Source organism: Somniosus microcephalus, chromosome 14, assembly GCF_052327205.1.
Source record: "Somniosus microcephalus isolate GS21.2 chromosome 14, FLI_Smic_1.0, whole genome shotgun sequence".
Lineage (NCBI taxonomy): Eukaryota > Metazoa > Chordata > Chondrichthyes > Squaliformes > Somniosidae > Somniosus > Somniosus microcephalus.
The window spans coordinates 96594806-96655753 of record NC_141000.1 but is presented as its reverse complement, the minus strand read 5'-3'; the positions used below and the strand labels follow the sequence as shown (position 1 = coordinate 96655753).

Sequence of the window (60948 nt, the reverse complement as noted above, 5' to 3'; positions counted from 1 at the left end):
CAGAATGTAACTCACCTAGTTTAAAAAGTGCCAGGGGCCCTTTTGGACAGTTTTTAAACCTACCTGGAGGCAATTTATATGTTTAGGCCTAGAAATTGGTCTCATTTAAATGGGGTCCAAGGCCCACTATCGAGTGCGCCTCGGGCCTACCTATTCTGGCACAGGGATTGTTCTGTGTGCCCAGTTTGTGCCAGCAGACCATTCAAACCAATTTCTAGGCCTTAAATTTTAATTGCTGAAGAGGAGCTCTGTTCATGTGTGCAATCACGTGTATGCTTAACCATAATTTTACAGAGCTCTATCCTTGGCAGGACAATAGCTTTCAGCCATGAAATATTTTGGGTCTGGGACCAGTAGCTGCAATGCAAAAGCAGCATCAGAAAAGAATCTGGGAGTAATAGTAGACTTATCATAGAATCATAGAATAGTACAGCACAGAAGGAGGCCATTCGGCCCACCGAGTCTGCGCCGGCTCTTTCGAAGAACAATCCAGTCAGTCCCACTCCCCTACTCTTTCCCCATATCCCTGCAATTTTTTCTCCTTCAAGTATTTATCCAATTCCCTTTTGAAGGCTACTATTGAATCTGTATCCACCACCCTATCAGGCAGTGCATTCCAAATCCTAACCACTCGTTGTGTAAAAAAGTTTTCCCTCATGTCGCCTCTGGTTCTTTTGCCAATCGCCTTAAATCTGTGCCCTCTCATTATCGACCCTTCTGCTATTAGAAACAGTTTCTCTTTATTTACTCTATCTAAACACTTCATGATTATAAACACCTCTATCAAATCTCCTCTTAGCCTTGCCTCTATTTAGAAAGCCCAGGATCCCAGATGCTTTATTAGCTGCTTTGTTAACCTGTCCTGCCACCTTCAAAGATTTGTACACAAACACCCCCCCAGTCTCTCTGTTCTTGCACCCCCTTTAAAATTGTACCATTTGACTTGTTGCTTTTAATGTCAGAATGATGTGGTAAAGCAATTAAAAAATATATATAATGTTGGGATGTATAGCCAGAACAATGAAGTATAAATGTACAGTGTTGATACCAAGGGGGGGAAATTTGGGGCAATAACTTTGCCGGAACGCTACTTTTAGCATCCCGAAAAAGTTAGCGCCCCCATGCCTGAAATTCAATGGTAGCGCCCCAAGCAGGAGGCGGAGCGCTACTGGAAGCGCTCCCCTCCCTCTTGGGGCGCTCCCATTGAATATCGTGGCACTACGTGCAACAGTGCCACACGTGCCGTCACGTAGTGCCACGGTACTGCAGGCTTCCCTCCCCTGATTAAAGGGGAGGGGCCTAGTGCAGCGCGCACCGGGGCCCTGCTAGACCACCGGGGAGCGGGGTGCCGGCAAAAGAGCCTGGCACTGAAAATGGCCGCCCAGCACCTACCCTTTAATTAGCGCTGCCCCCCGACCCTGTTGGACATAGCGTCTGGCGGTAGGTCAGGGGGCATGAGCCAAGTTGCCGGCCGGGGCACGAGCAGGGCACTGCGCACGGCAATGGCGTTAATGCTGGATGCGCAGCGCGCGACCGGCTACCGCTGCCACTAACCTCCCGCTGAATTTTGCCGGAGGCATTAGTGGCGCCGCGCCCGGGCGCTAGTTGTTTTGCGCCCCCGTTAGCGCCCTTGAGGCGCAAAGCAACCAAATTTCCCCCCCCCCAAGACGTTATAATGCACCAGTCAGACCACACTTACTGGAAATACTATGTTCAAGTTTAACGCTGGGTTTGAAATCTTTAGCCCCCAGCACAAATTTTTCTCAGGTAGCGCTGTGTCCATTTTCAGCGGCCATTAACCCGAGTTGCCGGTGACACTGGCTCCTTTGGTGGCGGTCACAAATTTCCCCCCCATAGTTCCCAAGTGTAAATAGTATGAGCTTTGTGGAAAGAAGGGATTACTTTCTGTGATAACGCAGAATTATAGAGACAAAGTTACGGGGAAAGTGAGGGGGGGGGGGCGGGGGGAGCTGATTGAAATATATAAAGTAAAAATTGATATAGATAAGTTGAACCCAGAATATTGGCAAAGTAAATTAGGTCAGTAGGACCAGAGAACATAAACTAAATGAATGAAAAGTAAATTTTAAACAAATATGTTGGAATGAAGTTCTTGATTTGTTTGGAATTAGTTGCCAAGGCAGCATAGTCCAGGAAGTTCAAAATGTAGTTGGAAGCTAGAAGTACTAGAGATCTAAGTGTTGAAGGGCTGAATGGTCTTTTCTCATCCCTGACTGTCCTTTGTCATCATACTGGTCCAGAATTTGGTGTCAGCGGCGAAGCAAAGGCTTTTGCCACTGGACCCAAAGTAAGCTTCGCTCAAAGATCTCGCGGTCTCTGTGTCGAGAAGTTTGGGTTTTCCGACGTGTAATTCAAATCAACATAGTATAGTGGGGAATCCCTAACGCGAGCTGCTGTGACGTCAACAAGCTGTCTAAGCCGCCAATCAAAACGCAGAATTCTTACAGACAGCGAACAAGGAAGTGGGCAAGCTTTTAAAATTCTAACTTTTAAAAAATGTTAGAGAGAGCAAAACAAATATTGGGGCTATCACATGGGGAAAAGGCAAACCTGAAATGAAGATGAACAAACATAAAAAAAGTTTAATAACATTTTTTAAACAAGTTTCTTCAAAAATTTTATTTTTATTAAAATGGATAAACTTAACACTGCCCAAAATTAAAATTAGTTTTCATGGGCCATAACCTTTGTTTAGCAGTCAATATGCTATTAAAACCCCAGTTACATCTAATCCCTTTGGGTCTAACTTTTAGTGGGGAATTTAACAGCGGAAGAGCCGACGTTTTTGTCAATTTCCATGATTTGAGAGATTTCACTGATTGCCGGCTCTGTGGGTGGGGGGAGGTGGTAGCGGCGGGTACAGCGCAGCCTGTGGAGGAGCAGTGAATAACAGACCGCAACTTCAGGATTTCCGCATTAGGCTGCGCATGCGCTAAATCCTGACGTTGCGGTCAGTTTCAAAGGTGAGGTGGCGGCGAACTCTGCCAGTTTGCCGTCATCAGGGCTGCAAGCTCTGGGCTGTTGAGTCACTCTTGGTTGAAACACAATTTATGAAATAATAAAGGCAATTGCATTTCAGAACAGTGATTTTAATTAAAATATTCTTTTTCAGAAAGTAGACTCCTCATTCACAGATCTAAGTATATTACAGTAACTGCAGAAGTTAGCAGTAATTTAACAGAAACTGCAAGCGTTCTTCAAAATTGAACAAAAAGCTTTTGACAATTCCTTGTTGAATAAAGTTGAAAAGGAAAATCTTCATCATTTCCTTTTTTTTCTTCACCAATATGACTGCATTATGACAACACAATGATATATTCATATAACTACCTAAGAACAGTACAATTTGCAATTGGTGACAGAAAGGTTTCTTCTCAACAACAAATATTAAAGACATGAAAGCCTGTGAAAATGAGTGTACCTCGTTATAGCACAATTAAATAGAAAACAAATCAATTTATGATCAATCAATAATAAACATTTATTTTTTTACTAGTAAGATATTTTGGAGATTTTGTTTTGGTCCTTGCTGAACAATATTGCATTGTAAACAGGCTCAGTGACAAACTGAATCAATTAGACATCATACAAGACGACATTTAAATTAAATTAAGAACTGAATCAATTCCAACGGTTGTACTTGTTTTACAAAGTAAGAAAACTAAATAATATATTTTTCTCGGTCATAGAAAATAAATATTAATTTTATCTGAGGTACATACTTGTTAGCTAACTATAATATATTATCTAAGATTGCAAAAGGGGGAAAGCTAAGTTTATCCACACTGTATTTGTTTATAACATGCTGTTTCTACAAAAGAATTGCTATGGTTAATTTGTTTTAATGTTTTCAAGCTTTCATGTTCAATCGTTTGCATACTACACATCAAGTACAGTTCTCAAAACATCTGTCAATTATCTTGTACATGATCTTCTGTAAATGTTTAACATTTTAAAATTGATTAGGTAAATATGCAGGATTGGAGAATATTTGGGAGAATGCACAGAAAGATGTACTTGAGAGTAAACTATATATGAAAAAAGGAATGTACTGTAAATGTCTAAAACTATTTAGCATTTTTGAACTCTCCATCTAGTCACACATTATTAAATGCCAGGAAAGTCTCCATCGATTATGTACTGGAGGACAGCCAGTCCTTGAACTCCTAAGTAATGAGAGTGTTCTGGCATGTTTTAGAACGACCAATAATGCTTGATCAATTTAAATTACATTTCATACAAAACTTTTATTCAGGAGGACACTGAAATATGACGGCCACTCTAAGGTTGAATACAGGACTACAATAACATTTCTTGCATTAAATATTTATGCACCACTTTCTCTAGTTTTTAGGTTATCCCTCATTGCCTCCTGTTCTCATGCACAGGTAGGGTGGAGGGTCTACATAGGTTTATGGTGTATGCCCACTTTACATTTTTGTTGACAAGTACATGCCCACTTGTGGGGAGCCTGAAACAGCACCGTACATTCTTCAAGTGGTTACCAGCGCTCCTGGGGTCAGTCCCAGCCCATCCCCTACCCAAGTGCCGCTGCAGCTCCTATTTTCTGTTTCTGCCTTAGTACAAGCAAAAAGATTAAATGCACCTATAGCACATAACTGTTCAATCAATTCCGCTTTTACTAGGACAGCCAACAGAATTAAATAGGAGCAGCATCACCACTCGGGTAGGGGATGGGATGAGACAGACATTGGTAGCACTTGGGTAGGGAGTGGGAAGAGAGAAGGGTAACCCAGAGTTTTGTTGTTGGAGGTGGTGACATAATGACAGCATTGGGTGGGGGCTCTAAATGGGAATGGGAGAGAGGGATGCAGCGGCAACATGGGAGGAGCAGTGGGTGGGACACAGTGCCAGCATAGACTGGGAAGGCGTATGGGCACTACCACAATGGGCAGGTGAACCGGGGGTGGGGGGCAACTTAACTCCAGCAGGGAAACAGAAGAGTGCTTGTATGTTCTGTCATGGTACCTACAGCCAGACTCTGAAGTACCTTCTTCTAGCCTCATGGACTACATTCAACTAGTAGTGTGTCTGTCCACACTCCACAGCAGCCCAATACACTGAGCTGTTCTCCACATCCCAGGTAGGCAGTAATAATTGCAGTAATTTAATTTCTTTCACAGGTTAGGGTTCTGAACTCTCCCTAGGCTGTGAACTCCTGACCTTTCTGTCTTACTCCTCCCCCTTCCAGGCCTCCAGTTCTATCCTGGCAGCTAGCTGTGGATAGGTGGGTTTCACTGACCTGGCTGCCGGTGATTGCTGGCTAGCTTTTGGTGGCTGACTGTGATTTTGGATGGCTGTTTGTTATGGATGGGTGGCTCTAGTAGCTGGTTGCTGGTTTTGAATGGATAGGTTCTGGTTTTAGCGGTTATGGACGGGTAGTTTCTGGTGCAGGCTGCTATCTGGTTTTCGGTGATGGTGGTAGCTAGTCACAGGCTCATAGGATGACTAGCATTCCTGGTTTTTATGGCTCAGCTACTGACTGGATAAGATCACCAAAGGAGCATCCCAAGTAGGCAGTAATAATTGCAGCAGTTAATTCAATTTCTTGATTTGATTGAGCATGATTTGTTTGCTTTGATTGTGTAACTTATTTTTATACATCATGAAGTAGTGTATATATCCTAAACTGTAGATATATGTGTAAAAGTGCACTCCAAAATGTTGGAAAAGACACCAAATAAGACATCAAAATTCAGAGTGTTTAGGGGGTATGGCCCAAGACATTCTCCCCCATCCAGCGAGAGATTTTTATCCATCATATTTGGTATATTCATTCTAAATCACTGTGGCACCACACAAAAAGAGTACTTTTTTAACAGCATTGTGTCCTACAAATTCTGGTGCTGGAATCATCTGCATCCAGTCAATGTTCCATCTCATTTCTGAGAAAGGGTAAATCTTGCTTAAGGACAACAGGTGGGCTTGAATGTTAGTCCAGAAAGTGATTCCGACTTGAGGCTCGGTGTTTGGAGTGTAATGATCTAATGTCAAGGGGAGCCCCATCTTTCAGAGGAGGAGAAGGGGAAAAAAACACACAATAAGCTGCTATCTAATGATAAATGCCATCAGCAATGGAGCACAAATCGCCATTAGCATCAGAACTGATGAAGAGGTTTGCAATCCATTTCCTTGTCCTCCCAAAAAAGATTTAAAATAAACATGTTTTAAAGGTGCAGAAAAGTGTGAATATTGTTACATTTTAGAAGGCACCATTGTACTGAAGGATGCCTATTATGCTACCATATTGCAGTAATAACTTCTATTTCCAATCTATAAAAGATTTTATTTCACACGTTAAACTGTATGACTTACTAAAAATGAATCCTCAATGAAACATTTAGTATAAAAAATATTATTTACAATAACATTTCCTATTTGTTTTGTCACATTATGTATTGTGAAATCTGCATCACTGCTACCTGAAGCTTTTCACTAAATATTCATAGTTCTGTCATTAGCCACTACTTTTCAGTCAGTCGTGGACCTCGTGGGTTTTATTTCCTAAAAAGATTTCTAAATATTCTTATTCCAAAAGAGGTGTCAAAGAGCTTTAACACCGATAGTACTATATGGAATTTCTTCCCTTTAAAAGTGTTTTTAAACACTACTGCGCTGTATAATAGACACAATGACATTTAACCTTCATAACACATAATAGCTGAAGTGAAATGATCCAACAAAACTGTTGGCGTGGAATAATATACGGTCCCTTAATTGAGCATCGATTAAATAATCCCAGCCAGGAATCTTCTCGGAGTTCTCCAATCAGTCGCCATAACTTTGGCAAAGGATTGGCCTAAATCCCATTTGCATGCTGTATCTGGGCACTCCTCTGAAGGTACAGTGGCTGAATGGGAAACCCCCCCCCCCCCCCCCCAAGGAGATTCTCGGCACCCATAATTTCTCAAGTGGAAATGAGAAATGATTGCTTTTATGTTATTTTGCAGGGTGATTGTTTTTTTGTTTGCTAATTGTAACAAAAGCATGAACACCTGTATAAAGCATGTATGAACACTTGTTATTTTGCTACAAATAGCACAGATAGAAAGTCTTTCCCCTTGATAATGAACATTGCTTCAGAAATTGGCGCTGTCACAAACTTTGCAATGATGCTATTGCAGACACTTGGGTGGAAGTTTGTCTTTGGCAGTAGTGTGGAATGGACTCATCACGACTCGGCAGCCTCGGTTTTCTTTACCAATGGATGTAAATCGAGCTGCTGGTTCACTATGAGCCTGTTTTGCATTACTGGCGAAGACCAATTTCATCCCCGTGATCTTTATTTAAAAATTTATTTATGAAGCTTGCACTTTTTAAGTTCTTTTGAAGAGTTATTATGAGAAAGATCATGTTGACTAGCACTGTCCTATAAAGAACAATGCCAACTTAAAGCATCTCAGCCACTTACCCTTCCTCGTGGGATATCAGTTAGTACTGGCACACTGTGGTTTACAGTGGAGTGAAGCTTGAACTTAACCAGGCGGGTATAGAGCATACTGCAAATATTCAGAAAGGATACATTTTCAAGTTTCATCACAATGTCATATGCCTTCTGTCCATTCTGGCAATACAGTCCATTTCCAGGCATATGACATTGTGTCTGTCTTTGGGCAACACATTTTCAAAACTGAAGAGTTTACTTCAACAGGGGCACGTTTAAAAAAATACTAAAATTGTTATACATCAGACATTGTATCCTCTCACAGATACACAAAACACATTTTATATCACCTCAATTCCTACTCAGGCCCTGCTCATTCTTAGCCACGAGTTTTAAAACATCGAAAATAAAAGACAGGCTGTCAGTAGGAAAGAATGTATTTCCCCATTCACTGATGATTGTGGCGTGCAGTGTTCTGTTTTGATTATTGTAAAGTTGCACAATGCTGCCATTTTCTGCTAGTTGATTTGACAGAAATTAAAGACAGCAGTACAGAAACATACGTAAGACAATGCAGTCCACTTCCATGCGTAAACACATGGTAGTTCAATACAGTACATTTGCTCCATCATAGACACGGGTTTATACTTGTGAAAGGGGTTAACATCAGAAACTTCTAAAGATTCTTAATTGTGAACTCTAGTAATATAGAAGGCACAGTGGTAGCAAACTACAAGATCTATCTGGCTACATTTCTTCCTCAGACTCTTGATCTTTTTCAGATGATTTCAACAGTCCCATCTCCAGAGGCTCGACTTGTTTAAACTTTGAATGAATCACCCTATAAACACACAAAGGATATATGTAAATTTGGTGAAATTGATGATGGTGTGAATGATACTGACTGCAATTATTACAAGTTCTTTTTAAATACGGTTTGAGTTTGAAGCTTAAAGAATATATTATTGATTGTTGATTCGTTGTGGTACAATGCTTTTATTTATCCAAATTTGCCAGTTATCCAAAGCTCTGTTTTTACTAATGCTGTGTTTTTAATCCTCATTAATTGATTCCTCCTCCTCTCAAGGAGAAACCAGTACAGACTAAAAACACTAGAATAGATTCAGGTTTCCTAAGATTCTAATACACCGCTAGTGAAGTCTCCTGGGAGAAATTCCTCCTACTCTCAATTTAAAAAAATTAAATGACTGAATTGCCATGGTGACGCAAGAAAAATTCCAGCTTATGTGAAGGTGCACATTTTGACTCTAGGGGGCAGAATTGCTGCAGTATTGTGAACTAGCAATTCAAGTTGGCATGTACCAGCATATCAAACACAATCAATTTTCATTTCAGCTAATTCATCTTTTTGTACATAGTTTTAGCCTTGTTTTTAGTGTCTTGGTGCATAATGGTGTTGCACTGAGTAAGAAATGCCAGTCATTACACCTTTGTGACATAAACAGTTGTATTTACAATGTGTTGAAAGAATGTGTTGAGTTGGTGCTTGGGGCAGAAAGTGATTTTGGCAGCAGCTCGGGTGTCTTGTGCACTGGCGCTGTTTTTGTCATTAATATTGGGATGTCCCGATTAAAACAGAAGAATTTAGAGGTATGTAAACAGTGCAAAGAAATTTATGGTAGTACCAGTAACACCCCTGCAACTGTAAATCAGTGCCATTCTAATACACAGTCAGCAGCACTATTATCTATAATAAATACTTGCTTTACCATGCTGAAATATCTCAAAGTACTTGACACAAGAAATGCTGATGTAAATTATTACGGGACTGTTATAAATCTCATCATCAAGAAATAACGCTAGACGGCCAGCTGGTGGTGCCGTCCAAGGAGTATAAATACTCGGGCGTGGGCCCAGCTTACCAGGGACATTTTGTAAGACAAGGAACTAGTGAAGTACAACTAGACCTCCATGTTCTGAAACAAGTTGATTAAAGCCTTGCTTTATGATCAAACCAAGCGTGTAGTGAGTTTTATTACATCAATTTAATCAACTTGATATCGACTCCACGCTCTGAGTGATTTCGGGAACAGCCAGCTATGACTTCCAAATCTTTCAGGCAGGAAGAATGTTATAAATCTCATCATCATCAAGAAACGACTCATGAAATAACGCTAGACGGCCAGCTGGTGGTGCCGTCCAAGGAGTATAAATACTCGGGCGTGGGCCCAGCTTGCCATGGACATTTTGTAAGACAAGGAACTAGTGAAGTACAACTAGACCTTCATGTTCTGAAACAAGTCGATTAAAGCCTTGCTTTATGCTCAAACCAAGTGCGTAGTGAGTTTTATTACATCAGGGACCATGGAATATATGCGCATCTTTAAAAACACTCATTTACTGTTATCTCTGCTGTTCTCAGGTATGTTTAAATGAAATAGTTAAATTCTTCAAACAATCGAGTACATCAAGCAGAAGCTCACTTATACATTTATAGCTGGGGGAGCCCGGCTTTGCCAGGGCTGTTTTGGGCCGGGCAGTTTAAATCGAGTCCCAGTCTTTGGGGCCTGTCTGTCTGTCCCTGTGTGAATCTGCTGCCGGGCAACGTTTTAAATTGAGTCCCAGGCTTTGGGGCCTGTCTGTCGGTCCCTGTGTGAATCTGCTGCCGGGCAACATTTCTACCTTTTAACAGCTTCAAAGATGAAAGTGAAAGTACTTATAAAACGTTTTTGGTAAATGTTATGTTATTTTTAAAAGAAATACTAACTTTTTCGAAGCTGGATTAGCAGATTTTGAGCTGGAAGTAGTGAAGCAATGGCTGCCCGATGCCTGAGTTGAAAAGCATTAGTCCCGCCCACAGACGCAGCGATTGGCCAACCATCAGGCGACTGAACTGTAGGATTGGTCAATCGTGACGGCACAGGATTGGTCGACCTTGACGTCAGTCAATCAATGCTAATTAGCAGATAATGAGTTTAATTTTGAAGGTTTTTTGCATAACGCGTGAACAATTTTAGTCCGACCGAAAAGTAAATACGCTTATGACGGTTCTGGAATCGTAAGCTTTCTTTCGATGTAACACACGTGTAGGTACGTTCCATAACTTTCGAGTTTATTCAATACAGACAGACGGAATGACAGACAGAAAGAACCGCTTTATATATATAATAGATAGATGCCAGCTTGATATATTAAGGAGGGGAGGCGGCCAGCGGACCGAGGGTGGGAAAAGCAGGCCCTGGAAGGTCGGACACCGCGGGAGGCTCGGAGGTCAGACCGGGTGGAAGGAGAGCCAGGGAGAAGCAGGCCCCGGGACGTCGGTACCACGGCGGCTGAAGATTGTCGGGCAGGAGTGCGGGAAAGGCGGAACGAGGCGAGAGCGGACCCTATTGTGATGGCGTCGATGAAGATGGCTGCCGTCCTTGCGGGCTCCATGCGTACCAGGCAGCTAAGTGTCCCTTGCTGCTTGGTGCGCTCGGCTCGTTAAGAAAAAAGCATTTCACTGACTGGATTTCACTTGTTGTATTTGGTTATGTGACAAATAAAATTGAAATTGAATTGAATTGATCATGAAATCTACTAGTATTTTAAAGCCTGTGTTGTGGTTGGTTGTTTGTATAGAACTGATCACAAAAAAACTTGTTTGTAAATAGGCTTTTATGTCTACAAAGCAATTTCACTGAAATAGCACACAGAAACTTCAATAAATTCTGGCAATAAATTGTTCGTAATAAATAATCCAGCCCAAGGATACTATAAAATTCAGTTCGAGAGTATTTATATTTTGGTTTATTCCAACTTACTCCATTAGCTTTCATTTTTGGAGGAGAGAGAAATATTAAAAAAATTAAAGAATATGAGTATATTTTTTATTTCTCACCCTCTCAGCCCAGAGCTTTGACACTGGGACAAATAATGGGGATTTAGGCGGACGCTCCCATGATTTTCCATCCATTAATTTTAAAATTAACAGCGCAACCAAATTTTTAAGTGTTCCCGATGTGCATAGCTCTGCATCAGGAGTACGAAAGAGGAAAATCTGCCCCATATCTTTAACTTTAATTTTATGAGTCATTTTCTTCCAATCCAGAGCCATTATTCTGTGTCTCCCCTTGCGACCAAGATGGCACATGTTAAGCGCACCTGTGTGCATCCTGGAGCAGTTCTATTCACTTGTATGGAAGGTGGCACTTTGCATTGGTTTAGGTGCTGTTCCAGAAGCAGCTTTGTACTTAGTACTGACTAAGTAAACAGATAACTAAAATATGGGAGTTTTACTGTTATAGTAATAAGAGTAATTTTTAAACTCACAATGTTTGAGGCATTGTAATAACTCTTACTAATTTGTGGAAAAAGCTCAGCACAGATAACTCACTTTTCTACAGGAGCCTATTAAAACTGATTTTAAAATATAATTTTATGGCTTTAGAACTTTAATTCTAATACAACAAGGCTATAATTCAAAATATCATTGAAATCAGCAAAACTGTAAAAGCAGTCATGCTCTCTTCTTGAAGAAATACCGTTACAGTCTTCAAAGGGTTTACAGAAATTGGGTAACAGTGCAGGTTGTTTATGTGTTCCTTTATGAAAGACTAGTCTTTGATTAAAAGAAGTTAATTGAGGGATTTAATTTTCTCTGGTGGTGTATTGATTAACACATTTCTGAAAAAGTTTCTTTGCACATTTGTTAACTCATTTAAGTTAATGAGTGCGTTAAAATAGTGGCACTAAGGCATTTAATGTAATGCATCAAGCAGTACCTTCCCGAGGAAATTATGGGGGAAAAATTTGGTTGTTTTGCGCCTCCCGTTAGCACCCTAAGAGGCCGCTAATGGAGAGATTCAAATCTGTGTGAAGGAGTTTTGGGTACTGAGCAGCACTTTGCAGGTTCATTTTGATTTGACCTTCCTTGCATCGATTTAGAAGAGACTATGGGGGTTGCACTCTGAGCAGATTTGATGTACAGGTCTCTCCAGGCCGAGATTCAAGGCTGCAATGAGCAGGGTGTGGACGGAGAGCAAGATCGACCCTCCCCTTTAAGAACTGGCCGGCGCCAGTGTGTCTGTGTTCCATTGCTGACTGACATCATATGAGCTTCGCCAGCGCTATGAGGTAGTGCCTCGCTCTTCGGCGTTAGCGCCTTAAGAGAGGTGTGTAGCACCTGATTTAGCGCTCCAATCACCTCCAGGGGTGATAGAAGCCAAGTTTGCAGTCGGAGGCGATAATTAGCCCCAGGCGCTAAACTTTGCGCCCAGCCGATAATTGCGCCCCAAACGGGGCGATACCGAATTTCTCCCCCTAAATCCCTTAGTGTTCAGATATGTGAGGGGTAAAAATATTTACTCACCAACTGACAACTGCATAGCTAACAGCCACAATGAGAAGCGAAAAGGCATAATGCCAGCAGTAGCACATGGTAACAAACATCATATTGTCATGGTTGTCTTGGTCCCATTCAGGGCTTCCATTAGGAGGATATAGAATAAACCCAATCTGCAAAAAGGAATTAAACAATCTGGACTAAAGCAATTGAAAATATTTGTGGATTAAAAAAAAAAAATTCCATCAATGTAGCTATAAATTCAATATCTTTCTAATGAAAGAATTACACTATTTTAAAGTGAAAACTATGCTTTAGCAATGATGCCTTCTACATAAAGTCCAAAAGACCATTGTAACAAAAAAGCCACACAGTAATATAACTTTATCACATAATACGGCTTTATTAATTAGAGTGACAGTTATCAATAACAACTGATCAATAATGTATGAACTATGAGTTAAGAGCACATTCTGCAGTCATACTCCTTGGTACCTGGAAATTGCTTCAGGAAACTTCTTGGGCTGAACAATTTTATATTACGTCTTTGGAATACAATTCAAGCACATAAGCAGTGTGCCAATAAATATTAGATTTGGACCAGGAACTACTGATCTAATTGTTGATTGTGAAACTAAACACACAAATATAATTATATATTCAAACAAATATAAAACTGAGCTAATGATCTTCATTAACCTTTTAATTAAGTAGCTTTTAGGGTGGTACACTAATAATTCCTGTACATGTTAGCCATCTGCTAACACTGTAAACATGGCAGTGAGCCCATCAAAACAGGCCAAAAGGAAAACATAATGCAACTGCAAGGGAATGTGCAGTTTACATACCAAACTGCCAGGTCTGGGTTGCAACTTTTATGCATGTTTGCTTGCAAAATCTGTTATTAGTTATCATAATTAAAAAATAATGGACTTGTACTTATCGTTAGCACTCACTTAAAAAGTGGGTGTGACCACAGTTGTAGTTTGATAGCCATGCTGTATCCCCCCACCTCCCCACTGGAACTTTCAACAGATGCAAATTATGCTGCTCCTCAAAAAGGGAAAAATAAAGACATCAATAACGAAAAGTTCAAGTAAAGTTAACCATATGAAAATAAATTGAAAACCCTGAAGATAACAAAAACAAATCAAGATGAGCTACATTCTAATTCATACGCTGTCCTTAACTTTCAGTGCGCTAAATCTCCTTCAACTTCAGGTTTCATTACAGTTTACCATGGTTTAATGATGATTGTTATTTGATGTATTTATCATATTGTCAACTGTAACCTATATAACCTATATAATCATCACCGACTATTCCCTGGGTTCTAAAAGGAGGAGAAACATATTTTTAAGACAGGGAATTGAAAATCCATACGTTAACAAAGAAAGCTTTAATCCACTGGCATTAAAAGAGCTAAATCAATCAATTAAAGCCCCGCAAAATATTAAGCAACACTTATGTCAGAGAAACATTCAGCACTTTAAAACTCACTATCAGACACTGTTTGCTATTCCTTTGAGGGCAATTGGATTTAGACCATAGAATTATGCTCATTTGGCAGAGTATGAATTTCCCAGACTCCAAAACTGTTACGATAGCAAAATACTGCAGATGTTGGAAATCCGAAATAACAACAGAAAATGCTGGAAAAACTCAGCAGGTCAGGCAACATCCGTGGAGAGAAATTTGAGTTGACGTTTCGGGTTTGACCCTTCTTCAAAACTGGAGAGAAAAGGAACTAGATCGAAGGCAGGGCTGCGATCGGACAAAAGAATAAAAGAACCAAAAGAAGTAAAAGAGATTAGAAGCTAGACGAGATGGTAATATGCTGGGATTAGGTGTAAAGTGTACTGGCAGGGCAAAAGATAGCTGCCAGATGTGAGAGAGCAACAAAAGTAAAGGGGGGGGGGAGGAAAGGAGTGGAAAAATATAAAAAAACTGTTACTCTTGTTCTGCTTTTATTACTTTTGATCTAAATAGCCTTGGAGGAATGTGTTATGTCTAGGAAGAATAGAAAGAACAATCGAGACAAAATCAAGGAATGTGTGAAAATTGGGCTGTGATTTTAAAGGTAATTACCATGTTTTATATCTAATTACTGTATCACTGACAGTATTGAACACTCAAAAGTCTCAAATCTACAAGGTTCAAAACACAGTCCACACACCTCCAGTTATGTATCATTGCACAAAGATACTAAATTACCATTATTTTGTGAATAACTATATTCATCAAGGTCAGGATAACAGTGCTGGAGAATGAATTATCATTATGTTTGATAAAAGTTGCAGCATTATGCATTAGTCACTCCTAAGGCAGGGACTGGGGTAAATTTTCGTCCTCGCTGTGTGACTAGTAATATAGTGGGGACGGCTCGCACACCCTTTTTAGAACAAGCCTGATTTTCATTCTATTGATACGGAATGAAAATCAGGTAGGTTCTATAAAGGCCGTAAGATCTGCTCCACCATATTACTATCAAGGTATTGAAGTCAAAAATCTACACTGTTGGGGCAGATTTTCAACATATGGCTGCCCGTTTCTCAACTGAAAAACAGGTGGCCCGCGGTTGTAAATCGGAGCGGGGGGAGGGGGATCTTCACTATCCCATTGATGCCCAAGACCCAACTGATAAAATAGCCTACAACCAGCTATCCTTTCATTCACCTTGCTTCCTCCTCTCCCAATTGCTCTCCTCCCTCCCGATCACTTTCCCCCCCCCCACCACCCCGATCACGTCCCCCACCCAAAACTGATATACTCTTTGCCACCGAGTTGCCTAGAGTGGCCCAGCAGGTGGGTGGTGCAAACAATTTCTAGGCCTATGGGTCTAAGGGATCTAGAGGGCAATTTTCGCTGAATATTTTAGGCACTAAAGAGCCTCCAAGATGGCCAAGATGGTGTCTTAAGCTGAAATACCAGTTTAGCCCGTGTTTAGCGCAGGACGCCATCTTGGTAAAGGAGTTGAAGCCTGCACTAGGAACGGCCGCCCAGAGGCAGGTTAAACAGCCAACTGCCACTTAAAATGCCTGCTGGTGCTCATTAAAGAGGCTGCACGGCATTTTGGTGGCTAGCGCCTGTTCTAACACTCTCTTCTAACAGCGACCAACTGTTTGGGAATTAGCAGGGCGTTGATGTCGATTTCAAGCGCTACTTAAAGGGATACTCACCATTTCATGTTCTTTGCTGCTGGAGCTGTGAAAAGGGCCTCTGAAACATATCAGGAGACTTCACCAACACTCAGGCAACATTTATTCTGGAAATTCTCTGAGGACTTCACCTAAAAAGAGTAATTGCTGTGCTCCTTCACCTTTTTGGATACCTTATAGGAGTCACCAGGAGAAAGGGAGTGCTTTGTCATCGGCATCTTGCTAAGGGTCCCCCTTGGTCTGGATGAGTAATGGGAGGGGGTCATGAGGCCAGGAAGAGCTGCACCAGCTGCTGCAGGAGAGAGGGACAGGAGGGTGAGGTGGGCTAGGTGGTGTCCTTCCCCCCGCCTGTGGGTACAGGACATCCCTCCTCCACTGGATCTCCTCCACCAGGACCTCCAGTGCCGCATCCAAGAACCTGTGCGCCCTCTCCCTCGGTCCCTGAGCCCTCCTGCAATGTGCCGCTGTGTGCCAGCCAGAGCACTCCACACCTCCAGTGGAAGTGGGTGCGAGGAGCCCACGTATACTGCTCCACGAAAATTGTGTCTAATCAGCACTTGAGAGCTAAATCTGCAGATTTCTGGTTTAGCACCTCCAGGAAAGTTCAAATTATGGTAATCAGCAATTTGGACCAAATTTGTGTGCTAAATCCAGCCTTTCAAACGGGCGTGTCTTATTAGCACAGCACCCATTTAGCGCCTGTTTTCACCCTTTGGCCAAAATAACCCCTTTATTGTTTTTGCCTAGACTCTGCACTCAACATCTCAATCATTGCAGAGCAGGAATTAACAAAGCAAACAGATTTCTAAGTTACATAAAGTTAAAGCAATATAAAGAAGGTGATTCATAAGTGTCCTTACAGAGGTATTTAAGGCAGTATTTTATAGATAAGGTAAATTGGGAATACTGTACTACTTCAAACTGAACCGTAGTAGCACAAGCAGGCATATGTTCAAACTTAAGACTGATATCAGGAGATTCTTCATCGCACAAAGAGCGATCAACACAACAAATAGACCTGGTTACGGTAATGTAGTGAAAACCTTAAATCATCTCAGAAACAGCTGGACGCTATGATGGGGTTTTGTAGAGTCATTCTCGATAATGAACCTAGAGGGCTGAATGGCCTTCCTTTTGCATATTTATATTATAATCTTGTGATCGGGGTTATTGCAGCACGCATTAAGCTATTGCAAATCTGTGACTTATCCATTGGTGTCCCAGTACAATTTCTATAAATATTCCATGCTCCTAGCAATCATGTGTGTCAATTTCATCTATCCTATTTGTTTCCACCTGCACGCACTAGTTATGTCATCTAATATACAAGGAAAAACTATGCTCTACCACATAAGGGTAAAGTGCCTATATTTCTGTCATGTGCAATTACATGCTGCCAATACAGGATACTAATGGATGGAGCAATAAAACCAAGAGCAGCAAGTTGTTTCTGCTCATGCATGTTGGGTCTCTACAGTAGTCCTCAATGTTTGAACCATTTGCAGAGTTTTTCCCATCCCCTTGTTTGAACCTTTTATCTGCATAAATCTGTCCAAATTTTCTCTTAATGGTACAAATGTGGCGGAGACCGCATAGGGACAATAACACAATGTATAGCCAATGCTGTTATATGTACCTTAACATTGTATAGCAATGTTGTGATATATACATGCTGGGTTGGGTTATTGGTGCAGGGTCCCTTTAAGAGCGTCGGTAACGTGACGACGTCATGACATCGGTTGCGTGATGATGTCATAGCCCCTGCACGGGGCTGAGCCTTCAGGCCTCGTGGAGATTGATTAAAGTAGGACACGTTTTGTTTTTGCTTAAAGAAAAATCTCAGCCTGTTGATTTCTGTCGACTCCAACACAAATATAATTTTGCTTCTTTACCCTTTCTTGTTTCCCTTACTAACTCCAATTTTGTTCATTTTCTCTTGCCAGTGTCACACCGCCATTGTCTCTTATTCCATTTTCATAGTTACATACGAGAATTTATCATTTAAGGAAAGCATTTATATTAGTAGTTTATAGAAGGGGGGTGGGGTGGGGATTAAAAGAATCTCTTACCTGCCAGAACCAGCTGCCCTGCAGTATACACAGGCTTGTCCTCAAAAGTTCCAGTACTATATTCCCACGGAGGAAGACTTCAAGAAAGATGCTAATGGAACTGCCAAACACTGCCACCAACAGCAGGATGTGCACATGAATGTCAAGCATCGCACGCCCATGGACATGGTAATAAAACAAGAAACCTGCAGACAAAATAAAATAATAAAAAGGGGTGAATACTTTCTTTGTGATTTTCACAGACTCTGGATTTTACCAGGTAAACTGCTGAAGGTGTGGAAGCCAAACATAATTTTCTCCTAAAGATTTGGCGGTTAGATTTTTGTGGGCTTCTCCCAATTGCCAGCTGTAACTTTGATGGAGGTTTTGCTGAATGGTCAGATGATCGGGAGAATCTTTGCAAAGGTTCAACCCGCTGTGGCTCAGTTGGTAGCACACTCACCTCTGAGTCAGAAGGTTGTAGGTTCATAGTCCCACTCCTTGAGCACATAAAGCTAGGCTGACACTCCAGTGCAGTGCTGAGGGAGTGCTGCACTGTCGGAGTGTGCCGTCTTTCGGATGAAACATTAAACCGAGGCCCCATCTGCGCTCTCAGGTGGACGTAAAAGATCCCATGGCACTATTTCAAAGAAGAGCAGGGGAGTTATCCCCGGTGTCCTGGCCAATCTTTATCCCTCAACCAACATAACAAAAACAGATTATCTGGTCATTATCAGATGGCTGTTTGTGGGATCTTGCTGTGCGCAAATTGGTTGCCGCATTTCCCACATTACAACAGCAACTCCACTTCAAAAGTACTTAATTGACTGTAAAGCGCATTGAGATGTCCGGTGGTCATAAAAGGCGCTATATAAATGCAAGTCTCTCTTTTTTATCTTTTGCACTGAAGAGGAACACACATATGGAAAATAAATAGTAAATTAACCAACCATCTATATGCATTTGTCTCCCATTTGATTCAGTTCAATCAAAAATGGTCAGCACACAGTAATTATTGCCCACACATATGTACAGAAACCCCACCATATATACTGGAGGAGTTAAAATACTGAGTGGAAGTAATAAATGTAATTCATTAAACCTAATAATAACCTTCATTATCTATTCATAAAGTGCACAAAACTCTTACCAAATAGCCCTAGAGAATTTATAACTTGAGTTTGAGGGGATCCAATTAGTTCCAATTAAAAATCCTACAGGATTTACATTTTTAATTACCAAACTACAACCTTCCTGTAGGATCCCATAGAGCTCAATTCCATACATAAGAGTAACATGCGTCACAATTCTTTTTTCTCTTCACTATCAGCTGGTTTTCTGATGATGTTAGACAGACAAAATGTGAAGAAACATCTTTGAGGGCAACAGTGAACAGAATTATTTAAGGAGGCTTAAGTCCAATTAGTGCTTATTCAAATTTTCACTCTGTATTGGATAAAGTGAAACACAGTTGGAGGCATTTAAAATAGTAAAAATAATTGTTTTAATCTACATGAAAAGTTTGAGTATATTCTTTAGGGAGCTCTGAAAATCTGACTTTTATTAGAATTGATGGGTTAGGACATTATTGCCTTTAAGTTAACTGTAATTATGGATTTACATGGTAAATTCAGTAATCCTATGATTCCTGTGGGGAAGCTGCAAAGGGCTATGACAGTTAAGCTCCAATTCTCCAAATCACACTCCCTTCATGTGCAACGCCCCATTGGGAGCATGGGATCACTGAATTTACTCTTACTGATTAAAACTGGTGATGCCAATTAAAGACAAAATAATTGTAATGGCATTATTCTCTTGTACATGCAACTTATAGAACATGACAGAAGAATGATAAAAAATGTAAGTCCTATAGGGGCTGATAATGTAGACCGGCACAGTGACACAAGGCATGAAACAGATGCTGTGGGCAAGTGATAGAGCAGCACAGCATCCTACCACAGCATCCAGCTGTCTCCGGTTCCGACTTATTCCACGTGGATTCCAACTAAACTTCCACCCTCCGTGTTTTGGATCCACCCAGGATTACAAATATCTCCAAGATATTCATCGTTCCTCGAACTACTGCTCTCGCCGCATCTTGAGATCCACGCTCAACGCCATGCGGCGCCACATGAACACTCTCGACCTCTCTCTTCAGCAGCACCGACGCACTCTATCTCAAAGCTGTCCAGGTCCACAGTTCCATTTCATCCTTCAACTCATCTGACGTTTCAACAAAAAACTTTTTTTCTTCCTTTCCGATGTCAAGGATCGCAAGCTTCATCAACTCTTGGATACCATCGCCCCTCCGGAACCTTCTTCCCCTTCACTTTCCTCTGACCCCCCTTCTCCCAATCTCATCCCCTGCCACGTTTTCACTATCCCCTCTGACCTTCCCCTTCTGACCCCGAACGATCAGTCCTCAGCAAAGGCCTGAACTTCATCCCCTTACGCCCCCACCTCAATGAATTTCGAGCTTGGCACGATGTTGAGCTCTTTTTCCGCCGCCTTCGTCTCCGTGCCCACTTCTCTGGCCAGGAGTCTTCCCCCCGCACGACTGACCCTTTCTCCCACTTTCAGAATTCCCGTTCTACCTGGACCCCTCCCTCTGGCCTCTTACCTTCTCTAGATCTTTTCATCGCTAACTGCCGCCGTGACATCGGCCGTCTCCATTTCTCTGCTCCCCTCACTTACTCCAACCTACCTCCCTCTGAACTTGCAGCACTCCATTCTCTTAGATCCAACCCTGACATTGTCATTAAACCCGCTGACAAGGGTGGTGCTGTTGTTGTTTGGCGAACTGACCTCTACCTAGCGGAAGCTGAATGCCAACTCTCCGACACCTCCTCCTACCTCCACCTGGACCATGACCCCACTACCGAACATCAAAACACCGTTTCCAAGACTGTCATTGACCTCATCTCCTCTGGAGATCTTCCCCCCGCGGCCACCAACCTCATAGTTCCCCAACCCCGCACAGCCCGCTTCTACCTCTTTCCCAAGATCCACAAACAGGACTGCCCTGGTAGACCCATCGTTTCAGCCTGTTCTTGCCCCACGGAACTTATCTCTTCCTATCTCGACTCTGTCTTTTCTCCCCTTGTCCAGTCTCTTCCCACCTACATCCGCGACTCTTCGGACGCCCTCCGCCACTTTAACCGTTTCCAGTTTCCTGGCCCCAACCGCTTCCTTTTCACCATGGACGTACAATCCCTCTACACCTCCATCCCCCACCAGGATGGCCTGAGGGCGCTCCGCTTCTTCCTTGAACAGAGGCCCGACCAGTCCCCATCCACCACTACCCTCCTCCGCCTGGCTGAACTTGTTCTCACATTGAACAACTTCTCCTTTAACTCCACTCATTTCCTCCAAATCAAAGGTGTTGCTATGGCTACCTGCATGGGTCCTAGCTATGCCTGCCTTTTCGTGGGATATGTGGAACACTCTTTGTTCCAGTCCTACTCGGGTCCCCTCCCTCACCTCTTTTTCCGATACATTGATGACTGTATCGGTGCCGTTTCCTGCTCTCGCCCTGAACTAGACAATTTCATTCACTTTGCCTCCAATTTCCACCCTTCCCTCACCTTCACATGGTCCATCTCTGACTCTTCCCATCCCTTCCTCGACTTCTCCGTCTCCATCTCTGGGGATAGATTATTGACAAACATTCACTACAAACCCACTGACTCCCACAGCTACCTGGACTACACTTCCTCCCACCCCGCCTCCTGTAAGGACTCTATTCCATTCTCCCAGTTTCTCCGTCTCCGCCGCATCTGCTCCGACGATGCCACCTTCCACACCAGTGCTTCCGACATGTCTTCCTTTTTCCTCAACCGAGGATTCCCCTCTACTGTGGTTGACACGGCCCTCGACCATGTCCGTTCTATCTCCCGCACTTCTGCCCTCACCCCTGCCCCTCCCTCCCGTAACCACGATAGGGTTCCCCTTGTCCTCAACTTTCACCCCACCAGCCTCCACATTCAACGGATCATCCTCCGCCATTTCCGCCACCTCCAAAGTGATCCCACCACCAAACGCATCTTCCCCTCCCCTCCCCTTTCAGCATTCCGTAGGGACCGTTCCCTCCGAGACACCCTAGTCCACTCCTCTATCACCCCCAGCACCCCTTCCCCTGGCACCTTCCCGTGCAAGCGCAGGAGATGTAACACCTGCTCTTATACCTCCCCCCTTCCCACTGTCCAGGGCCCCAAACACCCCTTCCAGGTGAAACAGCGATTTACTTGTACTTCTTGCAATCTAGTATACTGTATTCGCTGCTCACGATGCGGTCTCCTCTACATTGGGGAGACCAAACGCAGATTGGGTGACCGCTTTGCGGAACACCTCCGTTCAGTCTGTAAGGGTGACCCCGAGCTTCCGGTCGCCTGTCATTTTAATTCACCGCCCCATTCCCACTCGGATCTCACCATCCTCGGCCTCTTGCATTGTTCCACGGAAGCTCAACGTAAACTCGAGGAACAGCACCTCATCTTCCGATTAGGCACTTTACAGCCTTTCGGATTCAATATCGAGTTCAACAATTTCAGATCATAACCTCGGCCCCTATTACAATTTTACTTGTATTTTTCATCCACACCTTTGTTTTGGTTTTTCCCCACCCCCCCCCTTTCCTTTTTTTTTCTCTCTCCCACATGGCAGCTGTCTCCCATTCTGCCAGCGCATTTCACACCTAATCTAGAGCTGTCTTTTGTCTCCACTAGTCCTATCACCATCTCGTCTCATTTTGAATACCTCTTATATATACATCTAGTCTGTCCAGTCCTGTCAGAAACTTATAAAATTCTGACAGGACTGGACAGACTAGATGCAGGATGTTCCCGATGGTCGGGGAGTCCAGAACCAGGGGACACAGTCTAAGGATAAAGGGTAGGCCATTTAGGACAGAAATGAGGAGGAATTTCTTCACCCAGAGAGTGGTGAACCTGTGGAACTCTCTACCACAGAAGGCGATGGAGGCCAGTTCATTAAATATATTCAAGAAGGAGTTTGATATATTTCTTAAGGCTAAAGGGATCAAGGGTTATGGGGAGAAAGCAGGGACCGGGTACTGAATTTGGATGATCAGCCATGATCGCATTGAATGGCGGAGCAGGCTCGAGGGGCCGAATGGCCTACTCCTGCTCCTATCTTCTATGTTTCTATGTTTCTAATGTCTCTTCTCTTTTGTTCTCTCCCATCCTGACCTCTTAATCTATTTCATTCCCTGTGCCTCTTTAGTCTTGATAAAGGGTTTTGACCCGAAACGTTGACTCTAATTTCTCTCCACAGATGTTGCCTGGCCTGCTGAGTTTTTCCAGCATTTTCTGTTGTTATTCCGGATTTCCAGCATCTGCAGTATTTTGCTATCGTACAGCATCCTACTCCCTATTTGATGGCTGGTTGAATGGACCTGGTGCTACATGAGGAAGACTGACCTGTTTGGCATTCTAGAACACCCTCCCTTGAGACAGAAAGAAGAAAGACATGTACTTATCTAGCACCTTTAACACCTTTTACTTCAAGACGCCCCAAAGTGTTTTACAGCCAATTAAGTACTTTTGCAGTGTAGTCACTGCTTGTCTGACATCCAGTACTGGATGAGCAGAAATTTTCTCCAACTAAATATTGGGAAGATCAAAGCCATTGGCTGGAATTTTGCCTACCTCAGCGGGTCCAGTGCGGGCGGTGACCATGTCGGGTCGTGACCCCACTTCTGGCTCCATCCCGCTGCTGAAAATGAACTTACCTTAATGGGGCCTGTTAAGCTCGCCCAGCACGTTACCCGGCCCAATGAGATGGAGCGGGTCTGGTGACGTCATCGATGACACGTTTTCAGCCGGGATCTTTAAAGGGACCATGGCCACATTTGGTTTGAATGTCAATGCTGTCAGTGTACTACAGCATTGGAGTGCTGCAAACACTGACAATGACTGCACAGAGGTAGAGGGCTGCACCCAGATTCTCCGATGACTTCTTCCATAAGCATATGGGGGGAGTCAGAGCACGCAGGGAGGTCCTATTCCCTTCTGATGGGCAGAAGAGACCGCCCAGGAGACCCAGACAGCCTGGTTGCAGATTGCAGAGGAGGTCACAAGCGGGGTTGTGCTCAGGAAGACCGGGTGCAGTGCTGCAAACGTTTCAATGATCTCATTAGATCAGGAAACGTTAGTACAAAGCCACACTCAACTTCATCCAGCTGTGCCTCTCTTCACATCTCCATCACTCTGCCTTCCCTACCCTACTGTTGGTTGAAGGCTAGTATTTGACCAGGACACCGGGGAGAACGCTCCTGCTCTTCTTTGTCCTCCTGAAAGGGCCTCGGTTTAACATCTCATCTGAAAGACAGCACCTCTGATCCTGCAGCACTCCGTCAGCACTGCACTTGAGTGTCAGCCTAGATTTTGTGCTCAAGTTCCTGGAGTGGGACTTGAACCCACAACCTTCTGACTCCGAGGCAAGAGGGCTACCACTAAGCCACGGCTGACAGCAGTGCATCGTACCTGTCAGGAGCTGGCGGCCAGGCTCAATGGACTGCACTGTGCCACCTATGATGCTCTACACTCTCGGGAATCTTACCACCAGAAAACATTCTGTGCTCTGTTGGGTTCATGCCTCCATTCCACTTAGAAAATGTCAAATGTGTTGCCCCTTACAAATAGCCCATCACTTGCTTCATGCATCTGTGGACAGCTGACTGATTGTTTTGCTATCTGTCACTGGTGGTGGCTTGACAGTATTCAGTGACATGAACATATTACGCCCATGGGAAGAGCCTTCCCTATAGTACAAGATGTCTGTAGGTCGGCCTCCAACAGATGGCACAGATATGTAACAGCCTCCTATGTGAAACAGAGTTCCCAAAGACAGGTCTCCTCTGGTGTACTTAGGAAGGAGTGTCTGGGCCAGTAAATGTGGATCCGGGAGTAAGAGTGTGTACGCAATGCATAATACATGAAATATAGTCACATCTGCCTTTTATTGTCCTGTCAAGAAATGCTCTACCGCTTTTAAATGCAGATGTGTCATCAGAACCCCCAAAGGCATTTCCATCCTGCCCAGGAAATTACAGCTAGAAGTATGAATTTAGAAAATAAAAATTTTGCAATGGAGAAAATTCTAACTGCTATCTGTGTAAAGACATTTTTTATAATCTATCCTTTAATTCTTTTCATGTTAATCTTAAATTTGTGCCCTCTTGCTACTGCCTCACCGAAGAGTGGAAAGAACCAGTCAATATTTACTGTAACAAAGCGACTCACAAAGGTTACTTTAACACCTCCTTCCCCTGTGACCTCTACCACGGAGAAGGACAAGGGCAGCAATGTCATGGAAAATCCCATCGCCTGCAAGTTCCTCTTCATTTCACACCATCCTGGCTTGGATATATATCCCTGTAGCTTCATCGCTGCTGGGTCAATATCCTGCAATTCCATCATGGGAGCACTGTCACACAAGGACTGCAGTGGCTTGAGGAGAAGGCCCCCCAACAACCCTTCCTCAGGGCAACTAGGGACAGGGAATAAATTCAGCCTTGCCAGCATTGCCCACATCCTGAGAACGCATTTTTCAAAAGCCCTTGAGAGGGTGCTGAAGAGATTAGCTAAAACGATCTGAGGGGGGTGAGAGGTTTTAGTTATCAAGAGAGACTAGAAAAATTAGGGATCTTTTCATTAGAATAAAGAAGGTTCAGAAAAAATCTATGTATTCAAAATTATGAAATGTTTTAATATTGGGAAAAATTATTACACGGGTTGGTGAGTCAGTAACCGTAGGACATAAATTTGAGACCATCGCCAAAAGAATGATGGGAGAAGTTAGAATTTGTTTTGCACAAAAGATTGTTAAGACATGGAATACTTATCAGAAACACTGGTGGAAGCAGAACCCATAGTAGTTTTTCAAAGGGAAATGGATAAATATTTGAAAAAGAAATATTTTAAAGGGTGTGGGGATTGGGACTAATTGGATACTTTGTCAGAGCGCTGACACAGACTTGATGGGCCGAATGACCTCCTTCGGTGCTGTAAGGTTCTGTGACTATAATTGTTCATCACGTGGCACACTGTCCCATTTACAACATGCATAAGGAGGTGCCTTCAGTTTATTGGAGATTCAGTCTGCATTTTGAAATTTCTTTTTTATTGTTAACACAAGTAAACAGTACGGGGAGACATACTTAAATTGTATCACCTGCTTCTGAAGCATTTGGTTAAGGGACTGGCTAAGGAAACTGAGCGTAAGTTGCCATGATAGGTACAATATCACAAACAATGTCAGCGAGAGTTATCGGGAGAAAAATTCAGTTGTTTGCGCCTCCCGTTAGCGCCTTAAGAGGGCGCTAATGGGGCGCAAAGCAACTAGCGCCCGGGCGCGGCGATGTTTGCGCCGCTCGTGGAATTAACTAGACATTTTGCGGCGGCGCTAAACACTACCGCCACGATCACCTGCGCCGGCAGATCGTGACGTCAGTCGAGTGTGCAACGTCCTGGTAGCGCCCCGGACCGGATATTGAGTGGCGCCCCCTGCCTTACCGCCTACCGCTAGCAACGACAGGTTGAGGGGAGTGTTTTGCAGTCAGAAAGAGACTGGAGGAGCACTATTTAAAGGCGACCGCTTCCTGCCTTTTTTTGTCGGCGACATTTTTGCACCACGCATTCTGAGAGAGAGAGAGACTTCTGGAGAGATTCAATGCTGTGTGAAGGAGTTTTGGGTACTGAGCAGCACTTTGCAGGTTCATTTTGATTTGCCCTTCCTTGTATCGATTTAGAAGAGACTGTGAGGGCTGCACTCTGAGCTCTTTCCCTGGTTCTCTCCATTGTTCTTTCCAGCAGATTTGATGTACAGGTCTCTCCAGGCCGAGATTCAAGGCTGCAATGAGCAGGATGTGGATGGAGAGCAAGATTGACCCTCCCCTTTAAGAACTGGCCGGCGCCATTATGTCTGTGTTCCATTGCAGACTGACATCACATGAGCTTCGCCAGTGCTCTGAGGTAGTGCCTCGCTTCTCGGCCTTTGCGCCTTAAGACAGGTGTGAAGCCCCTGATTTAGCGCTCCAATCACCTCCAGGGGCGATAAAAGCCAAGTTTGCAGTCAGAGGCGATAATTAGCGCCAGGCGCTAATCTTTGCACCCGGCCGATAATTGCGCCCCAAACGGGGCGATACTGAATTTCTCCCCCATCATCTCGAGTGAAATGAGTAAGTGAGCTTGCTTGACTAAGGAAATAAATCCCCACCTTAGGGAATGGATGCAGAAAGCCATGCAGCAACCAATTCGGTTGAGCGAGAAAATAGGAATCTGACAGTAGGTCCAGTTACTAACACACCAGGAAATGTTCTGGACATTGTGGGGGTGATTTTGCCAATGGGGGCGCGTTAGAGGCGGAACTGCTGCTTGTCGGGTTTTAGTCCCGCCTCCATTGACTTGTGGCCAACCCAAACTATTTCCCCTTGATTGACCTTGTTAAGCCCACCCAGCGGGTTTAGCAGGCCAATTAAGGGGAAGCCGGTTACAGGTGACGTTTCACCTGTCAAATCTTTTTGACAGATGAATTGTCATCGTTTTGACAGCTCTGTGAACATGTCAAACACTGACATTCTCTGTTGTTTGATGAGTCCTTGTATTCAAGACTCATCAAACCTATCTGCTGAGCAGAAATCAGATGGCTGTTGCAATGGAGAATGCAGCAGCCATCTGTCATCTCTGCTGGTGAGATGCGAGAGTCTCCGGCTCTTCTGTTGAAGCCTGCACGAAGAAACAAAGGTAAGTAAACATTTTCTATCACTTTTCACTCACCTCACCTCTACACACTTGCACTCATCACTCACCTCCACAGTGCACCTTTGCACCCCTCCGATCCCCACAGACCCACTGCTCGCCTCGCTGACCCTGGCAGGGTTTCCCGACGTCGGGAAGCCCACACCTCTGATGGAAAAATGTGAATAATCCTTTTAACTGCCTGTTAACTACCTGTTAACAGGCAGTTAAGTGGCTGTAATCTCCTTCCCGCCTCCAGGAGACGGGACCCGGCGCGGGTCGGCTACCTGCCTCCTGGGAAGATGGCACGGAGGCGGGATGGGTACCCGCCCCCAGATTCTGCCATTTTCCCGGCAGTCCCGCCTCCAAACCTGCCTCCCCAGGGCTGGCAAAATTGTCCCCTGTGTGTTAGTTTGGGTCAGTTGGTAACACTTGTACTTCTGAGTCAGAAGGTTTTGGGCTCAAGCCCCACTACAAGACTTCAGCACACAATCTGGGCCAATAGTGCAGTTCTGAGGGAGTACTGCATTGTCAAAGGTGTTCTCATTCAGATGAAATGTTAAATGAAGGCCTTGTCTGTCTGTTCTAGTGGCTCAGGTGAATGTTAAAGGTTCCATGTCACAGTTCGAAGAGCGGGAGTTCTCATGATGTCAAAGCGACAGATAATTAAGATTAAATGCAAGATATTTAGGGCAGAGAGCAGGGGAAACTTTTTATACAGGATTGTGAGGCTGTGGAACCACCATCACCAAAAGATACAGATCATTGTTGCTGGGGGACACTGCTGTGTGTAAAATGGCTCCCACATTTGCCTAGTAACAATAGTGACTGTACTTTCAAAGCAGCTCACTGTGTATGAAAAGCCCTTTGGGATGTTTCCAAGATATGAGAAGGTGCTACAGTATATAAATGCAAATTCTTCCTTTATATATCACTTAACAAGTATAATTGTGTGACAGATTATTTCCAACTACAGGAAACTCTCTTTTTACCGGCACCTAAATAACCGGAAATCTCTCTTAACTGGCAAAATTCAGGAGTAGGTTCAGGTAAGTTTTACTTCATATTAGTGGCCGTGTAACCGTGGTTCCTGGATCTGTGGCCGTGTAACCGGGGTTCCTGCACCTGTTGCCATGCAACAGGGACGCCTGGATCTGTGGCCGTGTAACCGGGCTTCCTGCACCTGTAGGGACGCCTGGATCTGTGGTTGTGTACGGGGCTCTTGTACCTTAGTAAGTATACCTCTCTGTAATCCGGACTTTTTGATCAACCGGCACCACGCCGGTCCCGTCGGTGCCGGATAAAAAAGAGTTTCCTGTATTCCTTTTCAAACTCAAATCTTCTTAGCGAGTATATATGTGATTATAAGTATCAAATAAAGTTTTCTAACCATATTAGTAGTCAAAATCATTAAAACAGATTGGGGGAGAAATTGGGTGAGTAGCGCCACCTGTTAGCGACTAAAGAGGCAGTCAGTGGCTGTAGCACCACTGGCTGCGTCTCCCGCGATATTCAGTAGGGGCGCTAATGGTGGCATTAGGCATTTGCGCTGCGCCGCCACCGATGACATCATCGGTGTGCGCAGCGCCCCATTCGTGTCCCGTTCGCGATATTTGGTAGCGAACGGCGCAGTTGCGCCGCTCGCTACCCGCGCGTGGTTCACGGGGCCTTACTGTGCCGGCAGCGGCGCAAGTTAAAGTGGAGGTGCGGGGCGGCCACCTTTTCGGCGGCCGCCTGCCAGCACCTCCATCCCCAACCTCCTAACCACCCCCCCGCGGCAAAGTCGGCTGTTTCCCGAGAGCCCGGCACTTCACCTCGGTGCCGGGCTCATTTGCCGGCACTCGCGAGCGGGGATCGCGCTGTTGCAGGCACCTCCCCCTTAACAGTGGGAGGAAGGCCTGCAGTACCGCAGCGTGCCGTGCTGCAGCGTGTGGCGCTGCGGCACGTTGCGCTGTGATATTCAGTTTCAGCGCCCTAAGAGGGACGCGGAGCGCCTCGAGCCTCGCCCCGTGTCCCTCGAGGAGCAATGAAACTGAATATCTGACGATCGCTAAAGCCTTGAACGCTGCGCTAAATCCTGCGCTCAGGCGACTTTTGCGCTACTTTGGCGCCCCAACCCAATTTCTAGGCCATTGATTTTTAAACGTTTCTTGGATAACTGATGTGGTTTCTTTGAAGATATATATCACACATGTTTTGACATGGTACCACATTGGACGAGCATTTTGGGTCAATGTCAGACCACTGAAGAACTTTGTGATGTGTGCCCCCTCATGGCTAAATCTCAGTTATAAATGATATACAGTTAAGTCAGAATTCTTTGTTACTTTAAGAATGAATTAGCGAACCTTCAATGAAGACCGCAATGGCAAGCATGAGCCTGTCCAGGGCTAATGGCACTGCAGGTGTTATATGGACTATAATGTCCACAATCCCTGAGATACCATAGAAGAGATACATAGTTGCATGCTGCCAGTTCATCAGGTGGTCCCATTGCTGTTCCTCGTGGTTATACAGCTTCAGATGGGGCCCATCAGGAACAAATTGCTCAGCTATCATACCTGCAACAAAAAGTAAAAGATTAAAAGGACATTTCAGTATCGCAGTTAATCAGTATTCTTCTTCAAACGCTGAATATTTCAAAGTCCTTTTATGCTTTTTGGAGGTAGAACACCTTGATACACTATATTAAACAAAATTACATAACAGCATGCTTATTTCCACCATTTTGTGGTTTTCTTTCCCTGCGTCCTACTCTTTCATAATGGCCACACCAATGAGCACGCAGAACCCCTGTGGAAATTCACCCACTATGTGCTGGAAGCGCACAATAAGTGAGCTGAGCCTGTATTATGGCATGAAGTCATATTAATGCAGGGCAGGCACCCAAAGAGGAGTAGGCCCTTGCACCACTGCACCCAGAGTGAATATCAGCCTCTCAGCCTGATGCAGACAGGCCAGGCAACATTAACTAAAATTTATTTATAGTGTTCCAAATCCTATCTTGTATCCTCAAACAGAAGCAAGTCTGTAAATTGTTAGGTTATACAGAGTTTCCTCCAAGGGCGCAATCGGGAAATTACACCCGAAAATGCACCGGTCTGACTGAGGTGAAATTGCGCCCAAGTTACCGCTCACCTCCGGGCCAACATTTTCAGGTTCCTACATTACTCTTGCTCTGCAGAGCTTCAGCATTTGGCAGTTGTTTAATTACACTGTTAAAACCAATACCAAGTGTGGGTCTGATTAGTCGCATTAATGTAACTGCAATTAACATAGTACAATATTCCTGATGTGGTAAAATCAATAATTATGTAGTATCTTGTAGTAAGTTACCAGAGAACTCACGGTGGGCTGCATATTACAAAGGGAATATTTGATAAGGAGCCATGAGATGCAAATATCCCAGTAGGCTGATCTACCAAATCACAATCAACAAAGCTGTGAATGTTGTGCATGGATATTGATCATACCCGACAGTGCCCCATTCTACCACGTGATAGGGTAAGTAAGCTGACTGCATCTTCCATGACTTGACCACTAGAATGCAGGGCAACATTGCCAACTCAGGTTGAATATATTCCCGGAGGTTTGATCAATGTGACGTTTGAGCACATGACATTTTCCCACAGTCTGCAAATGTTATTGCATTTACCTTAAAAAAAAGGTGTAGTTGAGTGTCTTTGCTTGCGCGTTACAGCACTTTTATGAAAAAAAATACAAGAATAGTTAAAGGATACCAATTTTGATACCCCTTGCTGCCTCTCTCACATTCACTCCATGCTCACCTTTATTTCATGGTGTTGTGTTGACAGTTACCAAGTCAGTGCCCTAGAAACCAGCTCCTGTAGCGGCCGAACACCACATGCTGATATATTTATAGGCCTTTATAGATATGGTGACACAATACAGAAGCCTGAAATGTTCTGTCGAATTTTAAAACACAAAAATTAAGCCTTCCAACCACTTTCATGCCCCAGAAGTGGCCCAGTTGATCAGTGCGCAGCAATTACATGCGAGTGGGGAAAATGGTCACGAGTTGATACAATTTAACAGCATAGAGGTCCCATGACAACAATGCACCTGTCACCTAAAACTAGTTTAATATCTTTAATTCACACCACACGAGAACAGAATGCTAATTGCTCTGTGATGAATTTCTGTATTTCGTGACAATGTTTGTCTTTGTTAAGCCGTGACTATCTTTAAAGTGCTTCCCAAAAAGTAACATTTCATTCAGCACGAATAACCACTGACATTTAACGTGCACAAAAGAACAATCAGTAAATGATTGTAGGGTTAGAAACTGGTCGTAATTCCGATCGCAAATAATGAATAAGAACATAAGAATTAGGAGCAGGAGTAGATTATACGGCCCCTCGAGCCTGCTCTGCCATTAACTCCACTTTCCTGCACTATCCCCATATCCCTTGATTCCTCTGGAGTCCAAAAATCTATCGATCTCAGCCTTGAATATACTCAATGACTGAGCATCCACAGCACTTTGGGGCAGAGAATTCCAAAGATTCACAACCCTCTGAGTGAAGAAATTCCTCCTCATCTCAGTTTTAAAAGACCAGCCACTTACCCTGAGACTATGCCCCCTAGTTCTAGACTCTCCAGCCAAGGAAAACAACCTCTCAGCATCTACCCTGTCAGTCCCCCTCAGAATCTTATATGTTTCAAATCTTTTTCTCATCTTTTTAATTCTCTTTCATTGTCACCACTGCCTTTACTCCATTTTCCTCACCTTCAGATCAATGCAACCTCACTGCTTTTCTTTGCCCCTACCAAACCCAGCAAGATATTATGAGATAAATTTTTGTCTTCACCGCCTGGGCAGTAATCTGGCAAAGTACATTTTCCGCCTGTTTAGAACCCGCCCAATTTTCATTCTATTGATCCACTTCGCCAGATTAGTGTCAGACGGTAAAGATAAAAAGTTACTTCTGTAGGTTCCATGAAAAAATAAGCATGAAGTAAATGCGCGTTCGCTTTTATTACAACAATCTTTTACGTGAAGACTAGATATCCTGTTCCTTCTTCACATCGCGCTTCTGCTGGGTGTTGAAGTGTGCTTTTCTTTAACCTATTCTCCTTGCTTCTTCTAGGTGTATTACAAGAAGTGGTTGGTTGCTCTTAAGGCACAAAAGGCACATGGGACTGAGGTGGCCCTCCTGTCATGACACCTTGGTTCTGGCTATTACCCGCATCTTTTGAAAGTCTGTCTGGACACCCTGGTCTTGCTTCATATGTACCTCTCATGTGCAGCTTTGAGAGAATAGTTTGGATGCCTCGCACATCCAACCATCCTGATAAACAGCAGCCTTATACAGGTCTACTCCAGCAGTCACCATTCTACTGGGCCCAGGACCTGTTTGTCCACTGATTAGCGGGATGTCTAACAGTTGCTATCAAATCCTGAAATCACCAAGTATCAGAAAGCCAGAACACAGTGTTCTGTCTAACCTACCCCAAACTGGCTCCAGAGCTACAATCTGTGCTTCCGCAGAGGAGGAGACACTGACAGGTCCTGGGCCACCTCTGAGATAGGGACTGTCAGAGATTCCAATGAAGTTGCCACATACTCCACTGAATCCTGTAATGAGGAAAAATCTTCCTTGATGTTACCAAAAATTATGTCTTTAGAATTCAGAGTCACACCAGGCAGTTGCTGCGCATACTTAAAAACTAACTTCAATGTCTGTATGTGCCTGATCTTTTAGCTCGCCCGACACTTTTTTAAGGTTCCTGCCCATGTATATCTAGTGGTCCTTCTCTCTTTTGCTGAATTTCATCTAGGAGGGTCTTAATCTCAGGCTCTTTGAAGTTTTGTGCTCTTCTTTTCTGCCTCCTTGACGAGGACTGCTTCCTTCTCCGAGTCCCTCTGCCTGTTCCGCCAGTTGCAACCATTCTTATAAAATCGTGGACAATCTCTGGCGATACATCTATGAACACAAACTGCCATTCACTGCACTCTGGTAGAGGTTTCAGTATTTACCTGCGGCTCACCCTGTCTCTTTCAATAACTGCTGCATTTTAAAGGCTGCTCCTCAAGTTTCCAGCCCCACCCCGTCCCAGTGAAGTTCTCTAATGTTACATGGGAACTGTGCTTCAGTAATGCCAACTGATATTTAAAATTAGTTGGTTCGACATCGGGGTCAGTGCTGGAAGGCATCAGTGGGCTCACGTCCTGCCTTTGTAATGCAACTGGCGCCCTGGATTTTCTAGGCCGCTGTCATTATATGTGGTATAATATATATTTAATGTCTTTGAGACTTTTATAAATGTCTCCTGTAAATCCCTGGTTAATTACTGCCGTATTTGAAAAACACAGCATTTGCGTCGAGCTGTAACACCTGAGCCATGAACTGAACCAGTGTGATCACCGAGATAATCACATTCATCTTAAGTGAAAACAGAAAATGCTGGAAATGCACAGCAGGTCGGTCGGTCAGCATTCCGAAGAGTAAGGTAAGTTAATGCTTCAAGAGGGACCCTTCGCTAGAAGCGTCTGAGAAGAATCACACAAAAACCATTTACCGTATCTTTCAGATTCTGATCAACATACTGTGCATTTCCAGCTTTTTCTTTTATTTCAGGTCTCCAGTAATAAATGCTCATCTCTCTGATCACTTCCATCATCTTGCCTTAAGTCATTTTATAATCATATTACCAGCTGCCCTGCTCTGATTGGCAGATTGAACATGCTGTAGCCAATTTAGGTCACCAGCAGTAAATGACAACTTTAATTGCTATAATCGAGAGACTACACTATGGCAACAGGTGAACATTAGAAGCTAAGCAAGATTAGCTTCCTGCGATTGCATGGGTGGCTGTGATAAAAATAAATCTTACCTATAATTACAATGAGGAAATTACAAAAAAATACAAAGATGGAATTTTTCAAATGTATATAAAACAGAAAATGCTGGAAAGACACAGTAGGTTAGTCAGCATCTGTAAAGAGAAAAGACAAGTTAACGATTTGGTCGGTACACTCTAAACATTAAACGGTCCTTTCTCTTTACAGATGCTCTCTGACCTGCAGTATATTTCCAGCAATTTTTGTTTTTACTTCAGATTTCCAGCGTTTTTATTTTCTAACCATATTCCTGATTGTTATATTCAAGTGTAAAGACGAGGTGCAAAGTGACTGTTTTACTCAGTTACGAATGTGCAAAGTTCTGCCCGTCCCTTTCCAAACGCAGCTGACAAGTCCTTTGTTTAAAAAAAAGTTCGCTTCACTGCAGTTGCCATCCAAAAAAACACCTAAGGGGAAACAGTGGTTAAAAAAAATTGAAAATAAATATCACCGTTTAAAAGCACCAGAAGCACACTAAAGATAATCGTGCTGCAAACTGAAATACGCAAGTTAACTAATATTCTCAGATTGTGGATCTACTAATGACATTGTTCCAGACAGTTAGAGACCAGAACTACAGTTTCTAACATTTACCATGACAGCAGTTGTAATGCAGCAAATTTACGGGAACAATGTCACATAACTGACATTAAAGTTAAATATATTCCATAAATTACTGATAATAGCAGATACAGGGCCTGACAGACATAAAATATTTGTAACACTATATTGCTCAACTTGAAAGTTACTTTCTTCTTCCTACCTCAAAATATTATCTCAGTTATTCATATGATAAAATACTTGTTTTATTCTACAAGGTATCCAGCTGAAATCTAGACCCTATGGTCTTGATTTTAACCCCCCTCCACCGACGGGCGGGAGAGGATCGGGTGGGTGGTTATAATATTAGGGGTCAGACAACCCGACCCCAATCTACACAAAAGCAAAATACTGCGGATGCTGGAAATCTGAAATAAAAACAGAAAATGCTGGAAATACTCAGCAGGTCAGGCAGCATCTGTGGAGAGAGAAACAGAGTTAACGTTTCAGGTCGATGACCCTTCGTCAGAACCTAATCTCAACCTAATCCCATTCCCGCCCCTTTACACTTTAAAGTACAGGAATCAGGCAATGGATGAGGTTCCTGCAAAAGGCAGGTGGGGGGCCTAATTAACATACCAAAGTCGTGGCCTGATGACACTATCGGTGCCGCAACTTATATTTAATAGTAAGTGAGGGGGAGGCCCGAGCTGTGGGTTTCCCAGTAGATGATTAGAGGTGCCGGGCAGGACACAGCCCTACAATATGTTAACGAGACCCTACCGTTAAGGTTGGCAGGACCTCCACGTGCCGGGAATCTTTGGCTGATTTCGGCCTCCCTCTGAAGCCAAATTATGATTTGAAACTTCATTTTGTCTATCATAAATTCAAAGTTGGATTCTCATTCTTTTAGTGATATGTAACTACACCCAAAAGATTGTGCGCATTTCCACATATCACAGTATTTCTCCATTGTCAAAAGAGATACAATCCCTTGTTTGATTGCTTGGGTAGGAGCTTTTACTAGCACTGGTCAGTTTCCAGTTATGAATTCAATCGGTAGAAAAAGCACATTGGAATTCTACTAGAGCTGCATATATATGGAAAATCTGTCTTATTTACACAACTCTGTTTGCAAGGTGCATTCTTTGGGAAGCACAGCAACTATACATGAATCAAGATGATCCATTAATAAACCTCCCGCCTGCTGTGAAGCTTCAAATGGTCTACAGAGCAGTAATGATACCCGCCCTCCTGTATGCTTCAGAGACATGGACCATGTACAGCAGGCACCTCAAAGCATCAACGCTGCCTCCGCAAGATCCTGCAAATCCATTGGCAGGATGGGCGCACCAACATCAATGTTCTCGCTCAGGCCAACATCCCCAGCATTGAAGCTCTGACCATGCTCGATCAGCTCCGATGGACGGGCCACATCGTCCGCATGCCCAATATGAGACTCCCAAAACAAACGCTCTACTCGGAGCTCCGACAGGGCAAGAGAGCCCCAGGTGTGCAGAGGAAACGCTTCAAGGACTCCCTCAAAGCCTCCTTGAAAAAGTACAACATCCCCACCGACACCTGGGAATCCCTGGCCCAAGACCACACAAAGTGGAGGAGAAGCATCCGGGAAGGCGCCGAACACCTCGAGTCTCTTCGCCGGGAGCAAGCGGAAGCCAAGCGCAAACAGAGGAAGGAGCGCACGTCAACCCAAGCACCCCACCCACCCGCCCCTTCAACCACCGTCTGCCCCACCTGTGACAGAGACTGTAGGTCCCGCATTGGACTCATCAGTCACCTGAGAACTCATTTTTAGTGCGGAAGCAAGTCATCCTCGGTTCCCGAGGGACTGCCTAAAAAGGTGTTAAGAGTCAAACGATACTTAAGTTATTGTTGTCTAATACAATTAAAAAATATTGAAAAAACATTAAGTGCATTCGAACTCCCATGAGGGTTCAGTGGGTACAGCCTGGTGTAAAGAAAGAAAGAACTTTCATTTATATAGCAGCTTTCATGACCTCAGGACGTCCCTAAGTGCTTCACAGCCACTGAAGTACTGTATTTTGAAATATAGTCACTACTGAAATATAGTTCTGCAAGATTCTGGTTTTATTTCTTCTCAGAAGTGCTGAAACCATACCACCATTAATACCACAGAACTGTAGAAAAATGCCACGTTGCCCATCTTTTTAGATTTAATTTCCTCTTAAATTAGTGTTATTACGGTATTCAATCCTGAGAGTTTCTCTGGCACGCTCAATTCCCTGAACAACCAGAAAACTGCCTCTTCCACGTTGCCATATGCAAAAAAACCCTGCTGCAGCAGAATGATCTCGAGTGTTGTTTTTGTTTAATCCTTTTTTTTTCTTACATGTCACCCTCCCCAATCTTCTTGCCTTGCCTTTTTTCTCCTGAAGGCAATGAGTTACGCTGGGTTACAGTTCCACAGGCACAGGGAGTCCTTGTCCAACGAGGAGCCGACACAGCTGAATCCAGGTCAGCCTTTACCTGATGTCCAAATAAGCACACTTCCTACCAGAGGTCAATGGAAATCATCCTGCTTGTTTTATCCACTTTCAAGCCCAGGCACACTGAGTCAAATAATAGAATCTACCTGCCAACCTGGCTCACAGCAGAGACAGGCAATGAGTCTAGAAGATCCCAGTACCACAGAACATAGTGTATCCTCCCACTGAGCCATAGGGAGAGCCCCTTGCAGTATAGTTTCTAAAAGAATATCAGGTACCAAGAACAGCAAAGGTTCTAAAGACTGGAGTGATTTTTTTTTTAGGAGACATCATTCTTAAAAGAAAGCCATTCAACAAGATAAATAATATTGTAAACAAACAGGAGCCATACATCTACATGCAGTCTACCTACCTAAGTGATTTTTTTTGGCAAATCACATTGAGTAGGCGTAGTTCTATTGCCAAACTGAGTTAAGTCCACACTTGGAATGCTGTGTACAGTTCTGGTCGCCATATTATAAAAAGGATACAGAAGCACTCGAGAGGGTGCAAAAAAGATTTACAAGGATGATATCAGAACTATCAGGAAAGATGAACAGGCTGGGAAAAGAGAAGGCTGACCTAATAGAGGTCTTTAAAATTATGAGAAGTTTTGATAGAGTAGACACAGAGAGAGTGTTTCCACTAGTGGGAAAGAGCAAAACTAGAGGCCATCAATATAAGATAGTCACCAAGAAATCAAATAGAGAATTCAGAAAAAACTTCTTTACCCAGAGGGTGGTGAGAATGTGGAACTCGCTACCACAGGGAGTGGCTGAGGTGAATAGTATACATACATTTAAGGGGAAGCTAAGTAAGCATATGAGGGAGAAGGGAATAGAGGGTTATGCTGATATAATTAGATGAGGAAGCATGGGAGGAGGCTCGAGTGGAGCATAAACGCCGGCACGGACTGGTTGGGCCAAATGGCCTGTTTCTGTGCTGTATATTCTATGTGAAGTCCTTAGTCTTCCTTTACATTCATTATCAATTTCTTTTTCCCCTTTGGTTATGCATACGTCCTTATCCTAAAGTATGCTCCACAGGGGATTATGAAAAGGCATGTGCATAATGTACAGTAACATCACGATCATCTACAAGTACCGGTGGTACACTTCTACCCATGAGGAATGTGTTACTTACATCAGTTCTCAAAACAGAAGAAAAAGGTATCTCACTGTATGTATTGAGCTTAGACAGAAATGGATAAGCCTGAAACCAGCACAATTAGATTTTTTTGACTTACCTATCAGTGCAAAGCTAGCTTTCACAATTCCCTCGATGATGTCTAATCGCCGATGACCTGAGATTGATACTAGATAACAAACACTCTTATTCTTTCTGCAGAGGTACCGCATAGGATATTTCACTGACCACCACAGGCCAAATAGGAGGAAAAAGCTTCCAGGGAGTGCATGTCCTTTGAAATTACCCATGGTTTTCAGTTATGCTAAGTTTCTGTAAAAAAAAACAAGGAAGCCCAACCAATGAAAGAAATGCTTAAAGAACACAAACCCATTCCCACACATACAATTCCCCCAAGTGACTGTAGATGGCTCTCAGCTATTAAATAGACTTAAAACTATTAAAAGTAAACTACTTTAAATACATTTTTTTAAATCAGCCTCTAATTCTTTTTATATATGAGATATAGTAAAGCTTGTATTTGTTTACCTTTACAGCTGTCCGTGTAGTTAACTGACAGCTTAAACATTTTCGACTTCCATTTAAATCTATATTCCTCTTTGATAGTTGCAGTGTAGCCAGATTGACTTGCATACAAAAACAGAAAATGCTGGAAATACTCAGCCGGTCAGGCAGCATCTGTGGCGAGAGAAACAAAGTTAACGTTTTAGGTCGACCTGTGTAACGTTAACTCTGTTTCTCTCTTCACAGATGCTGCCTGACCGGCTGAGTATTTCCAGCATTTTCTGTTTTTATTTTAGATTTCTAGCATCCGCAATATTTTGCTTTTGGTTACATATAATATTGACCCTTTTATATGGTATTCCAGCAGTACAGCAGGACTATGTTCAGTCTCTGACCATACCACACCCCCAATGCCACAGAAATTGATAGCAGGGGATGCGGGGGATAACGAGATAGCCCCTCGTCATTGCTAGACTCCATTGTTCCAACGCCTTCCTTGCTGGTCTCCTAAACTGCATTCTACATAAACTCCAACTCACCCTGAACTCTGCCACCCACAATCTATTCTGCACAAAGGCCTGCTCACCCAACATCTCTGTTCTTGCCAATCTCCACTGACTCCCTACTCCTCAGCACATCTCAATCAAAATACTTGTCCTTATCCTCAAACCCCTCCATGAGCTTGTGCCACCCTAACTCTGGAACCTCCTCCGGCCCTATCTCCCTCTCACACTCTCTTCCAGTTGCGGCCTACCATTCTTTCCCTCTCCTTCCAATTGACCACTGATGATGGAGCCGGCATCAATTTTTGCCTCCTAGTATGGAATTCTCTCTCTAAATCCTTCCGCCTTGCTACATCTTTCCCTACATTCAAAAGCCTCCTTAAAACCTACCAATTTGACAACACCTTTGGCCACCTCCTCTTATTTCCCTCTGTTTCTACTCAGGTCTGACCCACCCAGCTTTGAAACATCTGGGGCCACTTTGTTATGCAATGGAAGTTGTTGCTTATATAGCAGTGCTCGGCCCATAATTCCCTGTACGGCAGCTTCCCAATTTCAGCCGTCGGGGGCTGGTGTTGAGTGAAGGCTATACACTCCCTGATGGAGAAGGAAAAACATTGAAAGTGTATTTCACGTAAAGGGCTTGTGCTTGTTGTAGCTAAATAGTTGCAATGGCAGTCTTGGAAGCTGGGGATAGTGATTGGCATGAAGGCAAGGAGGAATATTAACATTTTTAAAAGGGAAATAAAATATAAATACAAAAATGGAACACCCTAAAAGGGAAATAAAATATAAATACAAAAATGGAACACCCTTATTTTTTTTAGCAACAAGAAGTGATTTTGAGAGATTGCACAATGGTCCCAGTCTCTCTACTGTATACTTTATCCTCCTTTTTTCCTTATATTCCATTGGTGGTTTTCCTCTATAAACAGAGCACAGTAAGAACGAAACATGGAATTGATGGAACTGCTAAGATATTTTGACCCAAGTAAATATTATAGCATTTATAATTTTCTACTCCCTTTTAAATTTTCTGGTGTTACCGCTAACCATCACATGCCCTCTTTGGCTAGGGTTACAGATGTCTTCATGACCTTTACCAACACTACAGAGTCTATAGTCAGCAAAAGGGCAAATCTTCCTACCATTTTTTTCTCAAGCTCTGGCCCTCTTCACTTCTTTCTTTTTGTCTGTTTCTATCCCTAAATCTTTGGTTTTTAGGGGTCTCTGTCACTCTTTTCTCTGTTCCAGTATCCTGGCTTGGTAGCAAACAACCTGGGCTTTGCAGTATGGTTGAATCCTACACTGGCAGCATGCACATAGAATCATTTTAAAAAGGCTGTGATTATCTTTTTAAAATCTGATTCTTAAGTAGACCTTTGTGACTCTTACTCACAATTTCAAACATGGCAGAGCAAAGGCTTGTTGGTTGGGAGGGTAGAGCCCTGTAAATATGGGAGCACTGGAATTTTTTAATGAAAATAAAATACAAAATGTGTGCCTTGGAGGGATACGAAGAACAAACAGGACAGTAATTAGAATAACCAAATACCCTAAATCCCAACACAGCAAATAAATAAACATGCTCTGCTCGTGGTACTGCATGTTATCTGAGATAATTAGATCCTTGTTCTAAATATCGACAGCTGGACACTTATGCTTCCCAGTGTATTCTTCAGTGTAATTAGTTATTATCAGAGCACTACACGGTGTTTGGAAAAACTGACACATTGAATGGAACAGAAAAGCTCATGAGATCAAAAACAGCACATCCACTACACCATACACCTGTTGCTGACTCGTAAAGCATTCCTGTATTTGATCATAAGTAATAGTGAAAGCTGAAGAGTCATCTGAAACAACAAGCATCCTTAAGGGTTCACTGAAGTTGCACAACAAAACAGATTGCATTTCATTTCATCTGTGCAATTTTTGACTATCAAAGGCCCTTTGCTGATTTCCAAATGTGTGCAAGTTTTCAATTAATTAAAACTAACAAATGCTGGGCCGGATTTTGCTGTGAAAGTAACGATGAGGCTAACAGTGCTCTTCTTCGAAATAGTGCCACGGGATCCTTTACGTCCACCTGAGCCTTGATTTAACATCTCATCCGAAAGACGGCACCTCCGACAGTGCAGCACTCCCTCAGTACTGCACTGGAGTGTCAGCCTAGATTTCTGTGCTCAAGTCTCTGGAGTGGGACTTGAACCCACAACCTTCTAAGTCAGAGGCAAGGGTGCTCCCAACTGAGCCATGGCTGACACTGAGTAAGTCTTAATTTTTGCCGAAAAATCTCTCTGGCACTGAAAGTTAACTTTTACAAGTGTGAAGTCTCATTCCTTCAGCTTTTAATTATCGTTGGAGATGTTTTTTAAATGTAAGCAATTTTTTTTAAACTTTTTCTTTCTGCCTCTTTTATGTCTCTTTCTCTTAATCCAATCTTTCTTTCCATCACTTTATTTCACTTTTAGCACCTGATTTGACATTGATTTCACTATTCGAACTTACACTTCCTGGTTCAGGCTGCACTGCTCATTAGCGATTGTTCAATCTGATTGGTTAAGGAGATACATAGTTGATTGCCCTGTTCACACAGGCCCCAGATGCCCTGCAGAGGGCGCTGCGCTCTTTGGGTATTTGGCTGACAACAACTTGCCATGCAAAAACCCACAGAAAGTCTATGGGCAAGTGCAAGTCTAACTTGCTATTCACAGCGTAATCGGCCATTATTGTTCTGGAATTTTCTGATGCTTAGTATCGTACAGCTGAATTTGAGGAACATCTTTTTCCCTACCCATCTCTCCCCATTACATTGGTTTGTCTTCAATCATTTATGTTCTTATTGCATTGTGCCCGTTTCTCGGTTGTAAAATAGACGCAATGCACACCAATTTAGCAGAGGGACTGCCTGCATCTCATCTGCCGATGCATTGCTAAATTCACGGGTCCTGACTTTGAGGTGTCCCGGGAATAGCTGACCACACATAGGGACAAAAATATTGGTAGATTTTTTAACACAAGCAGGTAAGAATTTTAATGTATAATATCAGCCGTTACAAGGGCTTTTTGCATTTCAAAAATGGCTGTCAAGACCCAGTGGGGGCAGGAAACAGTGTCTGTGGTCAAGTGATGGAGCAGTGCAATGTTCAAATCCCACGTTGAATAGCTGGCCAAGTGGAGGAGGTGCTAGTAAGTAGGGTGGCCCTGTCTGACACTGCAGGGTATACTCCCCATTGGATAGCCTAGCAGTATGCCGGGAAAGACACAGAGGAAGATAATTTGAGGGCATAGCTCACCATAACTGCTACAGGCAGTGCCAGTTCTATTGTGCATTTAAGATGCAGGTATCCTTGCAGCAGATGGCACCACGCTAGATCTGGATCCCTACTGACCCACAGCCTTGTTGAGTCAGTTCCACATGGCTATTGCCAGGTAGCTGTGCCTCTGCCTGTAAATGTGGCTGGGAGGGCATCAGCACGTGGGTGCCGTCTGCATCTGTGCAGCCTGACTTCCCTCCACTGTTCCTCCTCTTTTTCTTCCAAAGAATATACAGGGAATATCCGCAGGGAAAACCATTACTGGGAGGTACCAAAAAAATTGCAATGGCAAAGCACTTGGCATAAAGTCTCCGAAAGACAGGAAAGAAACAAGAGCAAAGGTCCATAAATAGTCTCAACATTCTGCTACAAAGCTTACGACTGGGCTCTTTATATACGGTTCCGCAAACAGTGCAGTCCCTAGCAGCCCTGAACACCCATGTTATATGGTTGGGCAGATGACTGAGCATTATACCGGGATAAGTGCCAGGAAATTGCACGGACATCAGAATGATGTCATGGGGCTTAATTTTAATATAACAACCTACAAACTGGTGGCACTTCTGGTGCCTGTATATAACCCAACTGCAAAATTGGACAGGGCACTAAATGGGCAGGAATTCACCACAGTGGATGTCCTCCATTTTACCGATTGGTTGCACACACTTTACTCCTAATTATTGGGTGTAACTGATTGGGAAATCTACTCTTAAATCCACACTTCAAACACCTGAATTCTGTTGCGTCTATGTTCTTTAATTTGCAAAGTCAATTCTCTATATTCCTCCCTCTTGCTGCACCTCCAGATACAACCAACACCTTCATTATCAGTGCTAAATGGGATTGTTGCATTATAGTCCTTCTAAATAACTGTCAGTTCAAACTCTTCACATCCCAGATTTTTGTTTTATGGTTTACAAGATAAATCTTATGTTTTTCTTTGATTCACCATTTTGTCTAGTCCCAGGCGTGTAAATCTACTTGCTTGTTTTACTCTGATCTGTCTTGGTGTGCTGTCTGCCTACTATTATTACCTTAGAGGTCTGGGAATTTGGGAGCTAAGTTTAAGTGAAGAGCCAGGGCTCACTGAGAAGAAAGAATAGGCATGGTCGGGAGATGGGCAGTGGGCTCAGGGTAACTTTAACCTTGCAGCTCGAACTTGCAGTTAGGGATAAAATACACCTACTATTAGAGCCAGGGGAACTTAAACAGCAGACGAGAGGAGACTGGGAGGTGGGGGGGGGGGGGGGAGCTTTGACCACTGTTCTGCCTTATAATTGCAGGAGTTTCGTTTTGTTGCCGCCAGTAAGTGGCAGTAAATGGAAATGGCCAGTAGGGTCACTCAACAGGAAGTAGTATAGTGATAGCAAACAAAGAGGTCAAGTCAGCATGGAGCGTGCTGCAAGTTAATCCGCTGTAATCCTACATTGTTACGCCTTCGAAAGCATTGCCTATGAGTTGAATGGTTTCATTACATATTCATGTTTAGATGTTAGTTATATCTCATGTATGTAACAAGGTGCATTTCTTTCTTTTGTCTTTCTCAGTTTTATTCCAACTTTATGCAACTGATTTGTATTGTTTCATTGACCTCATGCAAGTGTGGCATTATTAAACACCGGAGCTTGGACGCCACATCCTGACCCCCATGTCATTATTGAAAGGAGTTTGGCTGTCTGTCTAACTGCGTACAGACACATACACGTAGGGAGGACAGTATAACCATGCTCGATCAGCTCCGATGGACGGGTCACATCATGCCCGATACGAGACTCCCAAAACAAGTGCTCTACTCGGAGCACCGGCACGGCAAGAGAGCCCCAGGTGGGCAGAGGAAACGCTTCAAGGATACCCTCAAAGCCTCCTTGAAAAAGTGCAACATCCCCACTGACACCTGGGAATCCCTGGCCCAAGACCACACAAAGTGGAGGAGAAGCATCCGGGAAGGCGCCGAACACCTCGAGTCTCTTCGCCGGGAGCAAGCGGAAGCCAAGTGCAAGGAGCGTAAGTCAACCCAAGCACCCCACCCACCCGGCCCTTCAACCACCGTCTGCCCCACCTGTGACAGAGACTGTAGGTCCCGCATTGGACTCATCAGTCACCTGAAAACTCATTTTTAATGTGGAAGCAAGTCATCCTCGGTTCTGAGGGACTGCCTAAGACTGAAGAGACTGATTATTATCTTAATCAGATAGCAAAATACTGCGGATGCTGGAAATCCGAAATAACAACAGAAAACGCTGGAAAAACTCAGCAGGCCAGGCAACATCCGTGGCGAGAGAAACAGAGTCAACGTTTCGGGTCGAAACATTATCTTAATCGTCTTAGCATTCAATTTTAATTTCAATTTCTTTCCTTCTTGACTAGAGGTTTTTAAATACCTGCCATATTCCTGTCCAACAGATACCTGTGTACCAAGGGTTCCTACTACAAATCCAGCACTAATTTTTCATCTTCTCATCCCACCTTCTGTGTATCAAAGAGGTGAAGTAAAAGGACACAGCCCTATCTATCTCCTTAATTTATCCCAAACTGCTCTGACATGTTTCTATTGTAAAACCCTGTGGATTCTGCACAGTGCGTAGAGGTGTGTAGCTGCATTAATAGTAAAGGAGTTACTGAAATAGCCAGGTATATAGTCAAATCTCACTGAAAGGTAACTAGTATAGATGTGTGTAAAGCTGTTTCATAGTGTAAGGCTTACTGATATTGCTCAGTATATGGCTGTATAACACAGACGATATTGCTAGGTGTATAACTACATCCCACCAAAAGGATTACTGATGCCACCATATATGTCAGCTGGATGCACATAGGATTACATAGGATATACGGCACAGAAACAGGTAATTCAGCCCAACCAGTCCATGCCGCCGTTTATGCTCCACTCGAGCCTCCTCCCATCTTTCCTCATCGAACTCTATCAGCATAGCCCTTTATTCCTTTTTCCCTCTTATGCTTATCCAGCCTCCCCTTAAATGCATCGATACTATTCGCCTCAACCACTCCCTGTGGTAGCGAGTTCCACATTCTCACCACTCTCTGGGTAAAGAAGTTCCTTCTGATTCCCTATTTGATTTCTTGGTGACTATCTTATATTGATGGCCTTTAGTTTTGCTCTTCCCCACAAGTGGAAACACTCTCTCTGTATCTACTCTTATCAAAACCTTTCATGATTTTAAAGACCTGTATTAGGTCACCCCTCAGCCTTCTTTTTTCAAGAGAAAAGAGACCCAGCCTGTCCATCCTTCCCTGATAGGTGTACCCTCGCATTTCTAGTATCATCCTTGTAAATCTCTGCACCCTCTCCAGTGCCTCTATCTCCTTTGTATAATATGGTGTCCAGAATTGTACACAGTACTCCAAGTGTGGTCTAACCAAGGTTCAATACAAGTTTAGCACAACTTAACTACTTTTTAATTCTATCCCTCTAGAAATAAACCCTAGTGCTTGGTTAGCTTTTTTTTAATGGCCTTTTTAACCTGTGTCGATACTTTTAGTGATTTGTGTATTTGTACTCCCAGATCCCTTTGCACCTCTACCCCATTTAGATTCTTATTTTCCAAGTAATATGTGACCTCCCTATTTTTCGTACCAAAATGTAATACCTCACATTTATCTGTGTTGAATTTCATTTGCCAATGATATGCCCATTCTGCATTATATTGAAAAAGTGAAAGCCTTTTAAAAATGTTCCTACTTTGTAGTCAAGATTGTTTACTCGGAATTGCCTTTCCACAATGTCACGGAGAATTTCAATTTCAGGTCTGATCATTGCAGGTGACCTGCTCTTGTGATATCAGCAATGGGTCGGTGAGGAATCGGCTCCATAAAATTGGCATCTCCGAAATAACCAAGTGTCCTTGATGCCAAACTAGAGCCAGAGATTTTAAAATTCAGTAACACCTCGATACGGTTGGATACCTACTTGCCTGAAATTAGATTTTAAAATCACAAGTGGGAAATCCTGTTGCAGAGGCCTGCTCTGTATAGTGCACACTATACACGACATTACATATATTTTTAAATAAATTAAAACAGCATGAATGCATGAAGATGAACTTACAACAGTTAAAAAACTCTGAGAAGGAGCACAGTAAGTGTTAAATATTTATGAATCACAATAACAACCTTGACGTAAGAAAACTACTAGGCACTTGGTCTAAGCATTAAACAAAGCTTTAATCAACTGTTTTACAACATGGAGGTCTGGTTGTGTCCTTCACTAGTTCCTGTTAAGAATGTCCTGTGCAAGCTGGGCCCGTGCCTGAGTATTTATACTCTCCCTGGACAGCGCCACCCGCAGGCCGCTCAGTTGATTCATGTCAAACCCCATGGGCTAGATTTTAACTCAGGTGCGGGGAATTGTCGGGTTCCCCGAATTTGGTGTTTCCCACATGAATCTAAATGGGTCTGTGAGATTGATGCAATTTTCACTTAATTGGCCAATTGATTTCCAACGTGTGGGAAGCCTTGGCAATTGAGTATTTCCAGTCAGAAAATTGCAGAATATGACATCATCATTGCTGCTGCTTTTAAGGTCCACAGCAAGCCTTGCTTCTTCTGCAGGCTTCCAAACTTCACCATTGAGATGGCACAGGAGCCTGCAGGAGCAACGGCCAGCGGGAGGGCAAGAGCTGCCCCCAAATTTGATGAGGCTTCACTCCAGGCATTGCTGGATGGTACTAGGGCCCACAGGGAGGTCCTGTTCCCTTCTTCAGGGAGGAAGAGGCCTCCCAGTCAGACCAAGGCTGTGTGGCTACAGGTGGCTGGTGAAGTCAACTCCTTGGGGCTCACATGGCACACCTGGATGCAGTGCAGGAAAAGATTCCATGACCTTCATCGCACTGGAAAAGTAAGTACTGTATGAAGTTTCCATCACCCTCAATCTGATCCCCATTGCCTTTCCTCACCAGCACTCAGCTTTAGCAATCTCTTCCTCCACATCCCACTTGACACTCACATCCATGCACCCTTACCCATTCCCTCTCTCTCTATGCTCACATTCACAGAACTATTCCACCATGCAGCCCTCACACTCCCTCTCACTCTGATGCTTTGAACACAAATGACAACACACAGGGAGGGCCCTTGGTATTGCAACCTCACTCCAGCTTTGTCTCCTTCTAAGTATCTATGCTATGCAATCTCTGCACTCACTCCTTCATTCTCACTCAACCTCCACTTGTCTCCCTCATTGCAGGAAAAGAGAGCTCACAACAGGAGAGAGCGAGCCAGGACAGGAGGAGGGCCGCCCTCATTAGCCCAACTCAACCCCTGGGAGGAAGGCATCCTGGAGATTGTCGGGGCTATCATAGGTGCGGAAGTTGGGGAAGGAGAGACAGGTGCATCCCCGCAAGCTGGTGACAGAATAGTTTTCCATCTGCCTCATTGGCATTGCATGAGTCGCTGATAATGATTCTGAAGCTACATCATATGGACTTATGATCATATGCAATGTGCATGTAACCTTGGCATCACATCTCTAACTTTTTCCTTGACTCCCCTACAGGACCATCGAGAGCCCCTGTCCCCAGTGTGCAGGAGGAAGAGCCTGAGATGCCAGACTCCTCAGAGGAATCTGCAACCTCTGAGGGCGCAGCGTCAGCAGAAATAAGCGCACCCAGCACCAGCGCAGACACTCACACCTCGGTGGGACCTTCGGGACATAGAATAGAGTTGTCACCTGGTGTATCACAGCTCACAAGTGAGCATCAGCAGATTGTGGAGGCAGGGACAGCAGTGGAGAGTCCTCGTCGGAGGGCGCAGGACTCTGCCAGCTCGGCTCAGCTGCATGTCGACCCTCTGCCTCTGGGTCCACCCGTAAGATCAGAGGTGATGGAACTCCAGGCACAGATGCAGGAGTCTCTGGCAGGTTTTGTCTCTAGGGTCACTGCGAGTGTGGAGCGAATGGAGGAGTCCATAGCGAACATGAGCAGAGCCTTTGTGGAGTCATTGGCGCATGAACGCATCAACATGGAAAGGATGGCTACCTACGTGGAAATGTTTGCTGCCTCCATGGTAAGGCTGGCTATGGTAGAGGAGAGGAGGGCTACGGCCATGGAGGAGGTTAGTCGCCAGGGTATGGAAAACATGGTGAGTGTTCAGAATAGAATGACATCTCTTGAGGAGCGATGGGCATCTATTGAACAGAGAAACCAGACCTTCATGGAAGTCCTTCTGAGTAGGACTGCCATTGCAGATACGGGTCCCCATGGCCCCCCTGATGTGCAGCAAGGTGCTCTCAAGCCACTTGCAGGCATTGAAGGGAACCTGACCCATGAAAGGGAGGTTGGTGGCAGACCTCAAGGAAGTGGGGGCTCCTCTCCAAGCGCTCACACTTCCATGCCACTGCAGAGCCCTCGGTCAGAGCCCCGCCGGAGTCCACACCCAACTGAGATAGAGGTCTCAACCCCTGCACAGCCGCAGGAGCAGCAGACTGCTGGCGAGCCCTCACAGGCTCGCCACCCCAGAGGACGCCCACCAAAGGTGTCGAGACAGAAGCAGCAGGAAAGTGAGCAAGGGGCCTCCACATCTGCTGAAGCCACAGGGGAACCACTACGTAGGAGCACGCGTAAGAGGAAAATAAAGCACAAATAGTCACAAGGGTAGTCACTTGGGTGAAATGTTGTGTATTTCTGTAAAAATGCCATCAGTTGTTTGTTTTGCATAAAAATTCTGATGGCAACTTCTGCAGTTGTGGCGTGTGTCATTTCGCGAATGGGGCTGGAGGTCCTCTAATGCCAAGAGGGGAAGGAAAAAAGGCCTCCCATGCTTCTGGTAGATTCCTCAGTTAAGGAAGCGCTGAGTGAGGCTGGCGAGAGGGGTTTCGCAGGAGGTCACACTGGAGAAGTGTGTGAGGCTCCAACCTTCCACAGGTGTGGTTAAGCCTGGTAAAAGTTGCCCCAGGCCTGAAACAACAAAGACCTGCCACCTGCAAATGATGGCTGATCAAATCTCCTCTTCCAATGGTTGACCTGTAGCTGATAGTCAGCAAGCCAATAGTACTCACGCCAGGTTTCACAGGCGTGATCCCCACCAGGCATGTTTTACATGGGAAAAGGGTTAAACAGGCAAGGGCCTGTTAAAATGGGATTATAAAGGCCAATCAGTGCTGTTTAAGGGCCCTAAAGACCAGTTCCGCCTGTTGCAGGCGGGACTGATTCGGGACCATCAGACACACCTGGATTAAAATGGCTAGGTGTCGGGAACCAGGCGGGGGGGTCCCGACCCCCAGGTTTTGGGATTTTAACCCCCCACATGCCTCAAAGCCCGCCTGATGGCGGAGTTAATATCGAGCCCTATATATCTACAGAAGTTTAGAATGTACTGCCTGCAATCAGAATTGGTGGATCCTGCTCATAGTGTTAGTTTGCATAGTTAGTAGGCCCACTTTTCTGTTTTAATATCCCACTGATCTTCTCAAATAGTCACCTAATACTATACAGCCTCAGTAGCTAGCTATGACAGAGGTGTCTAGGCTTTACAGTTTCTGTGATTAGTTGTTAGATGGAAGCAAAAATGGAGTAAGATAGAAGAAAATTTGAAACTGCTCACCAACACACGTCTGCCACCTGTTCTTGTATTATTATTGCGAGGTGTTCCATCTAAAAACATTACCGAGTACTGACATTTACCCAACTGTGCTTGATGGATTAGTGAGAGGCCAACCTAGAAACTGAACTCTACCGCACAAATTACAATATTCTACTAAGCTGCACTTAACCACAGGCACTAAGATCTGACGAGTGAAAAACATGTCCACCTGCTCCCGGAGAAATTTCTCAATATTCAGAGAAGCGCAAGTACTGCGTTTCAGGTAAATTGGTAGTTTCTGTGTAGTCCACATGGTACTTTCTCAATTCATATCTACTTTAACATTTAGCAATGTAAGAAGTCACACAACACCAGGTTATAGTCCAACAGCTTTATTTGAAATCACAAGCTTTCGGAGCACTGCTCCTTCATCAGGTGAAGTGGAGAAATGCATAAAGACACAGCTTATATAGTCAGAGAATAATGTCAGATGTTTACAGGTAATCTTTCCAACTGCCATTTATCACACCTCGGCAGAGAGATAATCACAGCAATCAAAGGTGTGAATGATGTTGTATCCGTGTGTTAATCACAGAATCACAGAAACCTCACAGTGCAGATAGAGGCCATTTCGGCCCATCGAGCCTGCACCGACACATATCCCACCCGATCCCCGTAACCCCTGCACCAACACATATCCCACCCTATCCTCATAACCCCACGTATTTAATCCCCCTAACACTAAGGGTCAATTTTTATCATAGCCAATCAACCTAACCCGCACATCTTTGGACTGTGGGAGGAAACCGGAGCACCCGGAGAAAACCCACGCAAACACGGGGAGAATGTGCAAACTCCACACAGACAGTCACCCGAGGCCGGATTCGAACCCAGGTCTCTGGCGCTGTGAGGCAACAGTGCTAACCACTATGCCACCGTGCTGCCCTGGAGACACGGAATGCAGGAGTTGCTTTAACAGGTGTTTACTGAACAAAGTCTGGAGGTGAACTAAAAGATACAAGACGCTATACAGGCATATATACCCGAGTGGTCACTACCGGTATTACAGTACACAGGGGCTCTTAAAGGTACATACACTACAATTCCTCCCCTTTTAGATAATTAGGACATAACATTTTAAGTAATCATTAATTAACATGTTTACAAGAACAATAATCTACACATTTGCTGCAGTTAATCAATTATAAGTCAGTCTCTCTGGAGGCTTCCTGACTCGGTCCGGATAACGCCTCGGTGGTGTAGTAGTTTTCGGTGGTGTAGTAGGTACTTTTGGCAAGGTCGATTCGGCTTGAATGCCAGTGTCGGGTTCATCTGGTTCCAGTATCACCGGATCAGAGGTGGATACTATGGGTATCTCTGCTTCATTAGGCATATAGAGTTGTGGTGTAGGTTGTCCCTTTTTGGATGACTCTATGATCTGGTCAGTATGGCGCCTTATTATGCTTTCTCCAATGTCCACGGTATACATCAGCGGTCCTAGTCATGTGCAAATAGTTCCAGGCTGCCATTTCTCGGTACGGTAGTCCCGGGCCAAAACTTGTTGACCTATCTGGAAGGTTCTAGTTGGCCTTTCATTCATGCCTTGAAATTGCTGGTTCTCTACGTCCCTTCTGATGTTTGGCTTGATCAAATCCAGCCGGCATCTTAGTCTTCTATTGAAAAACATCATGGCGGGAGTTTGGTTTGTAACCACATGTGCTGCATTCCTGTACGCAAACAAGAAGTTATCTACCTTATGTTGTAGATTTATGTCTTCATTACCCATGGCCTCTATGGCCTTCTTGAAGGTCTGGACAAACCTTTCAGCTAATCCATTGGTGGCGGGATGGTATGGGGCGGACGTGTAGTGCTTAACCCCATTGTTTTTTAAGAACTTCCTGAATTCTTCGGACACAAATTGCGGTCCATTATCAGAACAGATCTGTTCAGGCAGCCCATTCCTGGCAAATATGGTCCTTAATACTGTGATGGTTTTTTCCATGGTGGTGGAGGACATCTTTATTACCTCCGGCCACTTGGAGTGTGCATCCACCGCGATTAAGAACATTGAGTCCATAAATGGACCAGCAAAGTCGATATGTACCCTTTGCCATGGAGATGAGGGCCACTCCCATGGATGTAGAGGGGCTTGTGGTGGGGCGTTTTGGACCTTCTGGCATCCTAGACAGCTCTTGGTCATTTCTTCAATGTCTCCATCGATACCTGGCCACCACACAAACGCTCTGGCTAGGTTCTTCATTTTCACTCCACCCAGATGCCCCTCGTGAAGCTCCTTTAGCACTTTATCCTAGAGTTTGGGTGGAATCACCACTCTGGATCCACACATCAAGGTTCCTCGGCACACTGACAGCTGTTCTCTTCTTTGCGAGAATGCTGGCAACAGTGGTTCACCATGTGCTGGCCATCCCTTCACCATTAAATCGTAGACTCGTGAGAGAGTCGGGTCATTTCTCGTTTCCTTTTCAATGGTAGAATTTGTTACTGGTAGACATTCCACTATGGTTGAGTGGAACATCTCCACTGGGTCCACTGTAGGTGCCTCTTCTTCCGTTGGCAACGGTAGGCGCAATAAGCCATCAGCATTCCCATGCTGTTTTGATCCTTTGTATTCTATGTCGTATTGGTGTGCCCCTAGGAAAAGGGACCACCTCTGCAGCCTTTGCGCTGTCATAATGGGAACGCCCTTTTTAGGGTTGAATATGGAGACGAGGGGTTGATGGTCAGTCAACAAGGTAAATTTTTGTCCGTGTAGGTAATGGTTGAATTTCTTCACTCCCCACACCAGGCTGAGTGCTTCCCTGTCGATCTGGGCATAGTTACGCTCAGCTGAGTTCAATGAGCGTGACGCAAAAGCTATCGGCCGCTCCGAGCCATCAGGGAATCTATGCGATAATACCGCTCCTACGCCGTAAGGGGATGCATCGCATGCCAGTCTGATTGGCAGTGATGGGTTGTAATGAGCCAACACTTCCTTGGACGTGATCAAGCCTTTGCATTTATGGAAGGCACGTTAACAGTCTTCGCTCCATTTCCAAATTACTCCCGTTTGTAGCAGTGCGTTAAGAGGGTGCAGAATAGTTGACAAGTTCGGTAAAAATTTATGATAGTAATTTATCAATCCCAGGAACGACCTTAATTGTGAAACATTTTCAGGTGCTGGGGCTTTTATGACCGCTTCAATTTTTTCAGGTGATTTATGCAACCCTTCTTCGTTAATTATATGGCCACAATATATTTGTTTCTGGAAAAATTCGCACTTGGGGCGATTTGCTCGTAGGCCCCGTTCTCTCAGCCTAGTGAGCACCTGCTCCAAATTGGCAAGGTGCTTGTTGTCGTTTTCTCCTGTTACAAGGATGTCGTCTAGGTAGCATTGAGTTCCCGGAATCCCTTGGAGGACTTGCTCCATAGCTCTTTGCCAGATAGCTGGAGCTGATGCTACTCCGAAAACCAGTCGATTGTACTGGTACAGGCCTTTGTGTGTGTTTATCGTGAGATACTTTTTAGAGGCCTCCTCAACCTCCATCTGTAGATATGCCTGTGCCAAGTCAATTTGGTGAAACGTTTCCCTCCGGATAGTGAGGCGAAAATATCTTCTATCCTCGGAAGAGGATACTGTACCGTGTGAAGGACCGGGTTTACAGTCACCTTGAAGTCCCCACAGATGCGAATTTTTCTCTGTTCTTCAGATTTATCATTATTCAACGTTTTCTTCATGACCGGGATGATGGGTGTTGCCCACTTGCTCCAATCTACCTTGGATAACACGCCTGCCTTTTCCAAATTCTCCAGCTCTGCCTCGACTGCTGGACGAATTGCGTATGACACCGGCCTTGCCTTAAAAAACTTGGGAATTGCCGCATCTTCCACTTTTATTGAGGCGGTGACGCCTTTCAAGGTTCCTAGTTCCTGTTGAAACACTTCTTTGGCGTTGGCCAAGATGTCTTTTAATCGTTCAGGTATGACGTCATCATCATTTTTTTTTCTTACTGGTCACCGTCAGTGCCTGAATGGAGTGCCAGTCTAAACGTATCTTCCTGATCCATTCACGTCCCAACAGCGGTGGACCACCATCTTGCAGAACGTATAAATACAACTTCTGTATTTCCTTGCCGTTGTATACAACAGGCACCCTTATTTTCCCTCTGGGGTATACTTTCTGCCCCGTATATGTCTTCAAGATAATGGATGTGTCTTTCAAAGGTATATGCGGAAATAGCCGCTCGTAATCCCATCCTCGTCGCCACTGTTGTTGGTACATACACTACAAATGGTGTCCAAACAGGTCAGTCAGGAAAACATTACATCAAAGAACAATGAGGTGGGGTCACAAGGGGTCAAATGTTGCAGATGCTGGGGTCTGTATGAAAAACAAAAAAACAGACAAAAAACATTTTTTTTGCTGGAAATCACAGCAGGTCCGGCCGCATCTGTGTAGAGAGAACAAGCCAACGACAACTCGAGTCTGGATGACCCTACGTCAGGTGGGGTTACATGTAGCATGACATGAACCCAAGATCCCGGTTGAGGCCGTCCTCATGCGTGCGGAACTTGGCTATCAGTTTCTGCTCGACGATTTTGCGTTGTCGTGTGTCTCGAAGGCCGCCTTGGAAAATGCTTACCCGAAGATCGGAGGCTGAATGTCCTCGACTGCTGAAGTGTTCCCCGACTGGGAGGGAACACTTCTGCCTGGCGATTGTTGTGCGGTGTCCGTTCATCCGTTGTCGCAGTGTCTGCATGGTCTCGCCGATGTACCATGCTCCGGGGCATCCTTTCCTGCAACATATGAGGTAGACAATGTTGGCCGAGTCACATGAGTATGTACCATGTACCTGGTGGGTGGTGTCCTCACGCGTGATGATGGTATCTGTGTTGATGATCTGACATGTTTTGCAGTGGTTGCTGTGGCAGGGTTGTGTGGTGTCGTGGTCGCTGTTCTCCTGAAAGCTGGGTAATTTGCTGCGAACGATGGTCTGTTTGAGGTTAGGTGGCTGTTTGAAGGCGAGTAGTGGAGGCGTGGGGATGGCCTTTGCGAGGTGTTCGTTGTCATCGATGACATGTTGAAGGCTGCGAAGAACATGGCGTAGTTTCTCTGCTCCGGGGAAGTACTGGACGACGAAGGGTACTCTGTTGGTTGTGTCCCGTGTTTGTCTTCTGAAGAGGTCTATGCGATTTTTCGCTGTGGCCCGTCGGAACTGTCGATCGACGAGTCGAGCATCATATCCCGTTCTTACGAGGGCGTCTTTCAGCGTCTGTAGGTGTCCATCGCGTTCCTCCTCGTCTGAGCAGATCCTGTGTATTCGCAGGGCTTGTCCATAGGGGATGGCTTCTTTAACGTGGTTAGGGTGGAAGCTGGAGAAGTGGAGCATCGTGAGGTTGTCCGTGGGCTTGCGGCAGAGTGAAGTGCTGAGGTGTCCGTCTTTGATGGAGATTCGTGTGTCCAAGAATGAAACCAATTCTGAGGAGTAGTCCATGGTGAGTTTGATGGTGGGATGGAACTTGTTGATGTTATCGTGTAGTCTTTTCAGTGATTCTTCGCCGTGCGTCCATAGGAAGAAAATGTCGTCGCTGTATCTGCTGTATAGCGTTGGCTGGAAATCCTGTGCAGCGAATAAGTCTTGCTCGAACTTGTGCATGAAGATGTTGGCATATTGGTGTGCGAATTTAGTCCCCATGGCTGTTCCGTGTGTTTGGGTAAAGAACTGGTTGTCGAAGGTGAAGACATTGTGGTCAAGGATGAAGCGGATGAGTTGTAGGATGGCGTCTGGAGATTGGCTGTTGTTGGTGTTGAGTACTGAGGCTGTCACAGTGATGCCGTCATCGTGGGGGATACTGGTGTAGAGTGCCGAGACGTCCATCATGGCGAGGAGTGTTCCTGGTTCAACTGGTCCGTGGGTGCTGAGTTTCTGTAAGAAGTCTGTAGTGTCGCGACAGAAGCTGGGGGTTCCCTGTACGATGGGTTTCAGGATGCCCTCGACATATCCAGAGAGGTTCTCACACAGGGTTCCGTTGCCTGATACGATAGGACGTCCGGGTGTGTTGGCTTTGTGTATCTTTGGGAGGCAATAGAAGTCTCCCATGCGGGGAGTACGTGGGATGAGAGCGTGTAGGATGCTTTGAAGGTCTGGATCGAAGGTCTTGATCAGTCTGTTGAGTTGGCGGGTGTGTTCTTTGGTCGGATCTGCGGGTAACTGTCTGTAGTGTTCCTGGTTGTCCAGTTGTCGGTATGCTTCTTTGCAATAGTCCGTTCTGTTCTGTATGACGATGGCTCCTCCTTTTGATGGCTGGTTTGATGACGATGTTGCGGTTGGTCTTGAGAGCGTGGATGGCGTTGCGTTGTGCTCGGGTGACATTCTGGACTGTCTTGTGAGTGCGGCTGATGAATCTGGCGTTGATACATCTCCTGACAGCTTGAGCATACATGTCAAGCTTAGGGCAGCTGCCAACTCAACAGACTGATCAAGACCTTCAATCCAGACCTTCAAAGCATCCTACGCGCTCTCATCCCACGTACTCCCCGCGTGGGAGACTTCTACTGCCTCCCAAAGATACACAAAGCCAACACACCCGGACGTCCTATCATATCAGGCAACGGAACCCTGTGTGAGAACCTCTCTGGATATGTCGAGGGCATCCTGAAACCCATCGTACAGGGAACCCCCAGCTTCTGTCGCGACACTACAGACTTCTTACAGAAACTCAGCACCCACAGACCAGTTGAACCAGGAACACTCCTCACCACGATGGACGTCTCGGCACTCTACACCAGTATCCCCCATGATGACGGCAACGCTGCGACAGCCTCAGTACTCAACACCAACAACAGCCAATCTCCAGATGCCATCCTACAACTCATCTGCTTCATCCTTGACCACAATGTCTTCACCTTCGACAACCAGTTCTTTACCCAAACACACGGAACAGCCATGGGGACCAAATTCGCACCCCAATACGCCAACATCTTCATGCACAAGTTCGAGCAAGACTTCTTCGCTGCACAGGATTTCCAACCAACGCTATACACCAGATGCATCGACAACATTTTTTTCCTATGGACCCACGGCGAAGAATCACTGAAAAGACTACACGATAACATCAACAAGTTCCATCCCACCATCAAACTCACCATGGACTACTCAGAATCGGTTTCATTCTTGGACACACGAATCTCCATCAAAGACGGACACCTCAGCACTTCACTCTACCGCAAGCCCACGGACAACCTCACAATGCTCCACTTCTCCAGCTTCCACCCTAACCACGTTAAAGAAGCCATCCCCTATGGACAAGCCCTGCGAATACACAGGATCTGCTCAGACGAGGAGGAACGCGATGGACACCTACAGATGCTGAAAGACGCCCTCGTAAGAACGGTATATGACGCTCGACTCGTCGCTCGACAGTTCCGACGGGCCACAGCGAAAAATCGCATAGACCTCCTCAGAAGACAAACACGGGACACAACCAACAGAGTACCCTTCATCGTCCAGTACTTCCCCGGAGCGGAGAAACTACGCCATGTTCTTCGCAGCCTTCAACATGTCATCGAAGACGACGAACACCTCGCTAAGGCCATCCCCACGCCTCCACTACTCACCTTCAAACAGCCGCCTAACCTCAAACAGACCATCATTCGCAGCAAATTACCCAGCTTTCAGGAGAACAACGACCACGACACCACACAACCCTGCCACAGCAACCTCTGCAAGACATGCCAGATCATCAACACGTGAGGACACCACCCACCAGGTACACGTTGCAGGAAAGGATGCCCCGGAGCATGGTACATCGGCGAGACCATGCAGACACTGTGACAACGGATGAATGGACACCGCGCAACAATTGCCAGGCAGGAGTGTTCCCTCCCAGTCGGGGAACACTTCAGCAGTCAAGGACATTGAGTATTGTGTGCAGTTTTGGTCGCCTTACCTGAGGAAGGACGTTCTTGCCATGGAAGAAGTGCAGCGAAGATTCACCAGGCTGATACCTGGGATGGCAGGAATGACGTATGAGGAGAGATTGTGTCGATTGGGCTTATACTCACTGGAGTTTAGAAGATTGAGAGGGGATCTCATCGAAACCTATAAAATTCTGTCAGGCCTGGACAGACTAGATACAGGAAGGATGTTTCTGATGGCTGGGGAGTCCAGAACCAGGGGTCATAGTCTAAGGATAAGGGGTAAACCATTTAGGACTGAAATGAGGAGGAATTTCTTCACCCAGAGAGTGGTGAACCTGTGGAATTCTCTGCCACAGATGGCGGTGGAGGCCAGCTCATTAAGTATATTCAAGAAAGAGTTGGATATATTTCTTAAGGCTAAAGGGATCAAGGGATATGGGGAGAAGGCAGGGACCGGGTACTGAATTTGGATGATCAGCCATGATCTCATTGAATGGCGGAGCAGGCTCGAACGGCCGAATGGCCTACTCCTGCTCCTATCTTCTATGTATCTATCTATGACATTCAGCCTCCGATCTTCGGGTAAGCATTCTCCAAGGCGGCCTTCGAGACACACGACAACGCAAAATTGTCGAGCAGAAACTGATAGCCAAGTTCCGCACCCATGAGGACGGCCTCAACCGGGATCTTGGGTTCATGTCACGCTACATGTAACCCCACCTGACATAGGGTCATCCAGACTCGAGTCGTCATTGGCTTGTTCTCTCTGCACAGATGCGGCCGGACCTGCTGTGATTTCCAGCAAAAAAAAATGTTTTTTGTCTTTTTTTGTTTTTCATACAGACCCCAGCATCTGCAACATTTAACCCCTTGTGACCCCACCTCATTGTTCTTTGATGTAATGTTTTCCTGACTGATCTGTTTGGACACCATTCACACCTTTGATTGCTGTGATTATCTCTCTGTCGAGGTGTGATAAATGGCATTTGGAAAGATTACCTGTAAACATCTGACATTATTCTCTGACTATATAAGCTGTGTCTTTATGCATTTCTCCACTTCACCTGACGAAGGAGCAGCGCTCCGAAAGCTTGTGATTTCAAATAAAGCTGTTGGACTATAACCTGGTGTTGTGTGACTTCTTACATTTGTCCACCCCAGTCCAACACCGGCATCTCCACACCTTAACATTTAGCAAGACACTTACTTACCACTCTTTGGTATAACATACACTACCTCAGTGTATAGTGCGCACTATACAGAGCAGGCCTCTGCAATTGGATTTCCCACACTGAGATAATCCAACTCACACTAAATAGCTTTTTTTCAGACATAAGAATCTAAAGAATGTCATACCTTTAATATCAGTTCTCTGCCTTCTGTTTCTGTAACAGAAGTGGGGATGGGTGCTGATGACTGCTCAGTGTTTCGTGCCATTCGCAACTCCTCAGATAATGAAGCAGTCCATGCCCGCATGCAGCAAGACCTGGACGACATTCAGGCTTGGGCTGATAAGTGGCAGGTAACATTCGCGCCACACAAGTGCCAGACAATGACTATCTCCAACAAGCGAGAGTCTAACCACCGTCCCTTGACATTCATACGATAGCAAAATACTGCAGATGCTGGAAATCCGAAATAACAACAGAAAATGCTGGAAAAACTCAGCAGGCCAGGCAATATCCGTGGAGAGAAATTAGAGTCAACGTTTCGGATCAAAACCCTTTATCAGGACTAAAGAGGCACAGGGAATGAAATAGATTAAGAGGCCGGGTTGGGAGAGAACAAAAGAGAAGAAGACATTAAGAGGTATTCAAAACGAGACGAGATGGTGATAGGTCTAGTGGAGACAAAAGACAGCTCTAGATTAGGTGTGAAATGTGCTGGCAGAATGGGAGACAGCTGCCATGTGCGAGAGAGAAAAAAAAGGAAAGTGGGGGGGGGAAACCAAAACAAAGGTGTGGATAAAAAATATAAGTAAAAATGTAATAGGGGCTGAGGTTATGATCTGTAATTGTTGAACTCGATATTCTCTGGGGATAGGTTATTGACCAATATTCACTACAAGCCCACTGACTCCCACAGCTACCTGGACTACACTTCCTCCCACCCCACCTCCTGTAAGGACTCTATTCCATTCTCCCAGTTTCTCCGTCTCCGCCGCATCTACTCCAACGATGCCACCTTCCACACCAGTGCTTCCGACATGTCTTCCTTTTTCCTCAACCGAGGATTCCCCTCTACCGTGGTTGACACGGCCCTCGACCGTGTCCGCTCTATCTCCCGCACTTCTGCCCTCACCCCTGCCCCCCCTCCCGGAACCACGATAGGGTTCCCCTTGTCCTCACCTTTCACCCCACCAGCCTCCACATTCAACGGATCATCCTCTGCCATTTCCGCCACCTCCAAAGTGATCCCACCACCAAACGCATCTT

The 60948-nt window shown here is 44.6% G+C and overlaps 2 protein-coding genes across 2 annotated transcripts; both read right to left on the bottom strand.

Moving 5' to 3' along the window:
• Nucleotides 1–3071: 3071 nt before the first annotated feature.
• On the bottom strand, nucleotides 3072–39042 carry tmem45a (transmembrane protein 45a). Its single transcript, XM_086007015.1, has 5 exons — nucleotides 38833–39042; nucleotides 30023–30235; nucleotides 17938–18122; nucleotides 12738–12883; nucleotides 3072–8267 (listed from the first exon to the last, which is right to left on the bottom strand). The coding sequence occupies exons 1-5, from the start codon at nucleotides 39020–39022 to the stop codon at nucleotides 8174–8176; spliced, it is 828 nt and encodes a 275-aa protein (XP_085863141.1). The 5' UTR covers nucleotides 39023–39042; the 3' UTR covers nucleotides 3072–8173.
• A 15979-nt stretch (nucleotides 39043–55021) lies between these two features.
• On the bottom strand, nucleotides 55022–56652 carry LOC147107735 (uncharacterized). Its single transcript, XM_086007427.1, has one exon. It carries the CDS (start codon nucleotides 56472–56474, stop codon nucleotides 55104–55106), a length of 1371 nt encoding a protein of 456 aa, XP_085863553.1. The 5' UTR covers nucleotides 56475–56652; the 3' UTR covers nucleotides 55022–55103.
• Between the last annotated feature and the right edge of the window lie 4296 nt (nucleotides 56653–60948).

Coding starts and splice junctions, on each gene's coding strand:
- tmem45a (XM_086007015.1), bottom strand. CDS start 39,022: ATGGGTAATTTCAAAGGACATGCACTCCCTGGAAGCTTTTTCCTCCTA. Junction 30,236..38,832: donor AGCTAGCTTTGCACTGATAG/GTAAGTCAAAAA, acceptor TTTTTGTTGCAG/GTATGATAGCTGAGCAATTT. Junction 18,123..30,022: donor CATTGCGGTCTTCATTGAAG/GTTCGCTAATTC, acceptor TTTTGTCTGCAG/GTTTCTTGTTTTATTACCAT.
- LOC147107735 (XM_086007427.1), bottom strand. CDS start 56,474: ATGATGGACGTCTCGGCACTCTACACCAGTATCCCCCACGATGACGGC.